Source organism: Trichechus manatus, unplaced genomic scaffold, assembly GCF_000243295.1.
Source record: "Trichechus manatus latirostris isolate Lorelei unplaced genomic scaffold, TriManLat1.0 scaffold00020, whole genome shotgun sequence".
NCBI classification, from domain to species: domain Eukaryota; kingdom Metazoa; phylum Chordata; class Mammalia; order Sirenia; family Trichechidae; genus Trichechus; species Trichechus manatus.
The window spans coordinates 12,502,257-12,558,728 of record NW_004443956.1 but is presented as its reverse complement, the minus strand read 5'-3'; the positions used below and the strand labels follow the sequence as shown (position 1 = coordinate 12,558,728).

Sequence of the window (56,472 nt, the reverse complement as noted above, 5' to 3'; positions counted from 1 at the left end):
CCCGCGAGCGCCGCGGCGGCCCGGCCCCGCCCACTCAGCCTCTGCCTTTCAGCCTCCTCACCAGCCCCCACCAACACCGTCTTCCGGCCTTCTGCCCAGGCGGGACCACTGCTGCGTGCTCTGCCACGGCCCGGGCTGTCGCTTTCGCCTCCCTGCGCTGCTCTGAGCGGCGTCCGACCTCTGTACAGTGCCGAAACAGTTCCCTGCGCCTGAGGGTGTTGATTAAGGCGGCTGATTGACCGAGGAAGGCTGCCTGCCTGGGCCTAGCTGAGTCTCACTGACATCGTCTTGCCTTCAGTGCGGCACGGTCTCCCCTGTCCCTGGGCCCGGCCCGAGGTCAGCCCCAGCGACCACCCAGTCCCCGTCGCTCGCCGCCCTGACGCCCGGGCTCTCTGCTGCAGTACAGAGTACAGTGCTGCAGTACAGAGGCCGGGAATCTGGTTTACCAGCCCTATCCTTAGTTCTTTCTTTCTCCCTGAGAGATTCATCAGCTGAGGCCTTGGAAATGACACTTTGAACAACAACGTTCGCGACCCCCCATCCTATCTTCTTATGATCGGCCTCCCCTAAAAGATCCCCCTTCTACCCCCTGAAAAAAGCAGGACTCTATTAGTACATAGAGGAAGAAGAGGGAGCAATAAAATGTCATGCCTTCTTCCACCCACCCCATTCAAGACACTAACCACAGCCCGTATGGCCCTCTTCATTCTCCCTATTTTCACCCCTTGTCCAACCTGACCTTCCTGATGTCCACTCCTTTTGGGGCCTGGGAGCTCCCTTCAGTATCCCAGTTCCTCTGCATTCCCATTGCCAGAGCTGTCTGCAGTTCTGCTAGCCAGTCCCTGCCTGCTCCCCAAAACCTTTCCTAAACCCCGCAAGAGGTGGCATGTGTAGGGCAGTGGCCCCAACCAATCAGCCTGTCAGGGCTATGCCCAGATGTCCACTGGCACAGTTGGTGGGCACATGCCATGCCAAGCCAGGCCTTTCCCAGCATTAGCTGCCCCAACAACTTACCTCCAGTACAAACCCAGTCACCATTCCTAAGTTTCTTGTAGCTTTCAAAGAATCAGGTGCAAGCTGATCAACTCTGGGGTCTCCCCAACTTCTGGAGATGTGATTTTCTACCTGTGTGACCTTAAGAATGTCTTGTGCCCTCACTGGGCCTCATCTGCAAAATATAGTGGTTGAATAGAACACCCAGCTATGATGATATGAAATTCTAAAAGCAACACCTAACATCTCTTTTAGATGCTGTGATGGTTAAGGTTGCCTATCAACTTGGCTGGGCCATGATTCTCAGTGGTTTGACAGTTACAATGTAGTTTGGCGGTTATGTAATGATGTAATCACCTCCATGGTGAGATCTGCTAGGAGTAGCCAATCAGCTGAAAGGGAGTTTCATTGGGGTTATGGCCTGCATCCAATATATATGGACTTTCTGGCAAAGCTAATTGGCTCTTGCTCTGCTCTGGATCCTGCATTTGGCTCATCATCATCTGAACTCTGGTTCTTGGGACTTGAGCCAGCATCCTGCCATTTTACTTGCCGATCTTGGATTCATCAGCCTCCACAGGCCGTAAGCCAGCAGCCTGCCATCTGACCTGCTGATCTTGGGTTCTTCAGTCCCTGCAGCAATGTGAGTCAGGAGAAGCCTCCAGCCTGACCCATGGACTTGGGACTTTCCAGCTTCTACAACTGCGTCGGCCATTTTCTTGATATAAATCTCTCTCTCTCTTTTTCTGTATCTATTTATCTATCTATGAATGCTTCACTAGTTTTGCTTCTCTAGAGAACCCAGCCTAAGACATTTGGTACCGAGACTGATTCTAGAGAAACAAAATTGTAAGAATGAGTTTTCTAAATTGGTTCTTATGTCTGGTTAGTCGTAAAGATGTTGATGACTCTGCTTCCAGTGGTAAAGAGGGTACTGCTAATCCATGGTGTGAGGTGGCAATAGAAATACAGAAAATATCACCACCAATAGATCAAGTATTGGTGAGAGGAGAGGCTCTGGGTGATCACATATTTGATACTTCTATACAACTTTCTCAAAATGAGAGGTATAAAGAAGCTGGTTGGTTGGTCCTACTTTCACTAGACAAAGTAGTGAAAGAAACGGATGAGGTCAGGGCTTCAGAGTCAAAGCTCAAGAGCCACATAAAGGACCTCAAAGTTGCCACTTGTGCCCTGAAAGAAAGCCTTATTTCTTGTAGTAACAGAGCTGATATTGCTGAAAACCAAACCCACAGTGGCTGAATTACAATGCCAACTGAAATGCCAACCTAGAATGGAGTCTGTAGTTAAAGTGAGGGCATTGATTGGGAAGAAATAGGATCCTGAAACTTGGGTTGGGGACATACGGGCAGATAATCAGGAAACTGAGGTTACTGAGCCCCTAAAATCCATTGAATTGCTCCTGCCAACAGATCCATTAGCCCCTCCACCCCTATCTGATGAGATTAAACCAGCTGTGTCTGTAGAGCCTTTGCCTGAGATATCACTTGGGGCAGCATCTGATTCATCACCTAGGCCATCGCCTGAGGCGGATGCCTTACAAGACATCGCTGAATGTTTGGGGGGAAAAATCACCACCATTTTTTGCTTCTAAAAGTATAACTAAAGTCCCAGTAAACCCCAAGAGATGAAGTACAAAGTGTGACCAAGGAGGTAGTATTCCACACTCCAAAAGAACTGCTTACTGCTTGACTTTTATAATATGTACAAACAGAAACCTGGGGAATGTGTAGGAATGACTATTAAGAGTGTGTGAAAATGGTGCACGGAACGTAAAGTTGGATCAGTCTGAGTTTATTAATATGGGCCCACTAAGCATAGATTCTTCATTAAATGTTTCAGCTCAAGAGGTTAGAAAAGATTCTAATAGTTTATTTGATTGGGTTGCTGCAGAGTGGATTACACGGTGGCCTACACTAAATCATACTGAGGTACCAGACCTGTCCTGGTATACTGTAGAAGAAGTTATCAAAAGACTTAGGGAAATTGGCGTGTTAGAGTGGATTTATCAGGTTGGACCCACAGACCCACACACGGAGGGCCCAGAGGATATACCTTTCACCACAACGGGGAGAAACAAATTTGTGAAGGAAGCCACAGCATCCTTGAAGACTGCTGTGATTGCTATTTTATGTGAGTCAGATTTGACAGTGGGAGATTCCCTAACGGAACTAAGACACCTAACTACGATGGTGCTGATTGCCACCATAGTGGTAAGGGTCAAGTGGCGGCACTCAATCCACAAAGACGAAGTGGGCATGGTTACCACAATGGACAGCAGCCAAAGCAGTAATCACAATAGTCTGACTCCTATGGACTTATGGCATTAGTAACTTAGTCAGGGTGTCCCTAGGAGTAAAACAGATGGGAAATCTACTAAATATTTACTTGATCTGTACAAGCGGAAGAATTCTAGGTCAAGTGAACAGCAGTCTAACTTGAATTGCCAGAATAGAGAGTCATGGCCTCTCGATCAATTCCCAGATTTGAGCAAACTTACACACCCAGAGCTGCTTGAATGAAGGGGAGGCTGAGTACCCTTGAGGAAGGACCCCACTACATGGCCAAAAAAAGTACACTGTGAGTCTTTCTCCCAGCCTTCCCCAAAGAGGTCTATGGCCTTTTATTAGAGTGAGTGTTCATTGAGGGAAAGGAAATAATCAGACTTTTCGGGGATTACTGGACACTGGCTCTGAACTGACACTAATTCCAGGAGACTTAAAATGTCACTGTGGCCCACCAGTCAGAGTGGGGGCGTATGGAGGTCAGGTTATTAATGGAGTCTTAGCTCATGTCCTCCTCACAGTGGGTCCAGTGGGTCCCAGAACCCATCCTGTAGTGATTTTCCCAGTTCTAGAATGCATAATTGGAATAGACATACTCAGGAACTGGCAGAACCGACACGTTGGATCCCTGACGTGTAGAGTAATCTATTATGGTAGGAAAGGCTAAGTGGAAGCCATTAGAACTGCCCCTAACTAGAAAATAGTAAACCAAAAGCAATACTACATTCCTGGAGGGACTGCAGAGATTACTGCCACCATCAAGGACTTGAAGGATGCAGGGGTGGTGATTCCAATCCCATCCCCATTCAACTTGCCTATTTGGCTAGTGCAAAAAATAGATGGATCTTGGAGGACAGTGGATTATCAGAAACAACGAAGTGATGTCTCTAATTGCAGCTGCTGTTCTAGTTGTGGTTTCATTGCTTGAGCAAATTAATATATCTCCGGTACCTGGTATGCAGCTATTGATCTGGCTAATGCCTTTTTCTCCATACCTGTTTCCAAGGACCACCAGAAGCAGTTTGCCTTCAGCTCGCAAGGCCAGCAATACACTTTCACTATCCTACCTCAGAGGTATATCAACTCTCCAGCCCTATATTATAATTTAGTCTGCAGGGAACTTGATCACCTTTCTTTTCCACAAGACATCACAATGGTCCATTACACTGATGACATTATGTTGATCGGACCCTAGTAAGGAAGAAGTGTCAATGACTCTAGACTTACTGATAAAACATTTCGTGCTAACCCATTGCCGTTGAGTTGATTCTGATGCACAATGACCCTATAGGACACAGTACAACTGCCCCCCATATGGTTTCTAAGGAGCAGCTGGTGGATTCGAACTGCCGATCTTTTGGTTAGCAGCCAAATGCTTAACCACTGTGCCACCAGGGCTCCATTTGCTTGCTAGAGGGTGGGAAATTAATCCAACAAAAATTCAGGTACCTTCTCCCTCAGTAAAACTTCTAGGGGTCCAGTGGTATGGGCATATTCCTTCTAAAGTAAAGGATAAAATATTGCATCTGGCCCTTCCCACAACTAAAAAGGAGGCACAATGCCTGCTGAGCCTCTTTGGATTTTGGAGGCAACATAGCCCTCGTTTGAGTGTTTTACTCTGGCCTTTTTATCAAGTGATTGAAAAGCTGATAGTTTTGAGTGTGGCCCCGAACAAGAGAAGGCTCTGCAACAGATTCAGGCTGCCATGCAAGCCACGCTTCCAATTGGGCCACATGATCTGGCTGATCCAATGGTGCTTGAAGTGTCAGTGGCAGACATAGATGCTGTTTGGAGTCTTTGGCCAGGCCCCTGTTGGTGAATCACAGCACAGACCCTTAGGATTCTGGAGCAAAGCCCTGCTATCCTCTATAGATAACTACTCTCCTTTTGAGAAACAGCTTTTGGTTTGTTACTGGGCCTTAGTTGAGACTGAATGCTTAACTATGGGCCACCAAGTCACTATGCGGCCTGAGCTACCCATCATGAACAGGGTGTTGTCTGACCCACAGAGCCATAACATTGGATGTGCATAGCAGCACTCCATCATTAAATGGAAGTGGTATATACAAGACTGGGCCTAAGCAGGACCTGAAGATGCAAGTAAGTGGCATGAGGAACTAGCCCAAATGCCCATGGTCTCCACTTCTGTTACATTACTTTCCCTCTCCAAGTCTGCACCTATGACCTCATGAGGAGTTCCTCGTGATCAGTTGACTAAGAGAAAACTCATGCCTGGCTTGTAGATGATTCTGCATGATATGCAAGCACCACTCAAAAGTGGACAGGGGCAGCACTACAGGACCTCCCTGAAGGACAGTGGTGGAGGGAAATCCCAATGGGCATAACTTTGAGCAGTCCACCTGGTCATTCACTTTGCTTGGAAGACGAAATGGTCAGATGTGCAACTGTATGCTGATTTATGGGCTGTGGCCAATGGTTTGGCTGGTTAGTCAGGGACTTGGAAGGAACATGATTGGAAAATTGGAGACAAGAAAGTATGGGGAAGAGTTATGTGAACAGGCCTCTCTGAATGGGCAAAGAAGTGAAGATATTTGTGTTTCATGGGAATGCTCACCAAAGGGTGACCTTGGCAAAGAAGGATTTTAACGATCAAGTGGATGGGATGACGCGTTCTGTGGAAACCATCATCTTCTTTCCCCAGCCACTTCCGTCATTGCTCAATGGGCTCATGAACAAAGTGGTCATAGTGGCAGGATGGAGGTTATGCATGGGCTCAGCAACATGGACTTCCACTTACCTAGGCTGACTTGACTACAGCCACTGCTGAGTGCCCAGTCTGCCAGTAGCAGAGACCAACACTGAGTTCCCGATATGGCACCATTCCTCAAGGTGATCAGCCAGCAACTTGGTGGCAGGTTGATTACATCAAACTGCTTCTATCATGGAAAGGGCAGCATTTTGTTCTTACTGAAATAGACACTTACTCTGGATACAGATTTGCCTTCCCTGCACCCAGTGCTTCTGCTGAAACCACCATACGTGGACTTACAGAATGCCTTATCCGCAGTTATGTTATCCCACACAGCATCGCCCCAGATCAAGGGACTCACTTCACAGTAAATGAAGTGTGTAATTGGGCCCATGCTAATGGAATTCACTGGTCTTACCATGTTCCCCACCATACTGAAGCTGATGGCTTGATAGAATGATGGAATGGCCTCCTAAAGACACAATTACAATGCCAGCTTTGTGGCAATACCTTGCAGGGTTGGGGCAATGTTCTCCAGGAGGCTTTGTATACTCTAAATTAGCATCCAATATAGAGTGCTGTTTCTCCCATAGCCAGTTTTCATGCGTCCAGAAATCAAGGAGTGGAGATGGGAGTGGTACCACTCACTATTACCCCTAGTGACCCACTCACAAAATTTTTGCTTCCTGTCCCTGAGACCCTATGCTCTGTGGGTCTAGAGGTCTTAGTTCCAAACAGAAGAATGCTCCCACCTGGGGATACATCACTACTACTTCTACTGAACTGGTAGTTAAGAATGCCACCCGGCCACTTTGAGCTCCTCATGCCTCTGTAGCAACAGGCAAACAAGGGAGTTACCATATTGGCTGGTGTGATTGATCCTGACTACCAAAGGGAAATTGGATTGATATTATGTAATGAATGTAAAGAAGAGTATGTCTGGAATGCAGGAGATCCCTTACAGTGTCTGTTAATAATACCATGTCCTGTGATTAAAGTCCATGGAAAACTACAGCAACCCAATTCTGACATGACTACTAATGGCCCAGACCCTTCAGGAATGAAGGTTTCGGTCACCCCACCAGGCAAAGAACCACCACCAGCTGAGGTGCTTGCTGAGGGTAAAAGGAATATGGAATGGGTGGTGGAAGAAGGTAGTTCTAAATACTAGCAATGACTACGTGACCGGCTGCAGAAATGAAGACAGTAATTGTTATGACTATTTCTTCCTTGTAAGTGTACATCAAATATTTTTGTTTTCTTCACTAATGAAATATAAGATGTGTCCACATATATTGGATACAGGCCACACCTCCAAGGAAACACCCTTTCAACTGATTGGCTCCTCATAGCAGATCTCATCATGGTGGTGATTACATTATATCAGATCTCATCTTGGAGATGATCACATCATTACATAGCTGACAAACTACACTATAACTGTCAAACCATTGAGAATTATGGCCCAGCCAAGTTGACGCACAACCTTAACCATCACAAAGTGTAAATAGGGCGAGGGCCTTTTCAGTTGTGTGTGTGTTAGTTGTATCACGTTAGGTTCAAATATGACTTAATAATTGTCTTTATTTAGAGATTACATATGGTTAAAGGAGATGTGTACTCGTGTGAAGCTGACAAGGGGTGGATGGTGATGGTTAAGATTGTGTGTCAACTTGACTAAGCCTTGATTCTCAGTGATTTGCCAGTTATGATGTAGTTTCTCAGTTATGTAATGATGTAATCACCTCCATGACAAGATCTAATATAATGTAATCTCCTCCATGGTGAGATCTGCTATGAGCAGCCAGTCAATTGAAAGGGAGTTTCCTTGGGGGTATGGCCTGCATCCAATATTTATGGACTTTCTGGCAAAGCTCACTGGCTTTTGGTCTGCTCTGGATCCTGCATTCTACTTGTCATCATCTGAACTCTGGTTTTTGAGACTTGAACCAGCAGCCTGCCATCTTACCTGCTAATCTGGGATTCATCAGCACCCACAGCGCATGAGCCAGCGGCCTGCCAACTGACCTGCCGATCTTGAGTTAGTCAGCCCCTGCAGCTACATGAGTCAGGAGAAGCCTCCAACCTGAGCCATGGACTTGGACTTCCCAGTTTCTACAACCACGTGAGCCATTTTCTTGATATGGCTCTCTCTCTCTGTCTTTCTCTCTTTCTATATATATATGTATGTATGTGTATACGCACATATATATATACACACACACACTTCACTGATATTGTTTCTCTACAGAACCCAGCCTAAGATAGATGCTTAATGAAAAATTGCAAAATAACTTCCCAAGAGAGATGCTGAGGGTAAAGGGCTCCTCAAATGTGCTGCCCCAGTGGCCAGCACATACCTGTTTTAGCACTGATGGGCTGTCTACATGTCTGTTTCCTCTATTAGTATATGAGTCACTTGAGGGCAGGTATTAAGGTCTGATTCACCATTGTATTCCCAACATCTTGCATACCCTTGCCATTGAGTTGATTCCGACTGATAGCGACCCTATAGGATAGAGTAGAACTGCCCCCATAGAGTTTCCAAGGAATGGCTGGCTGGTGGATTTGAACTACTGACCTTTGGTTAGCAGCTGTGCTCTTAACTGCTGCACCACCAGGGCATCTTGCATCGTGCCTGTCATATAGTATACACTTAATAAATGTTTGTAGAATAAATAGGAGGGAAGGAACTAGAGAGAAGTTAGTTCTGTAAATTATAAATCTAAATTGAAATTCCCAAAGCAACATTTGGGGTACTTGTTCCCAAATGTAGGTATGTGTTATGTGAACCCTAAACCAGTTGCCATCAAGCTGACTCAATTCATGGTGACTCCATGTGTGTCAGTAGAACTGTGCTGCATAGGGTTTTCAATGACTGATTTTTCGGAAGTAGATCACCAGGCCTTTCTTCCAGGGTGCCTCTGAGTGGACTTGAACCTCCAACCTTTCAGTTAGCAGCTGAGTGCATTAACCATTTGCACCACCCAGGGACTCCATGAGAACCCTGTTGTTGTTAGCTGCAGTTGAGTTGGTTCTGATTCATAAAGACCCTGTGTACAACAGAACGAAACACTGCCCAGTCCTGCACCATCCTCACAATCATTGCTGTGTTTGAGCCCATTGTTGCAGCCACTGTGTCAAACCATGTTGTTGAGGGTCTTCCTCTTTTTTGCTGACCCTGTACTTTACCAAGGGACTGGTCCCTCCTGATAACATGTCCAAAGTATGAGAGACAAAGTCTCACCATCCTCACTTCTGAGGAGTACTCTGGCTGTATTTCCTCCAAGACAGACTTTTTCATTCTTCTGGCAGCCCATGGTATATTCAATATTCTTCACCAACACTAATTCAAAGGCATCAGTTCTTTTTCGGTCTTCCTTATTCATCGTCCAGCTTTTGCGTGCATGTGAGGTGCTTGGGACAGGTCCCCCTGAGTCCTCAAAATGACATCTTTGCTTTTTAACACTTTAAAGAGGTCTTTTGGAGCAGATTTGCCCAATGCAATACGTCATTGGATTTCTTGACTGCTGCTGCTTCCATGGGCATTGACTGTGGATCTAAGTAAAACGAAATCCTTGGCAACTTGAAAATATTCTCTGTTTATCATGATGTGGCTTATTGGTCCAGTTGTGAGGATTTTTGTTTTCTTTATGTTGAGGTGTAATCTATACTGAAGACCGTAGTCTTTGATCTTCATCAGTAATTGCTTTGAGTCCTCTTTGCTTTCAGCAAGCAAAGTTGTGTCATCTGCATATCAAAAGTTGTTAATGAGTCTTCCTCCAATCCTGATGCCTCCTTCTTCTTCAAATAGTCCAGTTTCTCAGATTATTTGCTCAGTATACTGATTGAATAAGTATGGTGAAAGGATACAACCCTGACACACACCTTTCCTGATTTTAAACCATTCAGTATCCCCTTGTTCTATTTGAACCACTGCCTCTTGTCTATGTACAGGTTCCTCATGAGCACAATTAAGTGTTCTGGAAATCCCATTCATCTCAATGTTATCCATAATTTGTTATGATCCACACAATCAAATGCCTTTGCATAGTCAATAAAACACAGGTAAACATCTTTCTGGTATTCTCTGCTTTCAGCCAAGATCCACCTAACATCAGCAATGATAACCCTCATTCCACATCCTCTTCTGAATCCAGCTTGAATTTCTGGCAGTTCCCTGTCAATGTACTGCTGCAACCGCTTTTGAATTATTTTCAGCAAAATTTTACTTGTGTGTGATATTAATTATATTGTTCGATAATTTCCGCATTCTGTTGGATCACCTTTCTTTGAAATGGACACAAACATGGATCTCTTCCAGTTGGTTGGCCAGGTAGCTGTCTTCCAAATTTCTTGGCATAGATGAGTGAGCGCTTCCAACGTTGTATCTGTTTGCTAAAATATCTTAATTGGTATTCTGTCAATTCCTGGAACCTTGTTTTTCTCCAATGCCTTCGGTGCAGCTTGGACTTCTTCCTTCAGTACCGTTGGTTCTTGATCATAGCTACATCCTGAAATGGTTGAGTGTTGATCAGTTCTTTTTGATACAATGACTCTGTATTCTGTCCATCTTCTTTTGATGGCTTCCTTCGTCGTTCAATTTTTTTACCCACAGAATCCTTCAATATTGCAACATGAGGCTTGAAGTTTTCTTCAGTTCCTCCAGCTTGACAAATGTTGAGTGTGTTCTTCCCTTTTGGTTTTCTAACTCCAGGTCTTTGCATGTTTCATTATAATACTTTACTTTGTCTTCTCGAGCCGTCCTTTGAAATCTTCTGTTCAGCTCTTTTACTTCATCATTTCTTCCATTCACTTTAGCTACTCTACGTTCAAGGGCAAGTTTCAGTCTCTTCTGACATCCATTTTGTTCTTTTCTTTTTTTCCTATCTTTTTAATGACTTTTCTTTCTTCATGTATTATGTCCTTGATGACATCCCACAACACATCTGGTCATCAATCATCAGTGTTCAATGCATCAAAACTATTCTTTTTCTTTTTGTAAGTGTGCTTTAGATGAAGGTTTACAGAGCAAATTCATTTCTTATTAAACAATTAATACACATATTGTTTTGTGACATTGGTTGCCAACCCCACAACATGTCAACACTCTCCCCTTCTCGACCTTCAGTTCCCCATTTCCATTCGTTCAGCTTTCCTGTCCCCTCCTGCCTTCTCATACTTGCGCCTGGCCTGGTGTGCCCATTTGATCTTGTATACATGGTTTAGCTACATGTATTATTGTTTGTTTTACAGGCCTGTCTAATCTTTGGCTGAAGGGTGACCCTCAGAAGTGACTTCAGTACTGAGTTAAAAGGGTGTCTGGGGGTCAAATCTAGTCTTGAGATGGTCTCTAAATTCAGGTTGGATATACTCAAGGTTGTACTTTGGCTTTCATGCACTTGTTTTAATTTTCTTCAATGTCTAATTGAACTTGCATATGAGCAATTGATGGTCTGTTCTGCAGTCGGCTCCTGGTTTGTTCTGACTGATCATATTGAGCTTCTCCATCATCTCTTTGCACAGATGTAGTTGATTTGATTCCTGTGGATTCCATCTGGCAAGGTCCACGTGTATAGTTGCCATTTAAATTGTTGAAAAAATGTATTTCCAGTGAATAGGTCGTTGGCCTTGCAAAATTCTATCATGTGATCTCTGGTGTCGTTTCTATCACCAAGGCCATATTTTCCAACTACTGATCCTTCTTTGTTTCCAACTTTTGCATTCCAATCACCAGTGATTATCAATGCATCTTGATTGCATGTTTGATCAATTTTAGACTCCAGAAGTTGGTAAAAATCTTCACTTACTTCATCTTTCGCATTAGTGGTTGGTGCATAAATTTGAATAATAGTCATATTAACTGGTCTTCCTTGTAGGCGTATGAATATTATTCTATCACTGACAGCATTGTACTTCAGAATAGATCTTGAAATGTTCTTTTTGATAATGAATGTGATGCTGTTCCTCTTTAATTTGTCATTCCCAGCATAGTAGACCATATGATTTCTGATTCAAAATGGCCAATACCAGTCCATTTCAGCTCACTAATGCCTAGAATATCTATCTTCAAGTGTTTAGTTTCATTTTTGACAACTTCTAATTCTTCTAGATTCATACTTCATACATGCCACGTTCCGATTATTAATGGATGTTTGCAGTTCTTTCTTCTCATTTTGAGTCGTGCCACATAGGCAAATGAAGGTCCTGAAAGTTTGACTCCACCCACATCATTAAGGTTGACTCGACTTTGAGGAGGCAGCTCTTCCCCAGTCGTATTTTGAGTGCCTTCCAACCTGAGGGGCTCATCTTTCGGCACTATGTCAGACAATGTTCTGCTGCTATTTATAAGGTTTTCACTGATCAATTTTTCAGAAGTAGATCACCATGTCCTTCTTCCTAGTCTCAGTCTGGAAGTTCTGCTGAAACCTGTGCACAGTGAGTGACCCTGCTGGTATTTGAAATACAGATGGCATAGCTTCCAGCATCACAGCAACAGGCAAGCCACCACAGTATGACAAACTGACAGATGAGTGGTGGATAAGAACCTTAGGGTAGGTTATTTTTAATCAAGACTGGCTGTCCAAGAGGTCTCTGTGGCTAGAGGACCCCAAAGAAAGGAGGGAAAACCCACAGAGATTAGCTGGTCCAGGCTAGGCTGGGGCGCACACCCTCTTCGTAGTAACACTCTAAGGACCTAATTTCTGAACCCTGGCTTGGGTGGAGGCCGTGCACTGATACTAGGTGAGCAACTACCTGCTGTGTTCAGATACTTAGTTTTCACAGTTATTTAGTAAAACATCTCATTTCTCCCTTACAACTGCCTGATGAGGTGTGTTTTAGGAATGAAGAAACTTAGGTACAAGGACGTTAAGTAACCCTTCCAAGGTTATATAGTTGACACACAAGATAAGCGTTCTGCATTTCTGACGGTTCCAAAGTCCATGCTTCTTCTACAGTACTACAGGGGCAAGGTAACAGAGAATGGCCAGGCTAGGGGACTGGTATCCTCAGTCAGTCTGGTGGGGCAGCCCATGGGTACTGGGCTCTGGGCCAAAGAGTCAGTTTAGGGGTCCGGGGTGCCTTCTGGCGTCCAGTCTGGCAAAGAAGTAGGCCAGAGTAGGGGCCAGCAGAGCTCTAGGGTCCAAACTCCTCAGAACTTTCATCACTGCGTCTTAAACAGGGGCGTTCTGACGTGCTCCAGCTGACGTTAGTTTCTGAAGTGACACATGCCCCGGTTGCCGGTGAGGGAGGAGTAGATCTAGCTACGGCGCAAGCCTCTGGGGACTAACGCAACCGCGCAACCCCAAAGCCGGCCCCGCTCCGGCACCTTAGCCACCTACGGGCACCGGGGCAGCCTGCCAAGCCCGCCAAGAGGTGCGCGGAGGAGGCGGGGGTGCGCCGAACGCGGACTACAGCTCCCACAATGCCCCCGGCCGCCCGGGAAGGGGGGCGCCTGCAGGTGCCTGTGGCCTCGGCGCCTGCGCCCGGAAGTGCCCACGGGTCCGACATGGAGCTGGCGGGGCTGGGCGGTGAGTACCGCGCGGGCCCGCTCCCGCCCCGCCCCGCCCGGGATCGCTGTCCCCTCCGCGGCTCGGGGGCGGGAAGATGGGAGGTTGATGGAGGAGCCGCGGGTGGGAGGGTGAGGTGTCGCATTCCCCAGGCAGGGTCTGGGGTCTGGCGGCAGCCTGGGTTTGGAGAAGCTTCTAGGGGAGGCGCGGAGTCGGTTCGCTGCCGGGTGGAGTGGGAGTGGGTCCGGAGGGGGCAGAGTGGGGTGGAGGGTGGCAAAACCCGGAGACTTGCCAAAGGGCGGAGTTTGACGTTTGATGTGGGGGAAGTCTTAGGAAGCAGGTGGGGTTTGGCTAAATGGCAACGGGGCGCGCATAGAGGCCTTTTTCCCCCCTTGAAGAAACTTCAGCGACGGAGGAATGGATAAGCTTTGGGGTGAAGTAGAGGGCGGAGTAGATAAGCTGTGAAGTGAAGTTTGCTACGAGTTGAGTTTAGGGGAGGAGTTACTTAGAAGATCAGGGACTTTACCTTGGGATGGGGTTTGAGTGAATTAGGGAGCTGGTTAAAGACCTAGAACTCGGGTTATCTAAAGTTATGATTTTCGATTTGGTGATGGGAAGGGGCACCTTGTGGAGTGTGGGGCGACTGGGAGTCCAAACAGTCTGCGCCCTGGGATGTGGCTTGGGTACAGGGAGCAGAGGAATTAGGGCTATGGGAGAGTTGGAGTGGGTTCAGGAGACTGTTGAAGTTCAGAGGGCTCTTGGCCAGAGAGCCAGCCTCTCATGGATTCTTTGTGCCTCTTCAGCTCGGTAGTGCAGCTGGCAAGGTGGGTGCCATGGCCCTGATTGAAGGGGTGGGTGATGAGGTGACCATCCTTTTTGCGGTGCTTGCCTGCCTCCTGGTGCTGGCCCTTGCCTGGGTCTCAACACACACCGCTGAGAGGGCCGACCCACTGCCCCAGCCATCAGGGACCCCAACTTCAGCACAGCCCAGCAAAGCCATGGCAGCTACTGATAGCATCAGAGGGGCGGCCCCCGGAACTGAGGCCCCCAGCCTGAGACACAGAGGTCAAGCTGCACAGCCAGAGCCTAGCATGGGGCTCCCAGCAACACCGCCACCAGACTCCCCACAGGAGCCCCTTGTGCTTCGGCTGAAATTCCTCAATGATTCAGAGCAGGTGGCCAGAGCCTGGCCCCAGGACACCATTGGCTCCTTGAAAAGGTAAGCTGGGCCATAGTGGTATGAGGATCGGAGCGAAATGCTAAAGAATGTGGTGGGAGTGATCACAGACCCGGGTGGGTCACCAGAGACTTCCCCTTCATCTTACAATGACGGAAATGAGGTCCCTAAATTACATGCTGGTCCAGTCCTTTTCCCGATAGCAGACTGCCCTGATGAGGCCAGACCTGGTGGTGGGGTCTAGGGCAGAGGGGAGGGGCGGGTTTTGCTCTAGGGCAGGGACCGGGATTGGCTGAGGCCTGCTCTCTTACCCAGGGCCCTCTCTCCTCAGGACCCAGTTTCCTGGCCGGGAACAGCAGGTGCGACTCATCTACCAAGGGCAACTTCTAGGAGACGATTCCCAGACCCTGGGCAGCCTTCACCTCCCTCCCAGCTGCGTTCTCCACTGCCACGTGTCCACACGAGTCGGTCCCCCACATCCCCCTTGCCCACCGGGGTCAGAGCCAGGCCCCTCCGGGCTGGAAATAGGCAGCCTACTGCTGCCCCTGCTACTACTGATGCTGCTACTGCTCTGGTACTGCCAGATCCAGTACCGGCCCTTCTTTCCCCTGACCGCCACACTGGGCCTAGCCGGGTTCACCCTGCTGCTCAGTCTCCTGGCCTTTGCCATGTACCGCCCGTAGTGCCTCCACGGGCACTTGGCAGTGCTGCCAACCCCTCTGGACCTTGCTCCCCACGACGAAGTGGGAGCTGCTGTCTGCCCAGGCCTGCCTCTCCGGCCTGCCTCTTCCCTCTGTCCTGGAGCACAGACCCGCGCCGCCGAGGACTCCGGGGGCCGCTGGAAGCCCTTCCCTGTGACCTCCATGGCACTGGACCCCCTCCTGGAGTTGCTGGCCCTCAGCCCCCACTGACAGTGGGCTCCTCAGGGTCAGGCAGCTGCTGTCGCTGCCTAGGCCCTGGGCAGAGTCGGGCAACCCCACTGGGCCCATCTTAGTGCTCTGCCTGAGGACCTAGCCACCTCTAGCCCCTAATACTCCTTGGGCTGACCTGGGGACCCAAGGACTGGGAGTCTTGTGGAGGGGAGTGGGAGAAGCAAATGGTTGTTCTCTGGAACGCGTGCAGATTAAAAAACTGAAGTTTTTACTTTCGCTGTGCCTGGGTGTGTGGGGCCCATGGCTATGGGGCTGGGGGTCAGGGAACCCTTGTCTACTGGAAGGAAAGGGAGTGAAGGACACAGAGTGGGCCCCGACACGGTTCCACCTCTTCCAGGCCGGCAGGTGACTTTCCCTTGCCCTGCCCTTCTTAGCACCTTCGGCGCCTGCCGTCCTGGCCCCGCCCCTCACTCTGGTTCTGCTCCTGCGCCGCGCGCGCAGCTTCCGGGAGCCAGGGGCGGGGCTCGGAGCGCTCGGGTGCGCAGGGCCCGACGGGAGCCACGTCTCTGCGGTTTGAGGACCTAGCTGGGATTGGCGACCGGGGCGGCGGTGCTGGGGCTGCTGGGAAGATGGCGGACTCGGCGGCCCGCCGATGAGGAGGCCGCGGGGGGAGCCCGGCTCCTGGGCCCCGAGACCGACTGAGGGAGCGATCTGCACGGGGCCTGGGGAGCCATGTAGGGTTGGCGCCTGCCAGGGTGGGCCGAGGGAGCGGGGCGGGATTCGAGTTTGCAACGGTGACGGCGGTATCCCGAGGCCCGGGTGGGTTTGGGGACTCTGACATCTCCCACTCCGCGCCACTGCAAAGCTGGGCAGTCGGGCTCCACAGGCGCCCTGCCAGGTGGGCGCTGCATTCTCATTTCATAGGTAAGGAGACAGGCAGAGAGACGAAGTCACTTGTCCAAGGTTACACAGCTGGTAAGTGGGAGCGCCTAGCATGGAACCCAGGACCGTCCGACTGCAAAGCCCGCGCGTTCCACCCTCTGTGCCGCCGCCACCTCCGTCGGGAGGGCGTGTCGACGGGCTGACCAGGGCTCCAGACTGGGCGCGACCACCAACCCGATTTGTGACTTCGGGCGTAACCCTTTTGTCTCTCTGGGCCGTGGTCTCTTCATCTGTGAAATCGGGGAGATAGTGCCAGCCCTGCTTACCTCATATGCTTGTAAGGAGGAGCAGAGGAGATGACGCACGTGAAAGTGCTTTGTAAATGGCACTGTTTTGAGAACAGTACGCTGTGTCGCTGTGTCGAAGGAGTAAGAGGGGCGGGGTAGGGAAAACTAAGAGCAGTCAACACAGAAGGGTGACCAGGAGTCTGGGTCTGGGCGTCTCTGGCTCCAGGCCCCTCTGGATGGGGAGTGAGGTAAGGAGTAGATAGGTTTTTCCTCCCTTTGGAGAAAACCTCACCCCCTTTTCTGGGCCGCCCCTCAGGGTCTCCATCACCCAACTCCATGCTTCGAGTCCTGCTTTCTGCCCAGGCCTCCTCTGCTCGGCTGTCTGGCCTGCTGCTGCTCCCACCAGTACAGCCCTGCTGTCTGGGGCCCAGCAAATGGGGGGACCGGCCCTCTGGAGGAGGTCCCCATATGGGTCCTGTGCAGGGACTGCAGCGGCTTTTGGAACAGGCGAGGAGCCCTGGGGAGCTACTGCGCTGGCTGGGCCAGAACCCCACCAAGGTGCGAGCCCACCATTACCCTGTGGCCCTTCGTCGTCTGGGCCAGCTCTTGGGGTCTCAGCCACGGCCCCCTCCTGTGGAGCAGGTCACACTGCAGGACTTGAGTCAGCTCATCATCCGAAACTGCCCCTCCTTTGACATTCACACCATCCATGTGTGTCTGCACCTTGCAGTCTTACTTGGTGAGGAGAGGCTTGAGGAGGATGTCTTGGGTGGGTGGGTGAGGGTGGTGTTAATGGAAAAGTAGAGGAGAACAGTAGAGGACCCAAGATTAAGACAGAATCTACCTTTTAGGCTTTTTGCCCAGGAATGGCAAATAACTCTGGCACACTGGCTGCTGCTTCCTCTCCTATCCACATGGACCTTAGGAGTCAAACAGCATTATATCCAGCTTAGGGGGCACCACCCAGATTCCCTTTAATGTAGTGCTCCAGAAGCCTCTAAAAGTTGTCATAATTGGCATGAGATGAGAACTTGTTTACTCTTTTTGTATAAAACCTTCAACGACAGGCAGTTCTAACACTTTACATTCCTGTGGTGTTTTACATCCCTCCGGGAGCCCTGGTGGCACAGTGGTTAAGAGTTCAGGCTGCTAACCAAAAGGTCGGCGGTTCGAATCCACCAGCTGCTCCTCAGAAACCCTATGGGGCAGTTCTACCCTGTCCTGTAGGGTCGCTGAGTCAGAATCGACTTGATGGCAACAGGTTTGGTTTGTTTGGTTTAGCATTTTCCACTTACACTATAGCAAACCTTCCCGATCAGGAAGTGGAGATGAGAAAGGGAAATCCACTAACTAAACCCCAGAACAAAGCAGACCCTTATCCGTACGACTGCCTCCTCTGACCCTCTCAGGCTTTCCGTCAGATGGGCCCTTGGTGAGTGCCCTGGAGCAGGAGCGAAGGTTCCGCCTCCCCCCGAAGCCACCTCCCCCTCTGCAGCCCGTCTTTCGTGGTGGGCAGAGGTTGGAAGCTGCTCTGAGCTGCCCCCATTTCCTGCGGCATCCTCGGCAGCATCTGATCCGCAGCCTGGCAGGTGCTGGACGGGGGAGTTAAAGGCAGGTGGGATGGGGAGGTGGGGGGTGAGGGCTGAGGAGGCGGAGACAGTGATGGTGTTGTCTGGGCTGAGTTAGAACATAGCTGACTGGAGGTCTGGCCTGAGAGTCCAGCGTGATAGGCTGTTCTTCGCAGAGGCAAGGCCAGAGGAACTAACTCCTCACGTAATGGTGCTCCTGGCCCAGCACCTGGCCCGGCACCGGTTGCGGGAGCCCCAGCTTCTGGAAGCCATTGCCCACTTCCTGGTGGTCCAGGAAGCCCAGCTCAACAGCAAGGTGGGATTACCTCCCACCCTTTTCTGCTCCTCTCATTGTGGTCATCCTCAGCCACTGTCAGGCCAGCCCTGCCCACCCCTGTCCAGCCTTATTGCCCCTTTTTCCTGCAGCCAACTTACCCCACTAGGCTGCTCTGCTTAATGCCCTGGGGCTTCCACCTTTGCTCACACCCTTTCCTTGGCCTGTCCAACTTAGCATAAGCACCAGAGGTGCTCAGTGCTTTGTAGTTTTTCAAAGCACTCAACACCATCTTGGCTTCACTGATTGCACTCCTTCCTTGAAGTCATCAGGGTCAGCCCCCACAGTGATATCTCCCTCTGTTTGATGATTAATCACATGGGACTCAAAAAACTGTTTATACGTTTTAACTTCTAGTGTGTTATGTTGGGGGCAGAGGGATAGGGTCTGCCTTCACAGCTACATTATAAGCTTGAGGGCCAAAGCTCCCTAAATTTCAGTTTATAAAAAACAGTGGGTAACTGCAGCTGTATCACATACTGCTTTTCCTCAACAGGTGGTACAGAAGTTGGTCCTGCCCTTTGGGCGGCTGAACTACTTGCCTCTGGAACAGCAGTTTATGCCCTGTCTTGAGAGGATCCTGGCTCGGGAAGCAGGGGTGGCACCCTTGGCCACTGTCAACATCTTGATGTCACTGTGCCAGCTGCGGTGCCTACCCTTCAGAGCCCTGCACTTTGTCTTCTCACCGGGTTTCATCAACCACATCAGTGGTATGCAGACAGGGTGGCTGGCTGGCCCAAGGGCTGTGGTGAGGAGAGCAGGGGGAAACGGGTCTGCAGCCCAGCATGCCCAGGCCCTGCTTTCCCCTAGGCACACCTCATGCTCTGATTGTGCGTCGCTACCTCTCCCTGCTCGACACAGCTGTGGAGCTGGAGCTCCCAGGATACCGGGGTCCCCGCCTCCCCCGGAGGCAGCAAGTGCCCATCTTCCCCCAGCCGCTCATCACCGACCGTGCCCGCTGCAAGTACAGGTGGATGGGGCAGCTGGGGGCAAGGGGAGGGAAACAGCCCTGAAGCCAAGAGTAGCAAAACCGAAGGGACCATGAACTGTCCTGGCTGCCTTACAAAAGGCAGTCACAAAAAGACAGGCCTGAGGCAGCGAAGGGATTTGCACAAATCACAGAGCTAGACCAAGACAGAGCTCGGGGGAGAGCCCTGGGCCTTCCCACGATCAGTGTCCCTTCCCCTCAGTCACAAGGACATAGTAGCCGAGGGGCTGCGCCAGCTGCTGGGGGAGGAGAAGTACCGCCAGGACCTGACTGTGCCTCCAGGCTACTGCACAGGTGAGCACAGGTGGGCAGGCAGCAGGCCTGGGGAATAGACGGGACCCTGGCTAAGGGTCGGTGGCCCCTCTCACCCTCTGCAGACTTCCTGCTGTGTGTAAGCAGTAACGGTGCTGTGCTTCCTGTGAGGACCCAGGACCCCTTCTTACCATACCCACCAAGGTCCTGTCCTCAAGGCCAGGCTGCCTGGAACCCTACTACCCAAGACCCTACCCAAAGGTAAGGGAAGCAGGGTGGAAGGGCCTCCTGCCCTCAGAGACTTGTGCCCTTGACTCTGGCCCGCTCCCCCTCCAGGGTGGTGCTGATGCTGCGGGAGCGCTGGCATTTCTGCCGAGATGGCAGGGTGCTGCTGGGCTCGCGGGCCCTGAGGGAACGGCACCTTGGCCTGATGGGCTACCAGCTCCTGCCGGTGAGAGACGCTGCTGCCCTGCCCTTTGTCCTCCCAGCCCCTGAGGCCTTGCTGGTAACCCTGCCTCTCTCCACAGCTGCCCTTTGAGGAACTGGAGTCACAGAGAGGCCTGCCCCAGCTGAAGAGCTACCTGAGGCAGAAGCTCCAGGCCTTGGGCCTCCGCTGGGGGCCTGAAGGGGGGTGAGGGGAAGCACAGTGGGTTAAGATGGCCCCCCCATGGGGGGCAGACAGTTTGCACTTTGGCTCCCATTTTGGTTCTCATTAAAGGCCCTTTCCTTCCCCACAGCTTGTCTGGTTTCTGGGATGGGGAGGTGGCTGGGTTCCCCATCTCTTTTCCATTCATGGCCCCCCCCCCCCACCATACAGAGACAAAAGGCCAGGGATAGGTGGGGGCCGAAGCACTTTACTGCAGGGGTGGGGGCTTTAAATTATTCACTTAAATAAAAATGAGGAGGGAGGGGGTGGCAAGACCCATCCCCCTCAGCCCCTGGTCCCTCTGTCCATCAGTCCCTCAGGCTGGTCCCTCCAGCCAGCAGCTAAACAGGCATGGGCATCTCGTTGTACTCATCCACACCCTCCCGCTCGTCAAACACCGGCTCCGCCTCATTCGCATCCAGCTGTTGGGGAGGAGAGTGGATTTCAGGAAGCTGTGTCCCTGGTCAGGACCATTTCTGAGGACCATGGGAGGGAGGGGACAAGTGGGTGGGAGGGAGAAAGGGAAGATGTCCTTACACATTTCATCTCTCGCTCGGTGAAGATGCGGGTCAGCACCACCATGCGGAGCGGCACCGTGAGGATGAGGATGAAGGGGAAGGCCAGGGAGGCAGCTGTGGACATGACAGCCCAGAGCAGGGCCAGGCAGAGCAGCTGCAGGGCTGTGAACAGGTGCATCCGGAGGGTCCGAACCTGGTGACAGGAGGGTGGAATGGAGACTGATGAGTTCAGGCTTCCCCAGGAGCCTCTGGCCACAGTCCCTGGAGATGGCATCCAGGCCCTGACACAGCGGAGGACTCAGACGGAGGTGGGGAAGGAGGCACCTTCTGGGTGCTTACCAGAGCCCAGGCTGCACCGCATGGACAGCAAACGATGGCTGACTGACGTGGGGAGATGGGGCTGGAGAGTGACCCGAGCAGACCAGGATGGGCAGAGGCCCAGGGGCCCCTTCCAAGAGGGGTCTCACCTTCTTGACATAGGTGACATCTGGGTGGTGTTTGGGTGGCATGAGCAGCAGGTGCAGCCGCTCATAGAACTGGATCCCATTAAGGGAGGTAACTCCCATGTACAGGAAAATTCCAAAGAGCACAGCCAGTGGTATCTGTCTAAGCAGATCCCCAATAACAATGGAGAGGCCTAGGGGAGGAAGGAGGAGAAGCAGTGGGTCCAGGGTTCCCCTCCTGCCAGAGCCTCCACTAGGAAGGGTGGGCAAGAGACAAACATACCCACAAGCAGGGCGACCAGCAGCCCCGTCACCCGCTGCTCCTTAACCTCCTGAATCTTGGGCTTGTCCCCAGGCGCCACAGCCTTGCTCATGACAGTGAGTGCGTTGGCATGTGTGACAGAGCGGACCGTGGCAGCAGCCAACCAGGGCAGGCCAAAGAGGGCGCAGATGCCGCCCATGGCCACAATGAGCAGCAGGTCCAGGTGGAAGCCGGAGCCCTTCTGCAGCATGCGCTCCTTCTTGGAGATGATCAGCCTGGGGGGCGAGAGGGCTCCTGCACCACGACCAGCCATGGCAGCTGGCTTGGCCCACCACCTCGTCTTCCCAGAGCTCCAGCAAATCACCTCCTGCCTGTTTGGGGACCTGGTGATCCCTGTTCATGCTCAGTTCCCTGGGCCAGCATAATCACCCCCTCAGATCACACAGTCCCACCAGGCATTGCCAGGCCGGCCTCCCGGCCTCCCCTCTGGCCCCTCAACGGCACTCACTCACACTTACACATGCTGGGAAACTTTCTACACCATCTACAAAACCAACTCCAGCAGCCAGCCTGGACTCAAGGCCCTCTGAGGCGCATGGGCTCCTCAAGCAATGCAGCTTGGGTTCCCAGGCTGGGTCCCACAGCCTCACACACCCGGTCATTCCTGCCCTGTCTGCACAGCCCACCCTGGCCCCTCCAGTAGGGCCACTCACGTGGTGATCTGAGTCTCCATGAAGATGAGGATGAAGACCAGGATGGCAGGCAGCAGGCTCGCAACCATCATCCACACAGGGAAGGGGCTCGTCTCTCCCAGGGGGTTGATGACCCAGCCCCGTTTTTCTGGGGCTGTCACTGAGAACCCACTGGGCACACTCAGCTTCTGCAGGGCAGAAGACAGGATGGGGGAGGGGCAGGGTGCACGCCGAGGGCACGCCGTGAAAGGCTGTGTCCACCTAGTTTCACAAGAGGCTCCCGGCTTGGGGAAGGCAGTGGAAGCAGCCCAGTACCAGGCAGTACCTTCCCGCTATGCGGTTACACCTTACCTGTGTGTAGGTGTCCTCAATACTGTAGTCCACAAGCACCATGATGAGGATTGCAATGGGCACCCCGAAGTCCCCGATCACCCGCCGGATCTGAGGGCAAGAACTGTGCTCAGAGGCCTCCTGCCCCAGTGCAGCCCTGCCCCTTCCTCTGTCACCCCTTCCTACCCTCACTCCCACTCCCTCCAGCCTTCAAACCCACACACCCGGCCAGGGAAGAACCGGCTGTTCTTGAATTTGCGAAGGAAGAAGGCGATGAAGAAGGTGCCAGCCATGAGCACCAGTGACAGCAGAGCCGTGTTGGGCTGGCCCCGGGGCCTCCCCTGGCCAGACTGCCCAGCTGAGCTCCCGTTGCCCGGCCTCAGCGTTGCTTCTGGCCCAGCCCATGTCTTATTCTCGCCACTGTCAGCCTCTGAGCTGTTGGAGACGGAGCAGCCGTGGAGTGGGTGCTCCTGGAAGACCTGGGGAGAGGAGGGCCACTGTCAGAGACCATGGCATGGCTCAGCTGTGTGCCAAGAGTCGGGGCAGGGGGCCGGGTGCAGCAGGGGCAGGCAGGCCACAGAGCAGATGTGGCACAGGGCAATGTGGGCTTCACAAGGCTGGCAGGGGAGGAGCTGGGGGATGGCCTGCTTCAGGAAGGCAGCAGGGCAGTGTGGCTCCAGCTGGACCCCAAAGAAAGGAAGACACCCAGCACAGGGGACTGGGGGTGCAGGTGTCCATGTAAGCCCATCAAACAGATGTGGATCTGATGTGCCCAGCTGTGACCATGGCTGCCACCCCAGGCCTTTCCCTCTGGGCACTTCTGTAGTGTCTCGCATTTAACACAAGAAATGTGTTTGTTACCCATGTTATTAAAAGATTGACCTGAAGCCCCAGTGTGTGTGCTGAAGACAGGGAGGTGGTGGGGGGCAGGAGGAAGAACAGGCCCTGACTTTGTGAGATCCATGGTTCTCCAGCCCCAGGGGAGCTCTGCGCCAGGTGGCCTTAAATCCAGAAGCAAGGACCGAGAAGAAGGACAGGACTCCAGCTGGCTCCCTCTCCTCCTAAAGCCCTGCCCAGTTCTCGGCAGGGCCCGCCCACCTTAATCAGTTTGTAGAAGGTCTCGTAGATGAAGATGAGAGAGATGAGGAAGGCAAAGATCTCCTGGGTGAAACGGGAGACAAAGCGCACCAGGAAGCTGCCCTCCAGGGCCACCATGAGCAGGGCCAGAAGCACCAGCCAGAAGCCAATCCACACGCGGCCCACCAGGTACTCCAGGTTGTTGCTGCTACAGAACTGGGGTGCAGGGGGGTCCAGTCAGGCCCAGAGCTACGTGGTGGGAAGGGGCTGGGGGGTCCAGTCAGGCCCATAGTATGGAGGGGGTGGATAACTGGGCTGGGGGGTCTAGTCAGGCCTATAGTATGGGGTGAGGGGATGAGGTAACTAGGGTGGGGGGGTCCAGTCAGGCCTAGAGCTATGCGGTGGGAAAGGGGTGTGGGGTCCAGTCAGGCGCAGAGCTATGGGGTGGGAAGGGGCTGGGGGTCCAGTCAGGCCCAGAGTATGGGGGGGTGAATAACTGGGGTTGGTGGTCCAGTCAGGCCCAGAGTATGGGGGGCTGGGTAACTGGGTGGGGGGAGTCCAGTCAGGCCTGGAGTATGGGGCGGAGGATGGGATAACTGGCGGGGGGGTCTAGTCAGGCCAAGAGCTATGGGATGGTCAGGGGAGAATGCCTAGGATGCAGGGTCTAGGGAAAAGGAGGGGCAGCCCAGAGCAGCCTCTGGACACCGTCTGGACCCTTACGGAAAAGAAGGCCTCCTCAAAGACCAGCAGCGGCCCCGAGAAGCCAATCACCAGCAGCGGCTGGGCCCCCAGCAGGCAGAAGATCACACCCTGGAGCGCCGTGGACATGATCAGCTCTGACACCCCAATCAGGTCTTGCGTCTTCTCTCCTGGGGGCAGAACCAGACCAGGGTCTGTCAGCCTAAGCCCTGTGTGGCCCACCCTCCCATCCACTCAGAGCCCCTCCCTACCAAGTAGTCCACCAAAGGTGATGGCAGGAGACAGGGCGGCAAAGTAGATGAAGATGACAGCAGCCAGGCACTGGGGGTCGAGTGCGTCTCGGAAGTCACTCAGGTAGTGGGGGTAACGGCGTCGCACATCACGGATCAGGCCCCCAAAGGGCCGGCCTGTCCGCCGAAGGGGATCGTCTTCAGCTGTGCCCGCCGCCTCTACCATCTGCAGGAGCGCTGCAACCCAGGCCTCCATCAGGGCCCCAGCAGAGCCCTCCCCCCGGCCCCCGAGGCAGGGCCCCCCACCCCACCCCCACAGCAGCTCAGCCAGTCCCAGGTCCTGCACCGGCCCCGTACCCTTGTCTTGGGCAGACTTGGGCTCCAGCCCAGCCCCAGGGGGCAACAGTCGGCACTGCTCTTCCCGCTTCTTGAGCATCTGGCGCTGGAAGTGAGCCACAGAGCGCAGCAGCTCCTCGCCCTGCACTTCAGATGGGGGCAGCACCACGCTGCAGTCCAGGAAGGCGTTGATGGCGGTCAGCAGGTCTTCCCGCTCATCTGCCAGGTAGGCTGCCTCGTGGAATTGCTGCCAAAGCCGGGCAAGGGTCAGTGGGGCACAGAGAAGAGGGCAAGGGACCCTGGAGCCCTGAGGCTGGGCAAGGTGTGGGGGGACAGGTGGTGCCTGGGGAGGGGGGCAAGCTGACCTTGTCGGACATGAGGGTGGAGATTGAGCGACCGATCTCGTGGTAGTCCATGTTGGCGCTGCTTGGGCCCAGCAGCAAGAAGAGAAAGCGCACGGGCACGGGCACCTCGAGCACCGCGTCCAGCTCCACCGCCTCCCGCAAACGCACAAAGGCCATAGTGGGCCGGGACAGGAACTCCACGCACCCTAGGGAGGTTGGCATCATGGGCTAGAGCAGGGCAGCAGGCTGGGGGTTCCACATAGCCAGGCCCACCCCTGCCCCTAAGACTTGTCCCACATACCCACAAGTACCACCGTTGCTTCTGCATTCTCGGGGATCTTCTCCAGCAGTTTCAGCTCGTGCTTGGACTTGGAGCGAGTGATGCCGGCAGGTGGGGCTGGAGGGAGCAGCTCACGCTGTGGAAGAGGAGAGCAGAGCTCAGCCCAGCCAGGGCCTGTCCTCCTGCACACCTCCTTGGCCAGCTTGCAGTCCTGCAGCTAGCCTGTGGTGACCAGGCCAGGCAGAGCTGTGTCTTTCCCTCACCTCTCGCTCCACCTCCAGCCGAGTCTCAGGAACACCTCCAATGAGAGGCTCAGTGACATGGGGGTCGCTTTCCACCCCCTGGCCATGGTGATGACCCAGCAGGGAGCCCAGGGAGCCAGCTGAGATGTTGCGGGGGAAGGAGAAGTCCTTCTCATCACTTGGGTGGCTGGTGGGGCAGAGGGCAGTGAGGTTAAGAAGGGCAAAGGGCTGGAGGCTGGGCACAGGCTTAGGGAGAGGATGAAGAGGATGCTCCCTGGGCAGGGCCTCACCTGTGTTTCAGCAGCAGGGCCCGCAGCACGTTGGCTCTATCCTCGGCCTTGATCTGGTCAGAGATGACCATCTGCTCCACCACCTGGTGGGCTATGCCAGGCAGTGTCTGCTGGTCCAGGTCCAAGAGCACAGCCCCTGAAATAAGGACAGCATGGAGGAGCCATGGTCCCCAGATCCAGAAACCAGGGCAGGACAGGAAGCAGCCAGGTAAGCATGGTCCAGGGGGCTCTGATCCTGTTCTGCTGCCAACACCCGAGTCACATCACCTCTCTGGCTTCAGTTTCTCCCTAAGCCCATCCACCCCACAGAAATATTGTAAACTCAATTATCAGAGAGGTCACGAGGCCAACATCCTCCAGAGATCCCTTCAGCAGGGACTCCCCAGGCAACCCACCCCAGCTAAACTGCTCTTCACTCTTAAAGCTCTTCCTCTCAGCCACACAATGCCTCTCTCAGACGTCCACTCTAGGGTCTACTTCTGTCCTCTGGAATAAGACAAGGCTGGTCTGTGGCCTTGTCCACACGGTAGCTATTGAGCCATATGAAGAGATCCCCTCTCTACCCGAGGCTTCTCGACCACCCTCTTCAGTTCCCCAAGCCTAACAGCTGCTCACTGGGCAGCTTCTAGACCTCCTTCCACCTGGTCACTGCTCCAGGACTGCCATTTCATAGAGAAATAAAATCCCTTAAAAGTTACCAGGGTAGTCAATTCTCAAATTCATATGGAATTATAAGGGGCCCCAAATAGCCAAAACAATCTTGAAAAAGAAAAGTAGGAGGATCACACTTCCCAATTTCAAAACGTACTATAAAGCTGCAGTAATCAACAGTCTGGTACTGGTATAAAGACAGACACAGAGATCAATGGAATAGAATTGAGAGTTCAGAAACAAACCCATAGACCTATGGTCAACTGATTTTCAACAAGGGTACTAAATCCATTCAATAAGGAATGAATAGTCTCTCCAATAAATGGAGCTGGGACAACCGAAGAGCCAAATGCAAAAGAATGAAGTTGGATCCAGACTTCACACCATACACAAAAATTAACTCAAAACAGATCAAGGACCGAAATTTAAAAACTAAAACTATAAAACTCTTAGAAGAAAACATAGGCTAATGTTTTGGGACCTAGTTTTTGACCATGGGTTCTTAGGTATGACACCTGCGAGGTGTGGAATCACCTTGCAGAAGGCTATTTGGCCTTGGTTCTCAGTTCTTTCTAGCTGCACCAACACCTGAGGCTAATGAGTAGGGGGTGATCAAACCAAGAGGGACCACCTGGGAGCCAAAGGCTGGCGAAGCTTCCCAAGGCATGAGGTAATCCATCATGGCCACGTGGGGAGGCTGATAAAAGCCCTGAACACGGAGGCTCCGATGGAGCTTTCTGATTGGTGACCATGCACAGGAGAGGGTAGCATGTCCCTCTTTGGGACATGGAAGCTCCATGCTGTGACCCCTCCCAGACCTCACCCTATTTGTCTCTTCATTTGTATCCTTTTTTGTTACAGTAAAGCTGTTTTTGCAGGTATGGTGTCACCTCTGAGCTCTGTGAGTCAGTCCAATGAATTATTGGACCCAAAGGAGCAAGCGGAGCCAGCTGGTCTGAAGTAGAGGGAGTCATGTGGGCTCCCAGGCTTGCAGCTGGCACCCTGAGGGGGTACAGGAAACCCCCAAATTTGGGGTTGGCTGGTATGAAGTAGAGAAGTCATGTGGCACTGGTTTGCAGCCAGTACCTGCTGACCTAGCCCTGAGTGATTAGGGATGAGAGAGAAGGGCTGCGTGGGCAGCTGGGGTCTGAACTGAACAGGGAAGAGAAGCTGAGATTTCCGTACGACACAGGTGAAGTATGGAGCGGGATTTGTTATCCACCACACAATTTGGCATCAGAAGAGGGTGATCTTAGTCTCCCTGTACTGGTTTTCATAACACCAAAAGCACGAGCAACAAAAGGCAAAACACAAAAAGGGCTTCATCAAAATTAAGAATTGTTGTTCATCAAAGGACTTAACCAAGAAAGCGAAGAGACAACCTATAGAATGGGAGAAAATGTTTGTAACCATATATCTGATAACAGTTTAATATCCCGAATATATAAAGAGCTTAAACAACTCAACATCAAAAAGACAAACCACCCAATTAAAAAATGGGCAAGGCACTCGAGTAGACATTTCTCCTTGAAGATATACAAATGGCCAACACGCACATGAAAAGATGCTCAACTTTATTAGCTAGTGCTTGTTGTTGTTAGTTGCTGTCGAGTCAGTTTTGACTCATGGTGACCCCATGTGTGCAGAATAAACTGTTCCATAGGGTGTGACCTTTTTGAAGCAGATCGCCAGGCCTGTCTTCCAAGCTCATCCGGGTGGGTTTGAACTGCCAACCTTGTGGCTAGTAGTTGAGCGCTTAACCATTTGGGAAATGCAAATCAAAACCACAATGAGATACTACTCCACTTCCACTAGGATAGCGATTAATGGAAAAAAGAAAAATAACAAGTGTTGGCGAGGATGTGGAGAAACTGGAACCCTCATGCATTGCCAGTGGGAATGTAAAATGGTGCAGCCACTGCTGAAAACAGTATGGCAGTTGCCCAAACAGTTACGCGTACAATTAACATATGACCCAGCAATTCCACTTCTATGTATATACCCAAAAGAATTTCAAGCAGGAGCTCCAACAGATGGATGTACACGTGTTCACTGCAGCATTTTTCCAACAGCCAAAAGGTAGAAACAACTTAAGTGTCCATCAACAGATGAACGGATAAACAAAACATGGGATAGACACACAAAGAAATATTACTCAGTCATAGGGAGAAATGAAGTTCTGATAACATGCTATGACATGGATGAATCTTAAAACTGTCGTGCTGGGTGAAATAAGTTAGTCACAAATGGACAGATATTGTACGATCCCACTTATATGAAATGTCCAGAATAGGCAAGCGTATAGAGTACAAAGTTTATTAGTGGTTACCAGGGTTGGGAGGGAGGAGAAAATGGGGAGTCATTGCTTAAGGGGTACTGGGTTCCTGTTTGGGGTGATGAAAAGCTTTTAGAAATAGTGATGACTGTTGCACAGCACAGTAAATGGGATTAATGTCACTGAATTGTGCACTTAAGAGTGGATGAAACAGCCATTTTTTTGTGAATTGTATTTTATCATCATAAAAAAAGAAAAAAAGTTACCAGGGCATTTACTGACAAGGTCAAGTTTCAGGAACGCAGAACCAAAGAACACAGAAATCCAGCAGCCCCAGAACAGAGAAGAGATCACAAAGCCTAGTGATAAAGCATTCGCACTTAACCTCTAGACAAGCCCTCAAGCCTCGCTCAGAGCCTATTTACTCTTAGTTTGGAAACAGTTCTAACAGGAGGTTTCCCAGCCCTCATCTGCTTAGAAACAGGCCTTCTGACAGCCACAGGGAGTAAGTGAGAACCCAGTGGGAAGCAGGAAACAAGCGAACAGCAGAAACACCAGATGCAAGGGCTCAAAAGCTCTGCAGTCTGTGGCCATTTCGTAAAGTTTAAACAGCCCTACACAGGTTAGACCACGTTCTCCAGAGTCTCTCTAAGATAGCCATGAGGCCCGCCAAGCCTTTCAGAATGCTCTCCATCAAAACTGTTTAAAAATGTTAGCACCCAAAACACATCAGCTTCAGTTATCCGAAAATCTCCCTAAGAAGCTGCCTGCTCAAAGTGCTAGATAAAAGACACTCGTGTGAATCCTGCTCTGAAACACCCAACACCAGACCCTAACAGGCAGGCTGAGTGCCTCATGGAGATGAGACGCTCCCTCCTGGCCACTGGTGACATTATGCACCATGTTGCACTATCCAAAGTTGGGGGATATTCGGCCATTTGGTCCTTAGAGAACGGGGCCTAGGAGAAGGCAACATTCTGGGGTGAGGATTGGCAGGGGGTGAGGAGGGTGGTGCACAGGGCAGTTACCATGGGCCAGGGTCCGGCGGAGCTCCAGGAGACTTCGGAAGGACAGGGAGGCCACATGGGGCTTCCCCCAGCGCTCCGTCTCCTCCTCTACATCTTCCTCAAATTTGATCCAGCGAGCCGTCTCCCGCCACTGAGGCTCTTGGTTTTTGTCCAACAGCAATTCATTCAGCTCCACAAATACCTTAGGGTGAGATGAGAAGGCATCTCAGGATGTAGAGCCAGAGGGGTTGCCAGGGATTGGTCCCTGAGAGAGTGGCAGGACCTGGGTATGACCCTGTATAGCACAGTGGATAGTGCACAGGCTCAGAAGTTTAAGAGATCGGGGACACTGGGCAAGTCACTAACCAATCTGAGACTCATTTTCCCTCATCTGTAAAATGGGGATAATAATACCCACCTCAAAGGGCTGTTATGAGGATTAAAAGCATGGTGCACAGCTCATACTGAGTGCGTGATAAGTGGTCACTGTATCTATATCATTATGTTGTTGTCTGGTGCCGCTGAGTCAATTCCGACTCACAGCAACCCTACGTGACAGAACAGAACTGCCCCATAGGGTTTTCTAGGCTGTAATCTTTACTGGGGCAGATTGCCAGGTCTTTTTTCCCACAGAGCAGCTGTGGGTTTGAACCACTGAGCTTCTGGTTAGCAAGCAAGCACTTAACCATTGTACCACCAGGGTTCCTTATATAAGGATAAAAAAAAAAAACAAAACACCAAACCCATTGCCGTTGAGTTGATTTTGACTCATAGCGACCCTACAGGGAGCAGAACTGCCCCACAGGGTTTCCAAGGAGTGGCTGGTGGATTCAAACTACCGATCTTTTGGTTAGCAGCCATAGCTAATAACCACTGCACCACCAGAGCTCCTACAGGAGTACAGAAGTATATAAATACGTATATATATTTACATATGCACATTGGGATTTTGTCTGATTCCATTTATAAGCATTTAAGAACTAGAAAAATGAATTGAAAATAACAGCAGAGTAGTTATCTCCTAGGGACACTGACTGGAAAGAGGCATGAAGAAACTTTCCCAGTGATTGAAATGTTCTATGTCTTAACCTAGGTAGTAGTCATCCATGTGTTTGCAGGTGTGAAACCTCACTGAGCTGTGCACTTAGCATGAATGCACTTCATTCTGTCTGTTACACCTCAATAAAAAGGTTAAGAAAGTACAATGAAGGGGCCAGGGCTCAAGACCAGAGGCCTAGAGTCAAACATAGGTATGTCACTGAGTAACTAAGTGACCTTGGCCAAGTCACTGCACCTGGTTTATGGTGGACACCCCCTGTACTGCCATCTTCACAGGCTGTTGGGAGGATCAAACAAGAGCACCGAGGTGACTGGACTTTGAAAAACGAAGTACGGTGCCACACAGAGCCACCACAAGCCCATATGGGCCTTTGTTCAAATCAGAAAAAGGCACCTCCTCTTCCTCAAACACCTCACTGCCCTCTGCCAGATAATGACCATGATACACAAATAACAATGTCAATGCTGTGAGTGGTGTCTTCTTAGATGTTGCGCTCTTGTGCAGCATACAACCATAAGTGGCAACTCCACGCATGAGATCGTTGCTTGTCTGAGAGGCAGGCAGAGGGCACTCAGGGAAAAGATGGGTAAGAAGATAATGGAAGCGCCCAAAGCAGAGAACAGTACCTCGTGGGGCTTGTGGGGGGTTCGGGGCCGGGCCCGAGGTATAGGGCCAGCTTCTCGCCCTTCCCGGCTGCCCGGCACAGACCCTTTGGCATTCTTTCGCACCAAGTGCCGCCTCACACCAGGAACATCCTCGAACCGATGACCTGCGGGGGAGGAAAGGGGTCTGGGTTGGGGCCTCCCCTTTTCTCTTACTCCTTTCCCCACCAGCACTGGGCTTGGCCCAGACCCCAGCACTCACTCTTCATGAGGTCTAGGTCAGCCGTGGCCAGTGTCTGGGCCTCGCTCTCATCTGTAGGGACACGGGGCAGCAGTGCTTGCTCAGCCCCAGTCATGCTCCCAATGCGTCTCCTCTCTTGAAGGTTGTAGCTGCGATGTCCAGGCTGGGCTTTGGTCAGGGGGCGTCCTGAGGCACCCCCGTCGTCACCCCCTGCTGTGCCGCTGGCCACTGACACCACCTCCTCCACTGGGGCTCTGGACAGACAAAGCAGCCATCAGCCAGAGAAAGCCAGCCTCCTCTCCACAACCAGGACCCACGCAGGGGAACCGGAAATGGGACCACTCAGACCCTAACCCCTCCTGGTTCCCACTCTCGGGCACTGTGCATGTGGAAACAGACTGCCAGGATTTAGCCCGACTCTACTCTTCACTGGCTGTGCAACCCTGAGCAATGACTTAAGGTATCTCTGAACATAAATGTCTCACAGAAAAATGGAGCAAAGCCCAGCCTCATGTGGTGCTCGGAGAGGTGAGGTTCTGGCAAGTACCCAGTGCAGAGCCCAGCTCATCACAGGTGTTCCTCAGTGTTAGTCCCCTTGGCCCTCCCCTGCTCCTTCCTGCCCAGGCACACCCTAGCCAGTGGACTAAGAGGTCCGCAGGGTCCCACATCTCTAATTAAATGGAATAAAGGGTGCTGAATTGGGCCTTTGTAACCGCAGACAGCTTCCCTCCTGGTAGTAAGAATGTTATTAACTCCTGTCCCTTACAAATGATATCTTCTACTCCTTTTTTCCCAACTAGAATGCCTTCTCTTTCTTGCTGCCACCCCCAGGGCATACCAGTCTCTACCATATCACTTCTAAATCTCTCTCCCCAGCATCTTAAAAAAAAAAACAAAACAAAACCACTCATTCCGTAGAGTCAGTTCTGACTTATAGTGATCCTATAGGATGGAGTAGAACTGCCCATAGAATTTCTAAGACTATGATCTTTACAGAAGCAGATTGCCACATTTTGTTCCCATAGAGCGGCTGGTAGGTTCAAACTGCCAACCTTTCAGTTGGCAGCCAAGTGCTTAACCACTGTACCACCAAGGCTCCTTACCCGGCATCTAAAGCCTTCCCGGTTTCTAAGCCCAAGTCCCCCTCCCGTGACCCCCCCACTGCCAGGCTTCCTCTGAGCACACTCACCCTCTGTGTCCTTGTTCCACTGTGCCAGCTCAATAAATCTGACTCACTTTTCAAATGCCGTACTTTTTCTGAAGCCCCCCAGCCCCCAGGCTCTGGCCCACAGTTACAGCCCCCCACCATGAGCCCAGGTCCACTGCACACCACGTCTCCCAGCAGGCCTGTGCACTCCCTGGAGGCTGGTGGCATGTCTTTCACTTCCCCGAAGTCCTTCCCACTGCCTGGCACTCAGAAAACAACAGATACGGGATAGGGCTGACTTTGAGACCTAGTTCAAAGTGATTTCCTCCAGGAAGCCTTCTCTGGTTAACAACCCCACACTCCAATCAGCACTGGTGCTGACACTGCTTGAATCAGGTCATCCGACACAATAACCTGTTCTAGTGCCATTTCACGTGGCTACGTTTGGTTTCCAACTAGAGTGGACTGGCGACTCCCCAAGAACAAGCAGCGGGTCTCCTGCTCCTCTCAAACCCTTGGGGCCCCAGAGGGTGCTTGGAGGTCACCCAGTCCAATCCCTGATCCAATGCTGGATGCTGCTCTATCTGAGCCCCAGTGAGTGTGAGGCTCATGGGGAGGGGGAGAAGGAGCCTCTGTTCCATGCCAGGCTGAACACTCAGAACTTCCATTCACACCACCCCCTTTCATCCTTACTACCACCCTGTGAGAAAATTCTACTGTTCTTGGTTTACAGATGAGAAAACTAGGGCTCTGAGGGGTTAAGTTACTTGCACAAACAACCAGCGTGAGGCAGCACTGGGATTTGCACCCCAGTCTGGTGACTGTAAGGCTTGTGCTTTTTCCCACATCCCCACGCTGACCTTGGCATACGAGGGCTCTGCTTGGGGACACCTGCTGACTGAAAGGGGGCATGCTTACCCAGTCTGGGCCCCTTTGGTAGCCCGGGGAGCTACCTCCTGGTGGGTCAGCGGTGGAGGGGGAGAGGGACTGGTCCTTTCTGCCTTCCGGTCGGCACTATCATCCTCCTGGAGGAAGAACTAGAGCGAGGACCGAACGTGAGCAGGCCAGGCCAGGCCAGGGACCCAGTCCCCAGGGGCCTTTGTCCCCACTCACCTGCACCGAAGAGGGTGTGGAGGCAGGGGATGGCTGGGTAAGTGCCCTGGCCCCCTCAGCCTCACTGGCCTCATCCTCATCTTCCTCACCCTCCTCAATGGTGGGGGTTTCCCCAGTGGGGGAGGCTCCAGGGCGCCTGCGAGGTTTCCGTCCTGGGCCCTGGGGTGTCTTGCGGCGGCGGGCATCCGGAGGCAGGTGCGTAGACAGTGGGTGATGAATGTGGTGGGAGGACTGGCGGTGGTCTGCAGGGAAGAGGGGGGCTTGGCTGCAGGCAGGCACAGCTTCCCTCCCCCTGCCATCCTGGCCTGTAGCCCCAGCCCCTCCCACCAGGATCCTAGCCCTTCCTTGCTGGGTAGTCAAGACTGAGCCCCCCTGCAGTCCCTCTCACACTCGAAGTCTTCTTCCCCGTAGCTGCGGCCTGGCTCCTCTCCTCCTCGAGACCCAGCCTCCTGTAGGATTTCCTCAAACCGCTCCACACCCAGGGTGCGGTGAAGTTCATCTTCCTCCTGTTCGGGGAACCCAGCTGTCCCAGGGCTCAGGCTCTCTGGCTCTGGCTGTGAGAAAGAAGGGGTAGACAGAACACAGGGACTCACCACCAGTCACACCCCCAAGGCCCACACTGCTCTGTGCTGGGGGTCCAGTACCCCCAGGAGGCTCTATGCAGGTGTGAAGGACCTGCCGTGGAAGTCCTGCATGCCCCAGCCCCGTTGCAGCCTGGATGGAGTGTGAGTGAACTGGGCGACTACCACAGCGGATGAGAAATAAACTCCCTTTGGCTAAGAGGACAGCTGCTGAGCCCAAAAAGTAACTTTTAGAGGCGGGTCAGCAGAGCTAACTGACCTGGACTTGCCTGAGTCAAAACTGAAACCCAGCTCTTCCTGGGGTGGTGGGAACGTCTACACTTCACCTTGCTAGTGCAGCCAGTGCTCACCGCTTCACCACAGAAGGAACCCGGGCCAGCGAGCTCACGCTGGCCCCTCAGCCCGCTCCCTCGCCCCACCCCTCCCCCGCCCCACTCCCCCACCTGAGTCATCCTGCGGGAGCTGAGCAGCGGCCAGCAGCGGCTGGGCAGCGACTGCAGTGGTGGCAGAGGCGGCAGCAGCAGGAGCAGCAGCAGCAGCGCTTGGGAAAGCTCAGCCTAGCTAGCGGCCTGCTGCCTAGCCCCCGCAGCGTTGGTCCAGCCCCCCACCCACCCCCTCCTGGTCTCGGCTCCAGGCACCGCCAAATATTTGCTCAAGAACTTCTGAACGTGAAGGGCATCAGGATCTCCAAGGGCGGGGGTATGGAGCCCCCTCCGTGGTGGTGCCAGCTGCTAGAGCCAGGAAGAGCAAGGGGACGAGGCCAGGAAGAAGGGCGGGTCTTGGGGAGACACCAAGGTGGGGTCACGAGCAGCTGGGGGTGGCAGGGATACTGGATACAACAAAAAGAGAGGTTCAGGGGCTTGCTTCTGCCCTCTTTAGGGAGGGCTCCTGCCCAGCCCATCTCCGCAGCTCTAACTGGCCTCTCCAAGCGCTCAGCCCCTTTTTCCCCAGAAACAGTCCTGCGGGAGCTAGGAAGGAGCAAGGGGGCGGGGATTGAGTGCAAGAGCTAGCCCCGGGGCAGGGAAGGGGGGTCACGAACCCCTCCGCACCTGAGGCCGCAAGAGGAAGTCCATGGCCGGCAGGGGTGAACCTGGGAAGGAGGGGGAGGGGACCTGTCCGTGCCCCTTCCCAATCACGTGCCATGCCGGGCCAAAGTGACCAATAACAGGGCTGACTGTGGCACCCGGGGTTAATCATTAGACTCCCGGGTAAAGTCGGGAGGGGGCCAAGTGAGGCGGTAGCCACTTGGGGGCCGGGAAGGGCGGGCCCAGGTGGCACGTGGGGCGGGGGTGGGGCCGGCAGCTAAGAGTGCTCAGGGCGGACTTGAGAAAGCAGTCTCTAAGGCCAGTCATGGGGGGGGGGGGTCTCCGGGTTAGGGACCCAGGATCCCCAGAGTACCTCTCTCGCTGAGGCTAAACACAGACCCACGGGAAAAACAGCAATTCCCTCCCCCAGGACTGGAAGTCTCCCGACCCCTACTGCCATTCATGCGGGGCCAGGGTGTGATGGCAGCACCCTTTCTCCCCCCAGTCAATGCCTGGCTCCCCCCGGTCCCCGATCCGCCCCCCATACGTGCGCACCACATGAGCCACTGGCCCTCGCCTGGGCCTAGTCCCTGAGTACTTGAGGCAGGAGGGGCTTGGGGCCACCAGGTGGGAAGGCTAAGGTCCTGTGAGGCCCCGGAGGGCGGGCAGGTGATACTCACAGTGCGGAAAGAATCTGCGCCCGAGGCGGGGCGCCGGGGGGCGCTGCTCATGGCCAAATCTTAGCCCTTTTCACTGTCGCTGCGGCTTTCAGGGCAACAGGGCGGCGGCATAACCTGGGCGGGAGAGAACCAGTCACCATGGAGAGGGGCCAGGCCTGAGGGCACCCAGCCCTGCGAAGGCCAGGTGGAGGAGGCTTCACCAGCGACCACACAGGTCTTGTTGCTGGGTCAGGACCTTCTAGACTATGAAGGGCCTTGGAGTGGCCCTTAGAGGGGGTAAAAGCAAAGAAAAGAGTTGTTTATAGGAAGAAAAGAGAAGAACCAAGAGAGGGATGGGAGAAGGAGAGGTCTGAGGGGAAGAAGGCCCACAAAGGGCCCAGAGACCACAAACAGAGTGAGGAGGAGGGACAGAGGTGGGAGAGGGTGCAAAAAAAACTGGGGCGGCAAGGAGTCAAGGTCCAGCACTGGAAGGACAGCAACAGAGCCCAGGCAGGGAGGGATAAGGAGCAGGGAAAGAAACCCAAGGAAAGGCCAGAACAGGAACCATGGCTGAGGTTGGGCACTGGGGGTGGTGGAGAGAGAGACACATGCACTCGTGCAGCAGAGAGGTGGTGACGGGAGGGCTGCCGCCCAGACAGAAAGGAGAGGGAGAGAGCCAAGGAACTGGAGAAAGAGGGCTGCCTGGAGCACCAGGCTCAGGGGGCAGAACCACCCTGCCCCGTGCCCTCTCCCCGGGCTCTGTGCAGGGGACAGAAGTGGGGTCTAAGGGGGAGGGGTAGGAGCATAACTAAACTCACTCAGTGGGAGGGAGGAAGGGACAGACAAAGGGCACAGGTTGGGCAGAGCTTTATACTGGGGGAGGGGCACGTGACGGGCAGGAGGGGGTGGGCACAGAAACCCTGGGAGACGGGGTGTGAGGGGGCAGTCTGGATCCCTCTCCTCCCCTAGCCTGGGGCAGGAAAATCTGAGTGGCACGGCTGACACCCTCCTGACCGTGACTGTAGAGTTGTCTGGGAGGACACCTTGTGCGTATGTGTGGGGGGGAGGGGCAGATGAGGAGTTGCAGTTGGGGAACCCAATCAGTGCAAACTGGGGTACCCATTCAGAGTGGGGGAAGGTCAGGGGCCTCCTAAGGTTCTCGAGAGGGAGAAATACAATATGTTGTTGGGGGTTGGGTTGCCCGACTTAGGGCTATATCGGGGCGACACAGGTCAGTGTAGGGTCAAACAATATTGGTCTGGGGTAGGGGTCAGCTCAGGGTGGGAAGCCTGGGACGACACATTCTTGGCAAGCCTCCGACTCAGCTGACCACTCTCCTCACCTCCCCCCTTCAGTAGGCCTTCAGCCAGGGCACATCCAGTGTGGGGGAGAGGTGCACTGGGCTGGGCACCAGTCTGGGAAGGGTGTGGAGAGTGTCTGTCCTGAGCACCTGCAGGTGCCCCGCCCCCACTGCAGGCTGTGCCCTCGATGTACTCCTCCACTATCCCTTTCTCCTTTTACTCCCCCTATACCCCCCCCACCCCGCCTCTGGAGAACACAAAGCAGCTTCTGTCCAGAGCATCGGTGCCGATAATCCGGGGTGGGGGCACATTCCCGGGACCAGCCCCGACCGGCCCGGAGGATTAGCATCTCTCCCCCGGCCCAAGGGATTAGCACCCCGGACCCCCACTTGGGCATTAACCACCACCACCACCCCCGCCCCAGTGAATTCGCACATTCCACAGCTCTTCAATGTGGGGCTGGCGGGAGGAAAAGGATAAAGTGGACCCTGGATTTCACGCAGCACCGCCCCCCACACCCAGCACGGATACCCCGCCCAGACAAACCGGCCCCCTAGGAGTTAGATTCAACTCTCTCCGAGCTCGTCTTTCCCATCCCCACCCAGCTGCACCCTCTTCAGCCTGACCCCTTGTCCTGACCTGACCTGCCAACCCCCCCTACACGACTCCGCCTCCCAACGCGGAGGTCGGCGGCGGAGGCCTCCGGCGACCCCCAGGCTGGGCGCCTAAGACGAACCTGAAGAATAAAATAGGGGGTCGCAAGGGAGGGGTGTCGTCTGGAGCCCGCCCGAGTCGGGAAGATTGGCGGAGCTTCCCTGCGACTAGCCCCTTCTGGTGGTAGGGGGAGCAGCACCCTTGTTTTAGGGAACTCTAAGCAGCGAACCTCTGAATCCCCGCTTCTGACCCGCACTCCACTCGGCTCCCCATCCTTTTCCCCAAGACCTGGCTCCTCGCACCCCAGTCTCCGCCCTTTCCTCCACTTCCATTCCCTCCCCGCCCTGAGTCCCGGGTTCCCCCTTTCCTTTCCCCTCCCTTCCTCCCTCCGCGGCCCCGGCCCTCCTCCGCCAGCTCCTCTGCGCTTACCCGGTAGCTCTGGACTTCGCTCCCCCGGGGTCTCAGGGACTTTCCCCCTTCTCCGGCGCCCTCGCGCGCTCCCGACAACGCCCCCGTGCCCACTCCGGGGCGCGTCCCCGCCGCTCCCAACTTCTAGCAACTCAACTTTCCCCCGCGCTGCGGGCAGGCCAGCCCCCTGCGTGCGCGCCCCCCGGGGCACGTGCGCGGCCCCGCCGGTGGGGGCCTGGAGAGGCTGGCGCGGAGGCGCGCTCCCAGTCACTGCTCGGCACCAAGAGCCGCCTGGGCTAGGGCGCCGCTCTGCTCTGCGGGCCTCCCGGCCCACAATCCGCCGCTCAGGGTTCGGCTACGGGTCCCCGCTCCGGGCTGAGCAGGCTGCTGTCTCGCCACCCGATTGCGGCGGCTCTGGGCGGAAAGGAACCCGCCTCACACTGGGGATAACAACCAAACCAAACCCGTAGCCGTCGAGATAGCGGGCAGGAAAACGGAGACAGGATGGTCAGGAAATTCGGGGCGGAAGAATTGAATGGTAAATTTATCGGAGTCAAGACTCTCTTGCCACCCCCCGCAAAAACTAACAAACCCCACTGCCTCCAAGAGAGAGCCCTTTCTTTGCCCAGGGGATGAGGGTGGTGAGAGAGGGAGTGGCGGCTGGAGGCTGGATGCCCGTTACCCTGAGCTAACCCCGGAGAGAGCACCTTGTTCGGGGCTCCCCCCATTGCTGAGCTGCCTCGGAGCGATTCCCGGGGGCGGGGGTCTCCTAGTCTGTACTACCTAGACATGTACTCGAACCTTACTCATAGTCATTACTGCCATTTAGAGATCCTTGTGTGTAACGTAGGAGCCCCGGTGGCGCACTGGTTAAAGCGATGAATTGCTAACCAAAAGGTTAGCGGTTGGAAACCACCAACGGCTCTGCGGGAGAAAGATGTGGCAGTCCACTTCCGTAGAGATTTATAGCCTTGGAAACCCTATGGAGTCGATATGAGTCCGCATTGACTCGATGGCAGTGGGTTGTGTGTAACTTACTTTCTTTCCTGACGAGTAAGCTTTCCTTCTTTTCTTTAGTTGGCCACCGAGTGCAGCACAGCAATGTGTATGCCGGAAATACATGAGTTAACTTAATAAATGTTCAGCACCTACTCGGGCTCCAGCGCTGAAGGATACTGTTTGAGGCCCTTTCACACAGTTCACAGCCCTCAAGAATGCAATCATGAGACAATTAGAGAGCAGCGTAAGAAAATCTATAATCAACTACTTAATGGATGAGGGCAGGCTGCTGCAAGCGCACCACCTGTTTGCCTGCCTGTCTGTTGCGCGGTAACACACAACTGGCCCTTGTCCGCCGCGCTTGGCCTAACTCTAGAGATACTGGCTACCCACCCCACCCAGCCCCCGACGTCAGGACGCAGCGGCTGGAGTCGGGTGAGCTCGGATAAATAAGAGCCGGAGAAGAGAGGGGTCTCTGGCGAATGTTAAATCGTTCTTCTCTCTGCTCAGCTCCAGTCTAAAGTGGGGCACACCTGCCTCTCCTTCCCAGCCCAGTAATCAGCTGGTCCCTGTGAAGTCATCATCAGCAAGGCACCACTCTGAGCCACTCCCCAGATCATCCTGGGACCACGAAGGGCCAGGGAAAAGGTGAACACAGTGCTGAGACCGTCAGGCGGTTGTTGGGAACCAAATAGCATTTGTCTCTTCAGCCAGGTCAGGGCCAAGCCACTTGGGTCCCGGATCTAGGCCAAGCTCCAAAGCCGAAACAGAGGTGCCAACCCCCACCCCCGCTGCATTCTGGAACGTGCAGTCCCTGAGTGGCACTTTCCAAAAGAGGCTGTGACCACAGAAAAGCAATAACAACAGCGGGGCACCCTGGGACCGGGGTGATGCGGCGGGGACGCCCGGAAAGCGGATATGCGACGCTTTCTGGGACTTGAAGTCCGAGGTTTTCCCCGCGGTCGGACCGAGTCCCGGGAGTCGAGCGCTGCAGAGAGTCTGAGCGCAGCCTGCTGGGGGCTGTAGTCTTCTTGGTTCCGCGGGCCCAAGCATTACAGGGAGATCTGACTGTCCTAGGACTACAAGCCCCAGAAGCCCATGCGCAGGCAGGAGGGCGAGGCAGGGCCTGAGGCTGGGGTGCCGCCTCCTCTGCAACGCCGGGGCCGGAGTCTTAGAGGCGAGGGCCCGCAGGGGTCCCTGCGGCCGCTGTGATGCAGAAATACGAGAAGCTGGAGAAGATTGGGGAAGGTAATGGGACCACGAGATGTTCATGCAAGATATTCTTCTGCAGACCTCTCTGCATTCCTTGCAGCCCTGGCTTCTCTACCGTCAGCAATACCCATAGACTCGACCCGGACTTCAACACTCGCTGCAGCCCTGGCCCCCTGACCTCAACACACCGTGCAGACACCAATCCTTTCAACGTTAGCATTTCCTGCAGGCCCCCATTCCCAACCTGAGCACTCCCCAGACCCGACCTCTCAACCTCATCACTTCCTGCATTTCGCACCCCTGGCACCACTGGCAGAACCTCACCCCAACCCCAGTTCTCACTGCACACCTCCATCCCCCAAGCTCAACACTAGGAAGACCCTCATTCCTCTCCCAGACCCCTTCTCACTATTTCCAGACCCTCCCAAAGTACTGCCTTTGTTATAGACAGCCTTACCCTTGACAGTCACAGACTCTCCCTCCTGCAGAAACCCTTGAGCCTCTGCAGGCACCTTTTCTGCCCCTCCCCACCTGCCACATCCTCACTCACAAACCTCTTCCACATCCAGCCTTCAGCCTGAACCCTGAACCCCTTCCCTCACTCCTCTGGGCATCAGAAATAACACATTCAGATGTTGCCTCCCCTCCTGGGAGGGATTTCTTAGGTGGAGAAGGGTGCCCCAAACCTTCTTGCACACCTGACCTCCTTCTCCTAGGTACCTATGGAACAGTGTTCAAGGCCAAAAACCGGGAGACTCATGAGATCGTGGCTCTGAAACGGGTGAGGCTGGATGACGATGATGAGGTAGGACTGAAGCACCAGGGCCAGAGAGGAGGGTGAGGGCTTAGGCTGGGTGGGATCTGACTGACTGCCCTGGCTCCCTCCCATATACAGGGAGTGCCGAGTTCCGCCCTTCGGGAAATCTGCCTACTCAAAGAGCTGAAGCACAAGAATATTGTCAGGTGTGTAAACAGGCAAGGTTTTTCTCTTGCCTGTGTGGCTATTGGAGGAGGGTGGGGTTTCAGAGCTGGACTGGGCTGATATTGGGATATTAGGCCTAACCTAATGCATCTGCCTAGCTGGGCCCTTCCTTCTCCCCAGGCTCCATGACGTCCTGCATAGTGACAAGAAGCTGACTTTGGTTTTTGAGTTCTGTGACCAGGTGAAGTGGGGATCTGGGGGACAGTAGCTTGGAGGGGTTGGTATAAGGGCACAGACTGAGGCTGAGATTCTGCCCTACTTCCCCACCTCATCCTTTTTTTAGGACTTGAAGAAGTATTTCGATAGCTGCAATGGTGACTTGGACCCTGAAATTGTGAAGGTGAGGGGGGTGGGGTCCTGGGCACTCACTGAGGCTGGGGCTGGAGTCAATCTTCAGTGTAAGTGCTCTTTGAGCACCAGTTCTGGGCCTAAGCAGGGACCCTCCAGGATGGAAAAGATGAGAACCCGCTGTTCCTGCTCTCCGAGCCTCCAGGCTTAGCCAGCATTTTCACATGGCCTCACTGGGCCCACAGAGTAGCAATCTGATTATTATTTACACTTGAGGGATGAGAAAACCAAGGCTCAAAGAGATACATTCATTCAGTCAACAAATATTTATTGAATGCTTTGCTGTGTGCCAGGCACTGTTGTAGGCCCAAGACCAATTGCCTTCTCCCTGGTTCTAGGGGAACCAAGTGCTGAATCATAGAGCACAAGATACCTATTGATGGTTAAAATGTTTGTGTTCAGGTGACCCAGGTAGGGGAGAGGTCCATGTGGTGGCAAGTGGGAGGGCCCACTTGGCTGTAAGTAACGTAAAGGTAGGGACCAGGGCCAGCTTGTTTCGCTCTTGTGCTCCTAATACCCTGCACGGTCCAAAGTAGGTCCTCATTGATGAATGAATGATGTCGTGAGTGGGTGAGTAAGTGTGGGGATTAGATAGGCAAGGAAGTGTAGGGTAGATTAGAGGCAAAGCAGCGGGGGTGGGGATGGGCACTCGATCCATTGCTGGACAAAGCTTCCTACCAGGATGTGACTCTCCTCCTCCCCAGTCATTCCTTTTCCAGCTGCTAAAAGGCCTGGGATTCTGTCACAGCCGCAATGTGCTGCACAGAGACCTGAAGCCCCAGAACCTGCTCATAAATAGGGTATTTCTCAGGGGACAAGGTGGGAGGCTGGTGGGGGTAGGGCCTAAAGGGAGGGAGCCTGTCCTGAGACTATCCAAAAAGTCTTCTCTATATCCTCTTCTCATCTCCCCTCAGAATGGGGAGCTGAAATTGGCTGATTTTGGGTTGGCTCGAGCCTTTGGGATTCCCGTTCGCTGTTACTCAGCTGAGGTGAGCTGCAGCCATAGGGTGGGGAGGGGATCCCCAGTGAGCACCTCTCAGCCCCAACGCCAGGACCCAAACATACCTTTTCTCTCCTCTCTGAGCCGTCTCCTCCTGGAGCTTCCTCCCCAGCCCTCTAAGTGGGGGTCCCTGTGGGTGGTGTCTTCTCCAGGTGGTCACGCTGTGGTACCGCCCACCAGATGTCCTCTTTGGGGCCAAGCTGTACTCCACATCCATCGACATGTGGTCAGCCGGCTGCATCTTTGCAGGTGACATGCTAGGGGGTCTGCCGAGGTACTTTCTTTCCAATTTAGGTTGACAGATAAGGTCTGGAGGGTCTTTTCTGGGGAAGGGAATGGGACGCTTGGGGATGGGGAGAAGGTGCAGAGGGTGCCAGTGGAGTGAGGGCTTCTTCATGTGTCACCTGTTCTCCCCCTCCCCCATTCCCAGAGCTGGCCAATGCTGGGCGGCCCCTCTTCCCTGGCAACGATGTAGATGACCAGCTGAAGAGGATCTTCAGATATCCTGCCAGTGCCCTTCGCTTTGAGCCTCTGGAAGTGGACTCAGCCCAGGAGCTCAGAGTACAGGGGCTGAGGGGCGGGGCCAAGATGCTGGGTGCCAGGCTTTTCCCGTGTGTGAGGGTGGGGAGCAGGTGGTGGAACCACCAGATTGTCCCATGCAGACCTACCCAGGCAGCAGGAGGCTAGGAGTCATCTGCAGGAAGAAGCCAAGAGGATACGCTTCCAGATGAGAGCTGAATCCTGAGGGCCAGCGGCTTTTTGTGGGAGTAGGGCAAGGGTACAGACTTCAGGATTTAGGTTAAATTAGTTAGCGTTTGTAAAGTGCCTGGCCCCTTGTAAACTTTGTGCAGGGGGGCTGATTGTGAGGGGCCTGCTCCAGTCCTGGGCTGGGCAGAGTGAGGGTGAGTGTGAGGAGCCCTCTCAGGGAGAAGCGGCCGCTCCTGCTGCCCCCAAAGAGGCAGACACCCCTGTCCAGCTGAGTGATCCTTGACCACGTGGACACGCTGCTGGGGACGCCCACTGAGGAGCAGTGGCCCGCCATGACCAAGCTGCCGGACTATAAGGTGTGAGGCCGTGGGGGGGAGGGGTGGCAACCTCCAATCCCCTCAGGCCCCAGGCTCCTGGGCCTGACTCTCCCTGCCCCTCCACAGCCCTACCCGATGTACCCGGCCACCACATCCCTGGTGAACGTCGTGCCAAAGCTCAACGCCACAGGGAGGGACCTGCTGCAGGTGAGAGGCAGGAGTCAGGGGTAGGATGGGTCAGCGCGCTCATTGGCGGGCTGAGGGTGGGCAGGCTCTGGGAGCTGACCCCCGCCATCCTTCCCTCTTTTCAGAACCTCCTCAAGTGTAACCCTGTCCAGCGCATCTCAGCAGAAGAAGCCCTGCAACATCCCTACTTCTCTGACTTCTGTCCGCCCTAGGCTCCAGGACCCCTGGTGCCAGGCTGGGGCCTGGCCTATTTAAGCCCCTCTGGGGAGGGGAGGGAGGCGAGGGTTCATGAAGCACTAGGGCTCCAGCTGTGCTGGGCCTAGCAAGGGTGGAGGCGCCCTGCCTGGATTCTTCACTCCCTCCATGGACTTTATTTAATTTCATAAATCAGCTCCTTTCCCATAGTCTGGCTGATATGGTTGACTTTGAAGGGGAGGTGGGCTTAGCTGGGGGGGTCTCCCCAACTCTGCTCCCAGCTCACAAACAACCGAATCATCCATTCCTTGATCCTCTCCTCTAAGTGGTCTGAGATGGGGCTGGAAACTACTGTCACACCCGTGGGCTGGGGCAGGGCTGGCCCCACGTGTGTGTCTGTGCTCATACGGGCACCCTGCTCCCACCACCAGCGGGGCCTGAGCCTTGCTGAGGGGCTCTGTGGCCAGTGTCTGAGAGTGAGGATGGGCTTCCACCAGAATGGGGAGAAAGAGGCTGTGCTTTTCCTGTGGTCTCCATATCCCGTGTGTACCCTCATGACCCTCCCATTTGCGTCCCCACCCATACCCAGGCCTGCAGGCTCTGTGGTTATATCAGGGCCTCCCCTCCTTTGCTCCTTTATTTGCCCCTTTTCCAACATCTGGGATGTAAAGAAAGGGAGCAGGGCCTGGGTGTGTCCCTCCTGGGAGGGCAACCCCACCTGTCTCAAGCTAGGGCCTTTGTACCAGAGTGGGGAGGTTGGGGACGCAACAGCTCTGCCTGTGGAGACGACTGCTGTGGGCTTTTGGTCCTACATGCGGGAAGGAGTCTGGATCTTCCAAGGTAGGATGACAGCTTGTGTTCTTGGAACTGGAACAGCCCCTCTGCTCCTTGCCTCTTGCCCATTTCTTTCTGAGCCTTTCTCCAGCTGTCGCCTTATCGCCCAGTCTGAATTCAATGGGACTGTCCAGTTTGACCCTTATGCCCTTCCCACCTGTGCTGTGAGGATGCCTGTCCTCTGTTCTCTGAGATGTTAGTCTGACAGACACAGTCACACTGAGGGGCCAGTGGCTGATCCCCTGTTACTGTGTCTCCTCTCCCAGAGAGGTCTATGGTGGTTAACTGTGGCCCAACCCCACTTCCCAGATACCGTGATGGGCTGGAGCAGGCTGGCCGAGCAGGGCTGGCTTTGGCCTGACGAGTCTGCCTGGTCAGAGGAACACTGAGATGAGAGTATTAGCACTTTATTTAGAATACAGATGGCAAGCACATGTGCAAGCTAGGCATGTCAGGGCCCTGAGGACAGAGACGCCAGTCTAGAGCCGTGTGACCAGGTAGCAGGTGCGGTGGGAGGCAGAAATGGTTTTGGTGACGGCACAGGGATGGGTGGGAGGCCTGGTGAGAGACAGACCAGTGGGGCAGGCCTTCACAATGTTGTTCTGCTCACACCCTTTCCCTCCTGGACTGGGCCTGCCCCTCCTCCCTTGACCTCAGGGGCCATTTCTAGTTACCTGGGGCCCAGGCTGAGGTGGGGAACATGGGTTCGAGGGCCTTCTAGCCCTTCCTGCAGCTGTGGGAGGAGGAGAGGCTCAGGGGCAGGAGGGCGTCCTCCCTCCCAGCCACCAGCCAAGTTCACTGCACACCCCTCCCAGCCACCAGCCAAGTTCACTGCACACCCCTTCCAGCCGGACAGCGTCTCAGCTGGAGAGGGATGGTTCTAGGCTGTCAGAAAAAGGGGCAAAGAAAGGGCTGAGCACCCGCATTGGGAGCAGCACGGGGGTGGAGGTGAGTGGAAGAAGGAGTTGCTACCAGATTGGTGCTGGAGTGCCTCTGGGAGCGCCTGCGGTTCCAGAAATATCCCAGGACCCGGTCTCGGAACACCTGGGGGCAAGTAGGAGGGGAAGTGGCCATTGCACCTCTTTCCTGTGGCCTATGTACCCCCTGCCCCCACTGGGGCCCTGGCGCACCTCACAGAGGTAGTCTAGGATCTCAAGGATGGTGAGCAGGCTGGCCCCGATGAACAGCCCCATCTGGCCCCCAATGTCACCTGCGGAGATAGGGTGGTGGTCGCCTCACAGCACCTGCTGCCCACACCTCCCCAGACTCGGCTGGCAGCCTGCATGCGCACACACCAAGAAGCTCCGACACCTCATAGGCCTTTTTCTGCTCCACCATCTCGTAATTTAGGGCCTCGAAGAAGATGTCCAGCACCAGCATGTTCTCTCTAGAGGAAAGGAAGGCCAGGAATGCTCACTGACCGCCTGCTGGGCCAGCTGCTGGGAGGAGACAGATGCAGGTTCTCAAACCGCCGCCACCTTTCAAGGACCCTGGGACGGGGGCGTTACCACCCCGGTTTTCAAAAGAGACAGGGGTGGGCATCTTGTCCAAAGTCCCAAAACCCCTTCTGAGTGTGGAGACCAGTGTGAGCCCGGGGTGCGCACCGCGCTCCAGCCTGCCTCCGCCCGCAGCGCCCCTGCTCACTCGATGTACGCCTCGCTGCGGTTGTGCTTTCGGGCCAGGTAGCGGGCGGCGGCACGGCTCGGGATCCGCACCATGGAGAGCTCCTTGGCGTAGCGCGTGCTGGCGCACGGGCTGGGGCAAGCGCACGCGTCCTTCCGCAGCATGGCGTCTGGCGGCGAGACGAGCCAGGTCAGGGCCGCGCAGGGTGGGACTTGGAGGCGAGGGAGGGGTGCCCTTACCCAGGGCCGGGTTGGTACAGTCCTTGTACTGCTGGGGGCTGCACACAGGCGCGCTGCCTGGGGAAGAGGGCCGGAGAGGAGACAGAGCTTCAGGAGCTGCCCAAGGGCTCACTGACCCCCCAGAGGTACGGACCCCGCCCCAGCCCCTTACCAGGCATATGCATCATTCGACAGCCACACTTCCGAGCCACGTAGCGAGTCTCACAGGCCAGGCGACAACCCATTAGGCTATAGGGAGGGCTGGGACCTGGGCTAGGATTAGGTGAACCCAGGGGACCAGAAGGCTCCAGCTCTAAGTCGAGATCTGGAGACACGGAGCTGCAGTCGCCCCAGGGTGGTGGCAGAAAGCTCAGCTGTGGAGGGACAGGGTTAAGGAAGGGTCTGGAAGAAGAACCCAGGTAGAACTGTGAGAGGTTTCCTGTGGGGCGGAGGCCCTAGGGTGTGGAGCTGAAGGGAGGGGGTTGGGTTGGATCCTTGGGAGGTGCTGGAGGGACAGGTGAGGATACTTGCTGCTGCTGGCAGGACACAAAGGTCTGGTAGCCGGGGGCTGCCCCAAAGCCCAGCTGGTCGATGATGGGCGGCTCTTCCTGGCTATGGATCTGCACTCGTATACCCACCTCAAACGGAGTCTCCTCTGCGGGGAATCACCCGTGAGGCCAAAGGCCCCAAGCAGGCAAGACAGCCCCTCTCCCCAGGCCTGCGCAAACCACTCCTGCCCCCTTCTCACAGGAAAGGAACATGCTTCAGGTGCCCTTCCCGGGCACCTCCTCCCTCATGTCCTTCCCAGAGCCCCGCTCCCCTCTGTGCACTCCCCTTCATGCATGAGCCCCTACCCCTGTCCCTCCACACGGGCAGATACTCATCCTGCTGCACGTCCAGCATGACCTCCAGCCCGTTGCCCGCCCCTCCCTTGGAAGTGGTGAGAAGCTCGGCTCCGTCAGCACCGGAATTAAAGGTGTAACACTGACCCATGCGGGTGAAGATCTGCTGGTGGGCACACAGGTGGCCAGGTTGCACCAGGGGGTGAGACACCATGCAAACCCATGGACTGGGAGCCTTTCCTGTCCCTTTTCTCTCTTTGGTCTCTTTGAACACTGAAGCCTACATTTCAGTCCCCCTAGTCCCATACTCATAAAGGCACACAAAGTTGGACCCTCATGGGCTCCCATCACTCCAGCCCCTCCTCCACCCCTAGGCTCCCACACACACACAACCCAGGGCACAGCCTGCAGGGCAAGTGGTTCTTTGGCTGAAGGTTGCACTAAAAGGAAGTGTGTCCCAGTTGTCCTCTTTGCCCCTGGCAGAGAGAGGGGTCTTTCCCAGAACAGTTCCTCTAGAGAGCCCTCTCCAGGAGCAGGGTCTTCACAGGCCAGAGCTTGGGCCCAGAGCCAGCTTGGACCAGTGCCTGATGCTGGGAGGCCTGGCCTTGTACATTGCAGTCTGCTGGGTGACAGGGACGGTCCCAAGGAAGACAGCTTCCAGGGCTGAACAGAAAGGCATTGGTAGGGTAGGGAGAACTTGGCCTAGCCGGAAGGGAAGGGATCCCTGGGCAGAGCATACTTAGGGTCTGACTTTAGGAGGCACCTGAGCAGGGCTGGAAGCTCACCGCAGTGAAGTTCTCTGGCCCGCAGGGCTGGCCACGGTAGCGGCAGTCCAGCAGCATGTCATCCAGGGAGTGCCCAGCCCGAGCGTAGAGCTGTGCCATGTCGAAGGTGGGACTAGGCATGAAGCCGGGTGGGGCAGGGGGCCGGCCGAGGGCACGCAGGAAGGCAGCGTGCTCAGCAGGGTCCAGGCCCAGCAGTGCGGGCCCGGCCCAGTGCAGGTCGTTGGGTGTGAGGCGCGAGCGGCGCAGCGGGTTGATGTTGCACAGGGTGATGGCCGGGAAGGTGAGCTGGTGGCTCTCCCGCTCATCCAGAGCTGTCTCGTGGTGGTATTCCCCATAGTAGCGCACCCTCTCAGCCACCTGGTAGAGGAAGGCAGCCAGCGACAGGAGCACGGCCGCAGCCCACAGTGCCCGGCGTAGGGTTAGACCCCCCGGGCCAAAGACATGGCCCAGGCCGTGCAGCGTGCAGCTGCTGGCGAACGCTCGAATGTCAGAGGCCGGCCGTGGGGCCACCTCTGGCCCTGAGGTGGGCTTCATGACTGTGGCTTGGGGAATAAGACCCAGAGGGCTGGAAAGAGTGATGTGGGGTCAGTCCCAGGGCCAGAAGGACTGAGGCAAGACTCAGGTGGCCAGGCAGGGGTCACTGCAGGGCAGGCAAAGGGAGGAGAGGGTCAGAGGAGAGCAGCCAAGCGGGAGGCACTGGCCTGGTGGGGTGGATGAGGTCCGGGTGGGCTTCCCCAGGAGCGGGCTGTGGCTTCACGAGGCTCCGCAGCACAGTCAGCTGTGGCAAGCAGGGGCTGCTCTGCCAAGGTAGTGCTGCCAGAGCTGCTGCAGAGGATTGGGTTTCAGCAGTGAGGGGGGTCAGGGGGCTGGCAGAGCAGTCTGCAGGGCGAGATCCCTGGGGCCCCAGGCTGAGCCATTAGTGCGGCATAGTGGGGGCATGCTGTTGGAGATCAGAGGCGCCAGGAGGAAACGGCAGCAATGGTGAGGGCTTGAGGTGAGCCCAGAGGTAAGTTGGGGCTGGGGGTGCCTTCAGGCTGTCTAGGCTCACAGTGGCAGCACCTGTGTGAGGCCTGAGGACCAGTCCCTGACCCAGGCCCAGCCCCTCTTGTCTCCTCTGTCTCCCCCCTTCCCACTCACTTCACCCAGGATCATTTGTTCTTTCAAGAAGGGTGGGGCTGGCTCCTGTCCAAGCTGCAGAGTGGTGGGAAGTTGGCACTAGCTTTGAGTCTCCTCTTTCTGTGCCCCCTAGGTCCTAGAATGCCTCGGGCAGTCAGGGCTTCTTCCAGCTCCTGTGTCCACGGCCTGTCTGTCTCCTGAGTGACCCTATCTCCCTGAGAAGTCAGACCCCACCTCCCCCTCCTCAGGCCCTCCTGTTGGGGAGGCCTTCTTGACCACAGTGACGGAGTTGGGGGCTGACCTGTCCCAGGTCACATGGCGCCTACTAACTGAAGCTGCCTTTGCCCAAAGAGTAAGACATGGAATAGTGTGTACAATGTGCTACTTCTTGGGCTTAGAAAGGGTAAAAAAAAGATAATATATACTCAGATTTGCTTGTATTGCGTTCGTATGTGTGGGAAGGAACCAAGAAATGAAAGTAACTCTGTGGGAATTGTGGGGACCAGGGAAGACAGGGCAGGGGTGGGAGTGAGGCTTCTATGTTTACCTTTTCATATTGTTTCGATTTTTGAACCATGTGAACGTCTCACATGTTTAAAAAATAAATAAAACTAACTTTAAAAGAGAGAAGCCCTGAGACCCCAGGGACCTCCAATTTCATCCTGGCTTAGGTGTGCTGAACCCCTCGGATGGGCCAAGAATGCTGTCTGAGCCTCTGTGGGGCCAGCTCCTGCCTGGTCTGGCCATGCGGCCTGTGCCTATGGTGCCCTGGCTAGCTTCCTCTGGGTCTAGGAAGGCCCCCTGCTGAATTCCTTACTCTTGTGATACTAGCATCTCAGGATTCCCTCAGTGCCTGGTCATTCAGTGGATGCAGCCCCTCACCCACCACCTCAGGCTTGTCCCCACACTCCATCACCATCCCAATTCCATCCTAGCTTGGAGCATCCACCCACCAACTTCTCCATCACAGCCCTTACAGTCTGGGCCTGCCCCTTCTAATTGCCTGTTTCATTCCTAGCCCTGTCCCAACCCTCTTCGGCTTCCTTGAAGACGGAGGCAGCCCAAGGTGAGAATTCCATAGCCCGGTAGTCATTGTCAACAGGGGAGCTCTTCCTAACCCCAAAGGGTAGCATGCTGTACACCTAGCCACGCTGTTTGACATCTTACTCTTTTCACTTAATGAGATATTCTGAATACCTTGTGACATCAGTACCTGAAGAACTTCCTTTTTTTTTTTAATGGTTGCATACCATTTGTGATAGTTAATTTTATATGTCAACTTGGCTAGGCTATGATTCCCAGTGGTTTGACCAAACACTAGACTAGTTCCTGTTCCACAGTGTAATCATCTTTCATAATTTAATCTTATGTAATCAATCGGTCAATCAGTTGAAACAGGGGTTTCCTTAAGGTGTGGTCTGCCCCCAGACTATAAATAAATACTCTGGAAAACTCTGTCTCTCTGTCTCCTGACTCTGCACTCTTCCTATCACATGACCTATGGATCTTGGGACACAAGGCGGGAGTCTCCAGCCTGCTGCCTGACCTACAGATTTTGGACTTGCCAGCCCCCGGGTTTTGTGAAGTAAATCAATCCCTATATATCTATCTCTATATCTCACTAGTTCTGTTTCTCTAGAGAACCCTAAGACACCATTCTGTCATGTGAATGTATCATAGTTATTTAACCACTCCTCCTCTTGAACACTGAGAGCTTCTAGTCTTTCTATTACAAGCAATGCTTGGTCAGTTCCATTGCACAGATGTCTTTATATGCTTGTGCAGTGTTATGGATTGAATTGTGTCCTCCAGAAAGACATGTTGAAATCCTAATCTCTGGTACCTGTGAACATGACCTTGTTTGGAAATAGAGTCTTTGAGGATACTATCAGTTACTATGAGGTCATACTGGAATAGGGTGGGTCCTAATCCTATATGAATGGTGTCCTTATAAAAGAGGAAAAGACACACAGAGACAGAAAAAGGATGCTAGGTGATGCTGCAGCTGCAAGCCAAGCAATGCTTGGCACTACCAGAAGTGGAAGGGAGTCATGGAACAGATTCTCCATCAAAGCTTCAGAAGGAACCAACATGGCCGATAGCCTGATTTGGACTTCTAGCTTCCAGAACTATGCAGCAATAAATATCTGTTCTTATAAGCCACGTAGTTTGTAGTATTTTGTTATGGTAGCCCTAGGAAACTAATACAGTTTATTGGTACTGGAAAGTGGGGTACTACTGTAACAAATACTTAAAAATGTGGAAGTGATTTTGGAATTGGATAATGGGTAGAGGCTGGAAGAGTTTTGAGGCACTTAATGGTAAAAGCCTAGGTTGAAGAGACTGTTCATAGGATTATGGACATTAAAGGTGGTTCTGGTGAGGACTCAGAAAGCAGTGAGAAGAGCTGTAGAGAAAGTTCCTAGCCTCATGAACAGAATGTTGCTGGAAATGTGTACTTTCAATATGCTTCTGGTGAGGCCTTAAAAGGAAATGATGAACATGTTATTGGACATTGGAGGAAAGGTGATCCTTGTTATAAACTGGCAAAGAACTTGGCTGAATTATGTTTGAATGTTTTGTGGGAAGTAGAAGTTGTAAGTGATGAACGTAGATATTTAGCCAAGGAGATTTCTAAGCAAGATGTTGAAGGCACAACCTGGTTTCTCCTTGCTACTTATAGTAAAATGTGAGTGGAAAGAGAGAAGTTCAGAAATGAACTGTGCAAAAAGGAACCAGAGATTGAAAATTTGGAGAATTCTTGGCCTATCTATATTTGTTGAGAAAACATGGTCCGGAGAGAAAGCAAGGGTGTGGCTGGACAATTTGCTAAAGAGATTAGGTGTGTGATTTATGGATCCCACCAAACATCTCAGCAGAAACATTATCAGCTTAGACTGAAGGGAACAGAGAAATGAACAGGATGAAATGAAGGAAAGCTGTCCAGTTTCTGGAATTCTACAGGCAGGAAACAGGCTGATGGAGCTGCTTGGCTGCAAACATCTCTTGTCCTCCAAGAAAAGGAATTTTGCCCCAGGATGGACCATACCCAGAGTCTCACCCATACCTGATTTAGATTAGGTTTTGGATTTAGAGTTAATACTGGAATGGGTTAAGACTTTTGGAGATGCTGGGATGGGGTGAATGTATTTTGCACATGGGAACAACACAAATTTTGGGGGACAGAGGGTAAACTATTATGGATTCAATCGTGTCCCCTAAAAAGATACGCTGAAGTTATAACCCCTGGTACCTGTGAACATGACCTTGTTTGGAAATAGGATCTTTGAAGGTATCAGTTCGGTGAATATGAGGTCATACCGCAGTAGGATGGGTTCTATTCCTAAATGACTGGTGTCCTTATAAAAAAGAAGATACACAGAGAAACAGTCAGAGGAAGGACTTCAAGTGATGCTGCAGCAAGCCAGAGAACACTGGGAGCTACCAGCAGCTAGGAGGGAGACATGGAAGAGACTCTCCCTCAAAGCCTCGGGAGGAAATCAACACAGCCAATACTCTGATTTGGACTTCTAGCCTCTACAACTGTGAGACAATAAATTTCTGTTTTTATCAGTAACTCAAGTTTGTGGTACTTTGTTTACAGCAGCCCTAGGAAACTAACAAACTCCTAGAAATAGAATTGCTGGGTCAGAAGGCAACTGCACTGGTAATTTGATAGGTTATCACAAAACTCACCTGCATAGGAGTGACACCATCTTACATTCCTATCAATAACATAGAAGCATGCCTGTTTTGCACTGGCTTTTCTAAAGGAGGAGATGCTGTGTCCTTGTACAAGCTTAGGAAGCCCAGGGACAGGCTGCTAGAAATACCTGGGCCACAGTGCCTAGCAGTGTGAAAAACCTGGCCTTGAGAGGGCAGAGCCAGCACATCATTTGACTGAAGAAACCTCAGATGACCCAGAGAAGATGGGTTGGGGCTGAGGGAGGACTCCCAGTGGCTGGAGCAGAGACCTCCAGAAAGCAGAGCTGCAGTGTGCAAGGTTAGTGCCACGTGGCCTGAAGAGGGACAAGGCTGTCTTGCTCATTCATCTAAGGTGCAGGGGACCTGGGGCAGCAGCAAGAGGGTCAGGCAGCTTCAGAACTGAAGGGCTGGCTGCCTGGCTTGGGGCCTGGGGAGCCGGCCAATTTAGAAATGTCCTTCCAGAGGGCGGCACAGTGTCAGGACCTGGGCCTTGTCAGCCTCAAGCTCTATGTTGACTTATTCACACGCTCTGTGTATATGGGTCTTTTGAGAAGCTCCACTGTGAGCCCAAGAGAAAGCAGGCTTATCTCCATTAATTTATTTGCTGAAATTTATTTCTACCCCATCTCCTCCCAAAAAGTATTTGAGCCAGCCAGGTTCACTTTGGTGGGCTTTTTGACCTTGAGTGGAAGAAACAGCATGCTTCCATCAAAGGAGCCTTACCCCTCTGTCACAACTCCTCGTGCTGCATGGGGCCAGGGCATGCCTCAGTCCCCACTGCAGGCTCCGTGGTACAGAACAGGTTTAAAGGAATGAGTAAATAACATGGTTTATCATGCAGATGGGACCACCTTCCAAGGCTGCAGCATTATGATTTTTCAAGAAGTGCTTTCATGTAGATTATCCCATCTACATTCTTAAAACAAGCTTTCAAGCTTAAGTCCAGACAGGATTATCTGTACTGAACAGCCGGAGGAGCCAAGATTGAGAGGTTAAGGTTACATAGCAAGAGCACTGAGAGCTGGTGCTGGCTTTCCAGTACGAGACTTTCCATGGAATTTTGCTACTTCCCTGGTGGGTGGAGGGGGAACAGGATTTGTTCCACCCCCCTCCCCCAGGGTGTAAGGAGAGACTTCAAATCTGATGTCAGATGTCCTGGATGGTGGGAGCTAGCTGGTGAAGCAGGAGGGAGGGGCCTGCTGACTGGGCCAGGAAGCAGAGGCCCTGCTTAGCTGCACTAGGGAGGTGTTTAGTGGCAACGCAGCCAGAGCCAGCCCCAAGCTCTGCTCCCTGGGCAACCTCTCATCAGTCTGGAAGCAGGATATCAGACCGGGGTGGCTGTGGCCCTGGGAGATTTTAGGTGGTTTGGTCCCAAAGTAGCATCTAAACCACACGTCCCAGAAACTGGGACTCTTACCCCAGCTCAAGCACTCACACCTGAGTCACCACTGCTGCCTCTTCCAGGCTGGCCTCCCAGTCCCCAACAGTCCCTGCTTTGTCCAGCACACTGCTGCCAGACCAGCCTCACTGCAACATGGCATTGCCCTTCTTTTGCCACAGGACAAAATCTGAAATGCTTGGCAGGCCTTGAAGATCAGGCACAGGCAATCCCTCTCCCGCTACCGTGGTGGGCAGGGCGCAGTGTGGTCATTCACATGGAAACCTAACCTAATCCGTTGCCATCGAGTCCACTGCGACTCATAGGGAACCTACAGGACAGAGTAGAACTGCCCCATAGGGTTTCCAAGCAGTGGATTTGAATTGCCAACCTTCTGATTAACAGCCGAGTTCTTAACCACTGTGCCACACACGGGAAGTGGCTCTGAATTGGCAGAGGCTTCCCAGTGGAAGGTGACATGACCAGAGCCAAGCAGGAAAGGCAGAGGCTCTGGGGCAAACTGGGAGGCTGGTGCTCCGCGGGCCAGCACAGGTACACGAAGCTGCCCTGCATAGGGCCTTCCACTGGGCCCTTTGGGTCCTCTCAGCAGCAGCCTGGAGCCCAGCCACAGCCTCACCCACAGCTCTGGGGACACAGGTGTGTGTCACTTGGGCTGTCTCCCTGCCCACTCCAGAGCCCTCCCTGACCACTCTGGGGAGGCAGCCTGGCAGTGACCGCTCTTTCTCGATGCGACTGTGTCCCAGCAGCGAGGGGGTGGGCATGAACCGCTCCATTTGTCTGCACTTATGAGCACTATATGCCCCACGTGGCTGAGTTTGGGGTGTGTGTCTGGTCCTCTGTTTTCTTCAGAGCTGTGTTCTCTCCATGTAGACAGGAGACTGGCCTACAACCTCGCCAGGGGAGAGACCTGAGGTGCACGGGGCAGGGGCAAGCTAGGAGTGTCTACTGGGGCTTGGGCACCCCCTACCCTGCGAAGAGCCAGGCAGTGTTGGGCCTATGTCCCGCTTGGG

General features: G+C 53.8%; 5 protein-coding genes across 6 annotated transcripts; 3 read left to right on the top strand and 2 right to left on the bottom strand.

Annotated features, from left to right (window-relative positions):
* Positions 1-13,773: 13,773 nt before the first annotated feature.
* TMUB1 (transmembrane and ubiquitin like domain containing 1) lies at positions 13,774-15,838 on the top strand. Its single transcript, XM_023727911.1, has 2 exons — positions 13,774-14,739; positions 15,029-15,838. Exons 1-2 carry the CDS (start codon positions 14,354-14,356, stop codon positions 15,378-15,380), a joined length of 738 nt encoding a protein of 245 aa, XP_023583679.1. The 5' UTR covers positions 13,774-14,353; the 3' UTR covers positions 15,381-15,838.
* A 271-nt stretch (positions 15,839-16,109) lies between these two features.
* FASTK (Fas activated serine/threonine kinase) lies at positions 16,110-20,613 on the top strand. The gene is made up of 10 exons (XM_004372741.1): positions 16,110-16,303; positions 17,055-17,477; positions 18,148-18,327; positions 18,483-18,622; positions 19,137-19,350; positions 19,451-19,610; positions 19,831-19,922; positions 20,006-20,141; positions 20,217-20,331; positions 20,408-20,613. Exons 1-10 carry the CDS (start codon positions 16,222-16,224, stop codon positions 20,513-20,515), a joined length of 1,650 nt encoding a protein of 549 aa, XP_004372798.1. The 5' UTR covers positions 16,110-16,221; the 3' UTR covers positions 20,516-20,613.
* Positions 20,614-20,753: 140 nt separating this feature from the next.
* Positions 20,754-36,705, bottom strand: SLC4A2 (solute carrier family 4 member 2). The gene is made up of 22 exons (XM_023727944.1): positions 36,652-36,705; positions 34,754-34,919; positions 34,366-34,607; positions 34,171-34,289; positions 32,127-32,359; positions 31,889-32,031; positions 30,224-30,404; positions 26,270-26,405; positions 26,001-26,166; positions 25,759-25,873; positions 25,479-25,663; positions 25,135-25,360; positions 24,799-25,014; positions 24,569-24,717; positions 23,870-24,064; positions 22,996-23,250; positions 22,793-22,882; positions 22,463-22,629; positions 21,771-22,024; positions 21,512-21,681; positions 21,064-21,237; positions 20,754-20,948 (listed from the first exon to the last, which is right to left on the bottom strand). Exons 1-22 carry the CDS (start codon positions 36,700-36,702, stop codon positions 20,868-20,870), a joined length of 3,714 nt encoding a protein of 1,237 aa, XP_023583712.1. The 5' UTR covers positions 36,703-36,705; the 3' UTR covers positions 20,754-20,867.
* Positions 36,706-41,064: 4,359 nt separating this feature from the next.
* CDK5 (cyclin dependent kinase 5) lies at positions 41,065-45,142 on the top strand. Of its 2 annotated transcripts, none has more exons than XM_023727910.1 (12): positions 41,065-41,240; positions 41,921-41,985; positions 42,100-42,167; positions 42,307-42,367; positions 42,470-42,526; positions 43,239-43,334; positions 43,449-43,523; positions 43,687-43,783; positions 43,965-44,034; positions 44,538-44,598; positions 44,686-44,766; positions 44,871-45,142. In XM_023727910.1, the coding sequence occupies exons 1-12, from the start codon at positions 41,204-41,206 to the stop codon at positions 44,955-44,957; spliced, it is 855 nt and encodes a 284-aa protein (XP_023583678.1). In that variant the 5' UTR covers positions 41,065-41,203; the 3' UTR covers positions 44,958-45,142. The 2 variants fall into 2 exon arrangements, with proteins under 2 accessions (XP_023583678.1, XP_004372794.1); XM_004372737.2 differs by having other exon boundaries at positions 41,921-42,009.
* Positions 45,143-46,253: 1,111 nt separating this feature from the next.
* ASIC3 (acid sensing ion channel subunit 3) lies at positions 46,254-49,776 on the bottom strand. Its single transcript, XM_004372736.1, has 11 exons — positions 49,243-49,776; positions 48,470-48,620; positions 48,143-48,270; positions 47,788-47,989; positions 47,637-47,693; positions 47,419-47,566; positions 47,070-47,161; positions 46,905-46,984; positions 46,747-46,818; positions 46,449-46,507; positions 46,254-46,332 (listed from the first exon to the last, which is right to left on the bottom strand). Exons 1-11 carry the CDS (start codon positions 49,774-49,776, stop codon positions 46,254-46,256), a joined length of 1,602 nt encoding a protein of 533 aa, XP_004372793.1.
* Between the last annotated feature and the right edge of the window lie 6,696 nt (positions 49,777-56,472).

Excerpts from the sequence above, each read along its gene's own strand:
- SLC4A2 (XM_023727944.1), bottom strand. The coding sequence starts at position 36,702 with ATGAGCAGCGCCCCCCGGCGCCCCGCCTCGGGCGCAGATTCTTTCCGC. Across the intron at positions 34,290-34,365 it reads CCACACCCTCTTCGGTGCAG|TTCTTCCTCCAGGAGGATGA; the intron begins GTGAGTGGGGAC and ends TCCTCGCTCTAG. Across the intron at positions 22,883-22,995 it reads GCCGGTTCTTCCCTGGCCGG|ATCCGGCGGGTGATCGGGGA; the intron begins GTGTGTGGGTTT and ends TCTTGCCCTCAG.
- CDK5 (XM_004372737.2), top strand. The coding sequence starts at position 41,204 with ATGCAGAAATACGAGAAGCTGGAGAAGATTGGGGAAG. Across the intron at positions 44,035-44,537 it reads CAGCTGAAGAGGATCTTCAG|GCTGCTGGGGACGCCCACTG; the intron begins ATATCCTGCCAG and ends CCACGTGGACAC. Across the intron at positions 44,599-44,685 it reads CCAAGCTGCCGGACTATAAG|CCCTACCCGATGTACCCGGC; the intron begins GTGTGAGGCCGT and ends GCCCCTCCACAG.
- ASIC3 (XM_004372736.1), bottom strand. The coding sequence starts at position 49,776 with ATGAAGCCCACCTCAGGGCCAGAGGTGGCCCCACGGCCGGCCTCTGAC. Across the intron at positions 47,990-48,142 it reads TGTCCTGCCAGCAGCAGCAA|CTGAGCTTTCTGCCACCACC; the intron begins GTATCCTCACCT and ends GTCCCTCCACAG. Across the intron at positions 46,985-47,069 it reads TGAGGTGTCGGAGCTTCTTG|GTGACATTGGGGGCCAGATG; the intron begins GTGTGTGCGCAT and ends CTATCTCCGCAG.
- FASTK (XM_004372741.1), top strand. The coding sequence starts at position 16,222 with ATGAGGAGGCCGCGGGGGGAGCCCGGCTCCTGGGCCCCGAGACCGACT. Across the intron at positions 17,478-18,147 it reads GCACCTTGCAGTCTTACTTG|GCTTTCCGTCAGATGGGCCC; the intron begins GTGAGGAGAGGC and ends TGACCCTCTCAG. Across the intron at positions 18,623-19,136 it reads AAGCCCAGCTCAACAGCAAG|GTGGTACAGAAGTTGGTCCT; the intron begins GTGGGATTACCT and ends TTTCCTCAACAG.
- TMUB1 (XM_023727911.1), top strand. The coding sequence starts at position 14,354 with ATGGCCCTGATTGAAGGGGTGGGTGATGAGGTGACCATCCTTTTTGCG. Across the intron at positions 14,740-15,028 it reads ACCATTGGCTCCTTGAAAAG|GACCCAGTTTCCTGGCCGGG; the intron begins GTAAGCTGGGCC and ends CTCTCTCCTCAG.